Here is a 60,948-nt window from a genome sequence, read left to right as displayed (position 1 = left end):
GACACGTTACACACCGGCCCAGCAGCTACAACCCATAGGGAAAACACATTTTAAAGTAACACAACAAATTGAGGCACATTTATTGAAAGCTACCCTCATCAATATTTTTTGAACAATAAATAAAATGAATAATGTTAAAGTGATTGCTTAGAATAAAAAAGACTGCTTATAGCTTTGCATAACAGAAAGTACATGTCTATGTCTGGTTTACAGCCCAAGTGGCTAAGAAATCTAATGCAGGTTTAAGACAAGGCCGATTGTATTGCTTAATCGCAATGATCTGTCCTGGAGACGGTGAGAAGGTCTAGTTACTTTAAAGAACATCATTGTTTACACTATTGTTCAGAGAATGGGACTAAGTCCCCAGGGCTGCTGAGCCATATTCAAGAAAAAATAATTATGAAAATGATTCATTAATAAAAATGTAATTCTAAAAAATTCTGAATTAAAATATTAATTAATGTGGAATTTGTTCAGTTTATTTAAATTTGTCACGAGTTAATCTTCACACTTGATACATATAGCGTTAAACAATTAGGTGATCTATCGTTATTATTTTTATTTATTAATTATTTTTAGTAGTACAAGTAGTAGCAGTAGTAGTAATATTATGGTTATTATTATTTCTGCCTCGCGCGTCTCCTTTGTCAACTTCCGGTAGAAAAAAAACGAAGCGAGCACGACACCGGAAATGGAGCCCCAAAAAAATAAACTGAACCGTCAAAACATAAACAGAGCAGTCAACCTAGTGTGAACGCAGTTAGCTTCCTTTACTGACTGTCTTTTACAACAACAACAAACAAGCTGTAAGCACGCATTCCTAATGTCGTGTATCTGCGGCCAAAGAACTCCGAGCCGAGGCATCCAAGTTAGCTCAATTGCAAAGTAGACAGGTGGAGAAAATAAATCTGCAATAAAGATCAGGACTAAACTAAGAAGCACGCCTCGTCGGGCCTTCGAGTAGAGGTAACGCGAGCTATGCTAGTTAGCCACGGCAAGCGACGCTAGCTGCTTGTTCGCGGTGTTGACCGTCTGTTCGGTTGTTGAGCAAAACATATTCGGCTTCAATGTCGGTTCGCCTTCCGCTGGCTGGCTAGCGTGTGCTCACGGTGACAACAGCGTCGGGCAGTCGAGCACCGCAGAGGACGCGCTCAAGCCTCACAAAGCAAAACACGGCATTAGTCGGGCCTGTGAGAGCGCGACCGGGCGAGTAAGTTAAGTTAGTTTATGTCACGACAGACGGAGAGTAACATTAGCTGTTAGTTTGGGAGCCACGGGGCTAACGGGTAACGCTCAGTGCGGCGTCCCGGAGTCGAGTGCACGCGATGGTCTCGGTTAATGATGCACACACGCGTTTTCTGTCATCTCAATTTGAGCCCTTGTTTTGTTATTGTTTTGCTCAATAAAAAACCTAAATGTGTTGGTGTTTTTTCCCGTTCAAAGGTTCTCCCCTCAGGTCGACGGAGGACAAAGGAGACATCATGTCTGAGGCCGACGAGAAATCCACTGCGCTCAACGGTAAAGTGCAAAGAAAACAGAGCTGGATTTATTAATGCTGACCATAACTGTGAATCAACGTCCAGTTAATCAGAAGACATGTTCGGTTTTACCAGGTGGCTCTGAAGAAAAAGAGCCAGAAGAAGATCAACACAAGGAGACAGATGCCTCTGGAAGCAAAGAGGGACCAACACAGTCTTCTTCTCAAGATGGTAACCCCCTTTTAGTGTCTTCAAAATCGCATGCTGCTAACTTTGATATGGTAGAAACAACCCTACAATGTGCATTTTAAGTAATGTTAAAATGTATTACATTTATTATAAAACGATTTATATATTTACCACAAGGAAACTTTAGTACAGTTTACAGTACACATTTGTGTTGGATCTCCCAGTGAGACAGCAGTGTCTAAACATTCTCTGTGACTCTGTTTTACCGTACTTCTGTAGCTCCCAAAGACACAGGAGAGGCATCTGGAGACAAGTCAATGCCAGACGTGGATGGAGAGATGGGTCGAAACCGAGAGGGAGAGGAGGAGGAAGAAGACACAGACAGCATGGATGGCAGCGGTCATTACTCCTTGACTGAGGATGGCGAAAGAGAGAGCGAGGGAGGCAGACAGGAGAGAGCAAAGGTTAAAGATGGTGGGAAAAGGGCTGCTAGAAAGAGGAACAGACCTGGCGGCGGCACCAATCACTCCACCAGCTCGGATGAGGATGAAGACGAGGAAGAAGAAGAACAGAAAGATGACGATGATGACGACGATGATGATGAGGCGATGGAGGCCTGGCTGGGAGCAGAGCTCTGTGACCTGCGTGGCTCCACGTGGCAGGCGATACCGTCACTGCGCTCCAGGGAGCTCGGCAGGGACTCGCACCAGTTTGTGAGGCGTGTGTGTGGATCCCGTGGCCTCGTGCAGAGGCTGGAGCTCCAGGGCCGGCTCGAAAGGCACACGGGCTGCGTCAACACGTTGCACTTCAACCCCTCGGGCACACGCCTGGCTTCAGGCAGCGATGACCTGCGAGTGGTGATCTGGGACTGGGCTGTCCGCCGTGCTGAGCTGGAGTTTGACAGTGGCCACAAGAGCAATGTCTTTCAGGTAAGGGGAAACAAAACATCTTTGATTGAACAATAAGGTTTAGCGATAGCTTCATATTGATCTATAGTCGATTCTAAACTTCGAAAGGGAGTCAGTGGCTAATCAAAGTGACTTGTGGTCAGAGACTTCTTCTCTTCTCCCTGCCCTTAATGTACACAGGCAAAGTTCCTGCCTCACAGTGGAGACTCCACACTGGCCATGTGTGCTCGAGATGGTCAGATCAGAGTGGCTGAGCTGTCGGCCACACAGCGCTGCAAGAACACCAAACGGGTCGCACAGCACAAAGGGGCGGCACACAAGGTACTGTACTGTATGTGTGAATGGAAGCGTTGAGGGGTCTCTGCCATACATTGCAGCTGTGCTTATTACATTTTTTATTTTTATTATTAGGTACATCTGTGTGTCTTGTTATGCCTCCGCACTGAGGGCATTGTTTTTGGGGTTTGCCTGTCCCATTCTTGTGAATGAGATTTCTTCAAAATGTGCTCAAACGTCGACTTGGACTGAAGAATGAACTGATTAGATTGTCGGTCAAGGTCACTGCGACCGCACATCTGTCCCGTTCTCATAAATGCATCATCTCATGAAGAGATGATGCATTTCTGAGAATTTTGCCTGAAAGGAATTTGATTTCGTCTGGCACAAACCTCCACTCTGACTCCAGGATGAACTGATTAGAATGTGGTGTTCAAAGGTTACTGTAACCTCACAAAACTTGTTTTTGGCCATAACTCAGGAATTCCTATGCAAATGATGACAATTTCACACAAATGTTTAATAAGATTTTTTTTGTCAGAACTGGAAGTAAACTGCAACTTGACTGGTTGGCGGAGGAAAGCAATCTCTCGGCTGTAATTGTAGTTTCTACCTATTTTTGTTCTAGCTTGCCCTCGAGCCAGATTCCCCCTGCTCCTTTCTGTCCGCTGGAGAGGATGCTGTGGTGTTTGGTATTGACCTGCGTCTGGACCGTCCGGCCAAGTGAGTGATACTATTATTAAAGTTCAAAATATCGTAAACTACAACACGATACACAGGTGTTGATACAACTGTCCTGTTTAGGCAATAGTTTGTAGTGTTGTTGTGCAACATCCTGTCTTTAGTTCAGTGTTGGTGGACATCCACTTTGTAATATCTTCCCCTTTGCCAGTTTTCCTGTGTTTGCCATAAGCCGTAATGATTTTTAAAACATTCTCCCTTTCCAGAGATAATATTCCTGTTTTTCTGTCTCCTTTTTAAATTTGTGTGGCAGTAAACTGGTGGTTGTAAAGGAAGGTGATAAAAAAGTGGGCCTGTACACCATCTTTGTCAACCCAGCAAAGACACAACACTTTGCTGTGGGCGGAAGAGATCAGTATGTGAGGTATGAAGCAAGTTGTGGTGCTATTGCTGATTTATTAATGCAGACAATGAAAATAGTATAATAATATTGGAAATTATTGCTTACTATCTTTGAGATTTTACTTCTGAATTCCTTTTTCTGTACTCACTTCCTCGCCGTCTTTAGGATCTATGACCAGAGGAAGATCAATGAGAACGATAACAATGGTGTGCTGAAAAAGTTTTGTCCTTCACATCTGGTATCCAGCGAGTCCAAAACCAACATAACCTGCCTTGTGTACAGTCACGATGGCACAGGTAAAACACTTCCACGATGACAACATTTTCAGAAAAATAACATCGCTGAACTGTCTGAATATTTCTCCACGATTTATTAAAAAAAGCTCAGACCATTTTCTGCCTTGCTGGCATTAAAGAGAATGAATTAAAGACTGTTTGACCCTTTTTGTCCTCCAGAGCTCCTGGTCAGTTACAATGATGAGGACATCTACCTGTTTGACTCCAACCACAGTGATGGGGCAGACTATCGCAGGAGATACAAGGGACACCGCAATAATGCAACAGGTGTTTTTATTTATTTATTACAGTTATGAAGTAGTGCCCTTTGCATGTACCCACAGTTTTAGAAATATAACGTATCAGCTATAGCCCAGCTTCACGAGCACCGTACCGGATGATGACTGGTCATTTTGCTGTCAGTGGAGTCCTTTTTTCTTAAAGTATACAGTATGACTGCAAAGAGAGTGTGGTTATCACACATACTGACACTGTATCATCATCTTCACCTCTTTGTCACAGTGAAGGGGGTGAACTTCTATGGGCCGTGCAGTGAGTTTGTGGTCAGTGGAAGTGACTGCGGACACATCTATCTGTGGGACAAGTACTCTGCTCGCATCGTCCAATTCATGGAGGGAGACAGGGGAGGAGTGGTGAGTCAAAGAGAGGGGGAATGATACATATTTTTGTTGGGTTAAAGATGACTTCGGATAGGATGGGCTGCATGAACTCACTATTGATCATTAGTGCTTCTTTAATCTCTTTGTCGTAGTGTTGATTTTTCAGTGTTTGCATTCAGTTGTGGAAAAATTGTTTTGATATTTTGCTCTCAAGACATCTGTCTTCACAATATTCTTTTTAAATTCTCGGTCGTCTTCAATTTGTCATCTCAGTAATTTTCTCTAACCTCGAAAACTACAGGTGAACTGTTTGGAGCCACATCCCCATCTTCCAGGTCTGGCCACCAGTGGGCTGGACCACGACATCAAACTGTGGGCCCCCACAGCTGAAAGCCCCACAGGACTCAAGGGTCTAAAAGAGGTAATCTATTCGCTTTTATTGTTAGGTTTAGTTACCAGCAAAGTTCACCTGACAGATGTATAACAAATCCAGTTTAATAAGAAGTCTTAAAAAGTAATGGAATATGTATCAAGGACATGTTTGCTCTTCGTGCATGCACCTGTTTGCTAAATTCACACCAGTTTGTTGTTTGTCAAGGTGATGAAGAAAAACAAGCGGGAGCGCGATGAAGACAGTGTGCGCCATGGAGACCAGTACGACACCCAGCTGCTGTGGTTCCTGATGAGACACATGAGGAACAGACGGCCTCAGAGGGTGAGCTCTCAAACTCTTCAACAAACGGACATGTGTTAATTATGTTTTTCGGTGTGGAGTTTAAAAGAAGTGAGCATTTATTTAACAGATGGTAACAAACTATATATATAATATTTGTTACACAGGAAATTATAGGATCCAGAGTTTGTCTAAAGATCAAAATATGTTTTGCCTCTGCTTTGATTCTTTTTCTTTTTCTTTTATGTTTTTATCTGTGTTTTGCGAGTCCTCCGATTTTACGGAAAGGTAGTACTATATTGCTGGAGTGCCCCTTAAAAAGTATGTACTGTAGGATGCAGTTGGTATTACTCTTGGATTACAGTCTATTGGGTCTTTTGGGAGGACCCTTTCGGCCCAAAAAGAGTCTCATTCTAACCGTCCTTCTGTGTCTCGATGCAGGCCCGCCGAGAGGGTGCAGACACAGACACAGACGAGTCCTGGAGCTCTCCAGATTCCTCTGATGAAGAGGAAGGAGGTCCAGACCACGTTCAGTGCATGTCCTCCTGAGCAACACGCATACATACATGCATACACTTTATTGCCCTTGAATTGATGCACATATGCACTATTGACACACTGGCAAACTCAAACACTGACGAGCCACAGACTTGTTTTCTTTTTTTCTTTTTACACGCATACAAACTCACACATAATTACACACACTTTTGAAGCAGAGTGACAGCTTTACGGCTGGTTTTCCATCAGTTGCGAGTGTGCAAATGACAACTACACACTGCATACACACTTCCAGAATCCTGATTTTTAAAATTGTTTAGTGGGGTTTAGTGAGTGCTTGTGCGTACATTATCTCTATGCGCTGTCTAGCCCCAGAACAATATATATGTGTGTGTGTGTGTGTGTGTATGGCAACCAGCACCTCCTCTTTAGGCACCCTGTAGGACGCTACACATCACCAGCACACAATTCCCCCCTCTCTTAGTGACGCACCTCTTGCTCTTGCGCTCTCTGTGTTGATGAATGGAGTTTCAGCAGGGAGTAAGGTCTTAGAATCATACCATCAAACCATCCCCTAAATGTGACTTCCTTTAAGATTTGAACTCGTAGGGGGAAACCTGTGTCCCCTCCCTGGATCGCCCCAGTCTCCTACTTATTTCTTGCCCTGAGCTTGTGCAGCTAGTTGCATTTTTCACACGTTTTCTCTCCAAGGACTACTAAATCCCTACATGCTGCCCTCAAGCTAGTCCCTCCCCTCTTCTTTCCATCACCCTCCCCCTCACTACTGAGTGCACTTTGAATCAGGGACTAGTTGAGACACAGACAAAATGTGCACTGGGTGTGTGATTTTTGGGGGAAGAGCTGTTGTATCCTTCATTGGAGACCTCACAGTGAAGTTTGGTTAATTGTTATTGATTTATTATTTTGAGTGAGGAGATATTTTGCACTTAAGCATTTCTTTGACTGAGAAAAAAGAGGTTTCTTTTGCTTCCAGCGGCCCTTCCTCCCCCTCCTCGATTCTCCATCTTTGACAGGAGATCTTGGCTGGTGTTCAGCATGTACATAGGATAATGCCTGAGGTGGGGCTCTGTTTGGGGAACACCAACCCAATGCTAACACTGCCGATGTGCTAATTGAAATTGGAGTAATAACCATGTGGTTCCTGAAAATGCCTCTGTGATGCTAACGGTCTCAAATCAATTGTTGAAAGACGTCTTTCAAACAAACATTTGAACTCCACAACTCAAAGAGGAGGAATGGAGGGGGGAGGTCAATATGCTTGCCAGTCATTTGTTGTGTGAGAGCGATAAAATCCAGCTTTTCTCATTTTCTATGAGAACTCTAGTTAGTTGAATTTATATGTACATATATAAATATATATTAAAACTGTAAAAACAACTTTAGCAAATGCTGTTTGAATTCAAAAAGAAAAAATAAGATGTCAAAACATTTTATTGGTATTGATGCAGAGGTTTATATTCTATGAGGACAAAGTACTTGAGGAAAAAAGTTGACTTGAGGCACCATTTTTCGTCAGTTTTTCCTTTTTATGAATGCCTGTTATGAGCAGAATAGCTGTAGAGTATTAAAGTTATTCGCTTTCTGTTTCAAGAAAAGAAAAGTTTCCTTTCTAGATCTTCATTCATCATTTGAGACGGTTATATCCAGATTTTCCCACTGGCTATTTTTGGCATCTTGTACACAAGGCATTGAACTATTTTTTTTTTGTCCACCACGGCCTAAATATTGCATTCTACCAGTTAAGTAATAAAAAAAACATGTACGATTCGTGCAATAAACAAAAAGACAGTGCTCTTGATGTAATTTCATGGTCTCATTCTGTGGTATTGTTGTAACATATCGTATGTATTGATTCTCATAAGAAAAGACAGTCAAAATCTTTGCAGCAGTCTAAAATGACCTCAACCCTAAAAACACTGGAACCTACATTTCCCATAATGCTTAGTAGCGTTTTTCGTCAGACCATCCGTGTCGTTAAAGCTCATAGGCGCTACTTTATAGAACTACTATATATCCCAAATCGTGGCTACCATTAGGACTTTTCTGTAAATGGCATTGTGGCAATGTCTCCTGTTTAACTTGGGTCAATGGACACCTTTTTGCTTTAAAATTAATTTGCCCTATAATACATGTTTTGGGGGGAAAAAAACAGGTGTTAATAATGGCTGAATTTCCTGGAGCTGGTGCTGTGCATGCCGACTCACTGTCAAAGCCCACTGGAACATTTGAATAATGTAGCACCTGTGCCGTTCCATCAAAGATAATTCAAGTCTGGAAGAAAAGGCCTTTTGTATTAATGGGTGTTTCAAGCAGACTGTTTTCCTCTTAGCTGTTTCCAGTGTGCAACCAGGGACTCCTTCAGTAACACAAGAGTTGCTCATTTATAATACTTTTTCCCCCCCATTAAAACTTGATCTATCTACAGAATCAATTTCTGGAAGCAGTAGATCATTTAAGACCGGCTTGTTTCAGGCAAGAAAGGAAGAAAAAAAACCTGCCAAATGATCTTGACGATGTTTTTATTCAACAGGTCTCTTGAGTTGGAATTTAAACTCAATACTTGTTGGCGGTGACAATTAAAGCATATTTCCCACACTTGTTATCAGTCACACCAAATCTCCATCCTTGATCCGACATGAAGGAGCCTTTTTTTTAACATGTACAAACAGTGGCGTCTGGTCTGTAAGTCTGACTGGTGCATTTATGGTTGGAGAACCGGAACTGACGTGCACACAACGGTAAACTAGTTCTCTAGGCTGGTGTTTAGAACAAAACCAGTTGTAAAAAAATATATATATTTCCAGAACCCATTTCAGACACTTGTCTGAGGACACAGCTTCTTTCTCATAGTCTTACTCCTCACGCCAAATGCTTTGAAATCACAATGATAGTGATTCCATAAGACAGCCGATGAAGTGTGAAACCAAAAGAACATGTACATGATTTAGAACCAATGTAGCGCAAATAGCCCTTTACAACTCATCCCAATTAATGAAAGTAAAATATGATTACTCGATATGACTTCCTTGTAATACAAATAAAGCAAATATCTTTGGGATGAGTTGCTTATCGATACAGTGAGCCAGTTTAAATCTCTCAAACATAGGAGGAAACAGTTGGGCTTCCAACCTGATTCAGTCCATCAGTTGGGCAGGAAGCCCATGCCTCATGCATGTTGGAGATGTGATCTAGCCTATCAGATACAATCTGCACTGACATGGTGCAGACATAAATATTAAAAGAGGCACTATCATGGGCTTTCACTCGTTGCCTCAATTATGCTAATATGCACACACACATCACAATAAGAATCTGACATCACAAGAGCATCAGTTGTGTTATTCCTTGTACTCCAGAAACTGCTGCAATCGTTTCCGGTGCTCTGCAGACATCTGAACAGCACTGAGGAATTTTAAAAAGATATATTTGTTTAAATGACCAATACGCATTATATTATTTGTAGGATTTGAAGAAAGTCAATTTGAATGACAGGCCTTACTTTAAGTGATTTCCAAAAGTGGTTGTTATCCTGTAGATGGCAGTCTTGAGAGTGGCCCTGAGAGCAAAGCGCAGTGTTTTGTAAGTAGAGTCTCCCATGCCGCTGGCCGACCGGACAGGTTTACTGGAGGCATGAGGCAGCTTGAAGTGTCGATCTACTGCCTGAAAACAAGTTGGACAGGAAAAACAACTGGTCAGTGGGTGCACATCTTGTGTCGGGGTCGATATGTACAGTATCTGTACAATTTCCCTGATATTACGTCTTTTACAAAAACACTTAAGAGCGCTGTTAAATTCAGTCTGACTTGCATCAACAAAGTGAATGTTAAGAAATTAGAAATTTCGATAACTGCATTTTGCAAAGATAGAGAAATTCTCACTTATCTGGCTGACCCACCCGAGTTTATACCATGTAGATAAAGGAAAGATGTTTTCAGGATTTAGATGAACTCGCTGCTTTAACTTTCTCAACCCTTAGCAAGCACAAAGCACTCCACAAATGTGTGCTTGTCTTTAAAAAGGCACAAAGTTCATTACGAGGTTTGTACTTAAAGTCTTTTCCCACACTTGGTACAATACAGCTGGGCTAGGAAATGTGATAGCGGTTCATTGTTTTTAAATTATTGTTGCTATGCCTATGTGTGCTCTCAGGGTGGCTCCGGTAAACCATGACAGCTTACCTCTTGTAAGATCAGCATGCAACCGAGAATACTGGGTAATGTAGTCTGTATAACACCAAACTGGTCTTCTGAGAAGGAGGCTTGCACAAGGTAAGACAGCCCTGGAGGAGGAGATTAGAGGACATAATAATGTACATGTTGTATCAACAAGGACAGGTGGCATCCATATCAAATGAAAATCAAGTCCAACATTTCTTCCCACCTTCTAAAGCCCAGATGTGAGCCTGACTGTCTGCAAACAGAGCTTGACTGGAGGCTTCTGGAAGCTGTAAGAGACAACGTTAACTTGTATGAGCTTTCTACTGAACAGACAAATGCCTCTATGGTAGACTGGTGAATCAGGAAGTTGTTAGATTGGGATGGTTTTAATGAGACTACATTACAACATGCATGAGTGATCAACAGAAGATACGTGAACCTCAGGAAGCAAAGCAGACTAAACTAGTTTCTACAAATAGGAAATAGTGCAACGCAAGTAAAGATCATCAGTACCTCACACTCCTGATATAACTAGGACATGATTACTCAACATTTGATTGGTACAAACACTGGTTTTATAGCCCTCCAGTGACTTGCAAGACAAGTGGGTTACGTAACTCCTTAAATCAAGCTTTAAGTAATTAGTAACATTGTATCGTAACAGTTCGGTGAATGGAAAAGAGCTACATTAGTAATGTGTGCACAATTGAGCCCAGAATCAGGAGTTAAATTAGTGATGCTTTGAGGGGGAGGTTGTTAGATTTAGTAAAACTAAATGAAAGTCTACTGTGTCAGATGAGAGCATGCAGAGAGCCCCTCAGTGTCTCACCAAGACAGCATGCACATGCCACACACCCTTACCTTGTTAAACAAATACATTATCAGCACACGTTTTGCCAAGAAATGTTTAACCTGAATGGGACAATTAAGTATAAAGTTGTTTTGCTTTCAAAACTACACAACAAAATGGAACACAAATGTAGAAATATTTACTCTACAGACTTTATAGAGTTAACAGTGGGCGAAACAACTATGACTGTACGTCTATTATTACAATGTTAAGTATAAAAAGCCTGAAGTCAATGTTTATCTATTGTAATTCTGTGTGTGGTAACAACAACACTGATGTACCTGTTCTTTTCTGTTCCGAAGAAACAGAGCCAGGCGACTTGGTTTGAACGGCTCCTGCTTGGGACTGGGAACTGAGGCAGGGGATGCCGGGGGACTGCCATTGACCTGTGAATCTGCACAGAGACGTTCAGTAAAAAAGTGGGAACAGGCAAACAAAGCTCTGCTACTAAACTTACGCAATGATAACCTGACCTACAAGTTGACATCATGTCAGCCATGTTCAGTAATTTGAGGGAAATAAATACAGAAAAGGTACAAAATACACCTCAAAATTAACTAAATATTAGTTTCAGAGCTATAAAAAAAAGAAAACAGATCAAACAAGGTTAAACTTGTAATTTACTGGCTAAAATTGGACCTTTAAGTGTCCGTTTGATCCGAGTGACCTGACGTCTTCCATTAGCCTCCTCTCACCTGTGGAGGTGGACCAAAGCTTTGGGGCCCTCCTCATGATGTGTGGGCTTTGCACTGTGCCAAACCACGGCGAGCATTGGTCTAAAGGAGCAGTGAGACGGCGCAGGGCAGGAGAAGCAAAAGGGCTGTCCAGGTCAGGAGTGAATGGTGCCGTCAGAGGGCTGTGTGGGGTGCCAACAACGAAGCGGGCAAAGACAGAAGCTGGAGTTCTCAACAGTAAAGTGGGCCTCGGGCTCATCAGATCTTCTGTGGCTGAGGTAACTAAGAAAGACAAATATGAAAAGATAAAAGGGAACTGTGCAAAAACAATGACATGTATTTGTTTTATAGCAACATACATGATGTCTCAGAGGAAGTCTTCCTTTCACTCCCGGTAGACAGGGATTTGGCCCTGCCATTGGTTGCTACAGTGTCATGGTATGCTACGAGTCTCTGGGTCAGATCAGCCAGCAGAGACAGACACTCCTTACTGATGGCGTTCCAGTTGTGAGGATGGCCACCTGGGAAAGAAAAGAATGACACTAATAAATGCCTTTTGCTGTAAGCTAATTGTGTACAAATACAATCCGATTGTGTCAAGTGTATTTTTTTGCAAACAATCAATCAGCAACCGCTCAAGCAAGGACCACTTGTCTTTGTAGACAACAAGACAGACCTGGCTGACTCAGACTGAAGACCTCACAGCGTCTTGATGGAGAGTGTTGAGACAGCAGAGCCACGTCCTGCAGAGCGAGGAACTAAAATTTGGGGAACGACATGTTACAACACCCATGTGTGATTAGCAGTAAGCACAATGACGAGGAAAATCATGTATGTTATCTACCTTCAATATCATTGGTTGCTTGTCTGTAAGAACTTTAGGAAGACACTGATGGGCATCCTCAGTAAAAGATGACTGCACAGGAAAACTGTACACCTGCAGATAATAGGAAATACATTAGATGCCATATTACCTTAAAAGTCCCACTCCTTTAAGTGTACATTTAATTGAACATATGAGATGAGCTCTGGTCTGGTGCTCTTCGGATACGTGAGAACTCAAAGCAATGACAACATTGCCCCCTAGTGTCTCTAAATAATTAAAAAGCAAACATAAGTCGTCTGCAACAAAACACTGTACTTTTAAACCAATTACATTCAGAAATTGGTCAGATAAAAGTAAAAACAAATGAGATTGTCAGAACTGGGCCCAGTCCATGCAATTGTTTGTTGATCGGCACAGCACGCTGGCACTGGTGGTAATCTTTAGCTTTTGAATGTGCTCAAGACTGATAAATAAAATGTTGATCAACAGAAAATTAGAATATATTATAAGATAAAAGAAATGGAAAGGGAAAAGTGTGGACATTTAACTTCAGCAGCACTGTGAGACCTTAGGTTTTGCAATATTAGGGACTTTATACATTTAGTCTGTTATTGATTCACATACCTCAGTGACAAATATCCTAAAAAGCAGCAGTGTGATGTTCCATGTGAAGAGAAGGAAACTGGCACTGATCCACTGGTGGTAGAGCAGGGAGAGATCCAGCAGTCCAGCTATGCTGTCCAGAGGGTGAACAGAGCTGTAGGTGGAGATCAGACATGAATACAGAAATTCAGGCCATATCATAAAGCCACTTGAGGCCATTTATGATATTAAGCTATACAAATAAAATGTACTTGATATATAAAAAAACATAATCCACACTGACCTGTTCAAATGAAGATTCAGTGTTTTACAAATCCATGCTTTTGGAATATATCCTGTTAATAATAAATTGAAATATTTTGTCTTTCACCTCTCACAACTTCGTATGGCAAAGAACAAAATAAAAACAGAGCTCAGGTACAATAAATAAAAGCATGTCGATAAAAGATACTTTGAGAGGAATCAAGCAAGTTTTAACTCCTATCGCAGTTTCTTCTGAGAGCTCTGTGATATTGAAGTTTAAATTTGAAGACAAAGATCACTTACCCAAAAAGAAATACACAACAATATAGTTCCTCACAGAGTAAAGTGCTTGAGCGGCGCTGCACTTCACCACAAAAGGTAGGGATCCTTTAAAGCGAAGGTATTTGTATTGCTGGGGGGAAATAACAGTGTGTTAACATCAACACGAATCAACCATTAAAAAAAGATGCCAGTTATTCTATTTTTCTTTGATTCTAAATGAAATCAAATGGCAGTCTTTGAGCCAGGTCTCTCTCTCTCTCTCTCTCTCTCTCTCTCTCTCTCTCTCTCTCTCTCTCTCTCTCTCTCTCTCTCTCTCTCTCTCTCTCTCTCTCTCTCTCTCTCTCTCTCTCTCTCTCTCTCTCTCTCTCTCTCTCTCTCTCTCTCTCTCTCTCTCTCTCTCTCTCTCTCTCTCTCTCTCTCTCTCTCTCTCTCTCTCTCTCTCTCTCTCTCTCTCTCTCTCTCTCTCTCTCTCTCTCTCTCTCTCTCTCTCTCTCTCTCTCTCTCTCTCTCTCTCTCTCTCTCTCTCTCTCTCAAAAGTAAGCACGGATGTATGCAAGAAAGACGTTGTTTGAGCCATTCAGGCAAAAACAGAACTTAAATTGTTGCGTCATCATCAGTCAGGTAAATGAGCAAACTCATATCACATACCTGAACAGTGTGAAAAGAGACATAGTTAATGTTGGAGATCACAGCAAGCAGACTGTGAGAGAATCCAACAAAGGCTCCAGCCAACAGAAGGATGAGGTGATATTCATTCAGACACATCTGAGGGGAACTGTCAGTGCTGAAAACAAATAGAGGAAATTAGAACGTGGATCAGAATCAGCTTTATTGAAGTATCTAAAGCTCAACATGATGAGTTGTACATGCTTGTACATGCTTACCCATCACCCTGTGTGCAAGGGTAGCCGATTGTCTCATATCTGCCCCCGAGCGTGACAGCACAACACCAAGCCACGATTATTCCCATGATACAGTGGGCCAGGGAGTTGACAAACTGACGAGGGTGGAGCAGCTGACCCAACAGGGCAATTTTTGAGCATGCAATAGTTGGGATGACTGAAGAGACACAGAAAAAACAACCAGTTACAACCAACTGACTGCCAGCGTCTGCCAGTTTTTGCCTAGTCGTGCGGTTTGGAATTTGTTTGTTTGCAGTATTTGGGTAAATTAAAGAGTAAAAACTGCCTGAAGATTAGTTTTATTGTAGCTCAAGCCATTTGATAAAATAAACCCTGCGGTACTCAAGGAAAATTAGCTGGTGACAAACAAGTATCGCCAGCGTTTTAGGTCCTTTAGTGGCCAAACATATGTGGAGTTGGCAAAAGATCTGTCAACTCCCTTTAAGCAATACTTGATATAACCACTTTCAAAGATCTGTGTGATTTAATAATTTTGGAGCAGTTTAAAAATGTTCTTCCACACAGTATTTCGAAATACATCATACATAATATGATGCATCATCATACACATACATAAACCCTGAACTGATAAGCTGATGCATCTTTGCTCAGATAAACTGAAAACCTAATAAACCAGGGACTGGAGTACCTTGTCATTTATGGAAATATTTAATATACATCTGCAGTTATCTGCCACCCACCTGTATAATACTCCAGGTTCAGGAACCCCACCATGATGATCACTCCACACATCAGGATTAATGAGAAGATGGCACTTGCACATGTTAAGAAGGATAGGCATTCTGCAATTACAAAACAGTCCACAGTGAGATTCACACAACTTCAGATTGACTACGAGTCAAATCTCACAATGAACACAGTGACTGACCTGAAAACGTCTGGATGGGGTGGAGCAGACTGAACCTGCTGAGGATCACAAAAACTGCTGTGATGGGTAGCAACAACAGAACAGCCCAAGCAATACTGGCCACCGCTCTCCAGCAAACAACCTGAAACAAGCAGTAAGTTATTATTATATACATAAATCATTAATCCACCATTACAGAGCAGGGGCTAAACCGACAACGTATTCTGATTCTTAGTTGTCAATATGTTATAAAAAACCTATATTCGGCAATTCCAAAAAGCCTCTAGATTTGTTGCAGATTGAGCTCTTTTATCTTTAAAACCCTGTTCCAACATTGATTATTCACAAGATCTAAGATAAACCTGGGTGTAATGAAATGCAAAAATCTATCAGAAGTTTAAACAAGACATAGTAGGTAATGTTCCCCACTCCATCGCGAGAAAAACTAAAACATTTTAGTTAAAATATCCTGTTTCTGAAAAGATGACTAAAAGACTGGACCCATATTATATATAATGTTTATCCAATAACTACATTTTACATCCAGTTTAAAATGTAAGCAATGGACAGTTTTTATTATTTCCCGACATGTAACATACTTAACAATTAATTGACTAGAAACTTGACTCAAGAAAGTAATAGGCAGAGTGTCCTAATGAGAGTAATTATCTGCGGCCCGGGAGGTTTTGTTGAACGTTATTGTTCTGTTCTTCTGAGATAGAAACTATTGAGCAGCAAATAGCTGCAAATATACAGTACAATTACACGTTTATGTAGTTATATTTTAACCTCTTGTATAAAACGTTACGTTAACCAACTCATATTTTATATAAGCTAACGTTAACGTAATGCGGTCTTGATAATCCTTTTTAGCTTTTCCTTGCTCCGGTTCTTTTGTTCCTGTATAAGGTAGTAACGTTATTTGCACATACATTGTGCAAACCTTTATTTCTAAATTGCATATTTCGTGTTCTTTACCTTGTTTTTTTGCATTTTAAAGATATATTAGCGACGCTAACAGACCGTTGAACTAGCATAAACAGTCAGGCTACTTGAAGTTAGCATACTAAAAAAACGTCTTCTTTTTAAAAAAAAAGAAGAATTAAGTGTAAAGACTCACCTTGCGGATAAACCAACAACTTTGCTCGGTAGAAAACATCTTGCTTGGATAAATGGAGAGCCAAACAGCGACAATAATCTCTTCGGCTCTCCTGCTGTCAAACTATTTTCCACCGTTTTCCATATCGCGCCACATGCATTCAAAGGACCCTTAAAGGACCCCGGTAAAAAAGTTGCCCGTGTTCCTGCCTGGTGGCAGTATCACATCCACCCGAATTATGGTCAATTAACTTATTTAACAACAACAAAAATAAATGTATAAATGTCAGTCAGGCAGTCCAGTATTGCACGCTTGATTAAACGGAATAAGCTCACAAACAATAGCTTTTTAAAAGCTGCGCTTCAGTTAAATGTTGATCTATAAATGTACACAAATACTGAAATAACATCACAGAATCAAATTACACAACGAACCAAAAAGCCACAAGTAACATTAATTAAATAGTATCTCATTTTGTTGTTATTTACAGATTTATTTCCTATATCTCAGCTTAACTTTCTTAATGAAGGTTGTTAGTGAATATCAGTCAATGAGTCGAGTAATTCTGTATTCCTTTTGTTTCATCGTGCATGAATGCTTTCTTGTCATGATGATAGCCATTTCCATAGGTTGAAAAACTGTGTTTATCCAAAACGGATTTGTCATGGTCCCGGGAGAATGGCTTGGTCTCAAAAGCATTGACTGGAAGCTTTTGGGATGAATTGACGGACATCTCAGTCTGAACCGCTTTGTGGATGAATGGTTTCTGCACAGGTTTCATGGCAATTGCAGGGAGGGCAAGCTGCTCCCTTTGGACCTTCTTGTCTTCCCACAACTTCAGCAAGCGCCGTTGATTATGTGTCATATCCTTGAGATTTTGCTGCAATGATTGCACTTGATCCTCTAAAAGTGTTTTAGAGGTGACTGTATTTGCCAACTTTGAAGTCAAATCATCAATGGTCAGATTCAGTTTCCCAGTCTTCTCCACCAGGGAACTGCACTCACAGTCCTTTTCATGCAAGTCATTGATTATGTCCTTTGTGGTCTTTCCACTGAATTTAGGGCTGCATTCAAGTCCAATCTCAGTACGAAGAGCCTTCACTTGTTTCCTCAGCTCCTTGTTGTCCATAGTCAAGGTCTTCAGTTTCTGTCTCACAGTCTCAGTGGAACGGATCCTCGACTCATACTGTCTGAGTTTCTCTCTTAGAACACTTTCTCTGTGCATGGCATCATCTCTTTCCTTACTGCATTTCTCCAAAAGTTTCAATGTCTCAAATTTGGACACTTTTTCACCTTTCCCATTTGAAGTGGCCATCCTATGGTAAGAGTTTCTTAAATATTTGTACTCACAAGTTATTTAAATAGTCCTTGAGCATTATGTTGGTAAATCCACCTCACAAGCAGCTACATGCCTCTGTATGAGGCCAGTGACATTCCTCCAACAGGGCTATCTGTTCGACAGGCAGCTCCTGTGTAACTCAAAGCTGGGGCTAGAATGACCATTAATTAGGGCGCCACCATCCCTGTGACACAGTTTCAAGTGACACTAGTTTTTTCTTCTTCTATTTTGTTAAATCATCTGATAACTTGCCCTTGTGAATCAATGCTGTTATGAAACACATACTTAACAGAGGTGCCCTGTGTATAAGGTGCTGACCACACGCAGTGTGCCTGTAGAAAGAGGCTTTACATAAGTTACATTTTCCACTGCAGGTGATCTGTGCATCCCAACAGTGACACAGTAGATTCTATCAGTTTGCTCAACCACACAACAGTTAATATGGATTAGCTACAATCCCTCCCATAAATATTTAAAATGTCCAACTGTTGTAATGTTCTGGCAGCCTTTATTGTTATCAGGAGCTGGTCAAAAAAAGAAAGAAAAACAGTCACGTTGCCTACACATGTGGGAGCTGGGTGATTTAAGATCGTCCTACCTAAAAACTTTGAGTTTACTGAAATAAAAATGTCATATTAAGCATTTATATGATGCAACTATCCAGTCGTTTGACTCTGAATCAAGAAAATGTAATAAACTAAACGCACACTGCATTGATAAGGTTTAATGTGTAGCCAAAATAAAAGATGGATAGTTTAATATGTTAGTTGGTGCAGCTAGAGAATAATGGCAGCCAATCAGTAAAAATACTTCTGTGACTCCTGCACCATAACCTATTTTACAAAAAATGTCTTCCTGTCTGAAACATATAAACACACCACACGGCTCATTTGTGCTTGAACATAGGCTCTGGGTTAACTGTAAATCATTGTGATAACACCTTTATTATTGATGGTTTCATTAATAAATGTGGGTGCCAAAGACAATTTTTTATTTTCTTCCTCATTGAGAATGGACATATTCAATTTCCTTCAATTTGATCAACTACTTGGTAATTATTTTTTTTAAAAACATAGTTGCACAAGTTGTAAATACCTTGGACATTAAAATGGGTCTTTGGCATTAGTTGTGGGCACTTGCGGTTAAAGCAGTTAGAGTAAAATACAAAGACTTTATTTGTACATAAGTCTGACCCTTAAAAATGTTAACACCGATAATTGATGTGCTGTTCAAACGGAATATTTTTTACACAAAGTACACTGAGAAGTCCCCGTTAACTGAATAGAAAAGAAATGCATATACAAAATGCCTCTGATGCTACCAACATTACTGCACAGACTGGTTATCTAAACATTTCAACATAAGAACCATAAACCGGAAAGCTACTATACTACAAAAGATCGCATGTGCTGTGTAAACCATACCTCTTTAATCTTTCAGGAAATTTAGAATCCATCCCATTAGAAATAACATAGTTGGTACCAGTGTTCATTTTCAGAGGTCATGAAGTTGTACCAAGAAGGCATACGGGGTTCTACGGTCTTGAGCCAAAATGTCCGAGTGCAGGTGAAATCCAGACGACCCGTGACTTCATTACCACGGCAACCCAATTCTCTCTAATAAGGCAACCGGAGAACCTGCAATTAAAAAAAAGAAAAAGAATAACACTTGCTTTGGGAAGGAGAAATCCTGTAAAGGAAATCCGGTGTCAAGTGTTCTGTTCTAGCAGGTCAAAAAGAAAACTAAAGCCCACAAAAATAGGCCAACCATGTAGCACTGCTGAGGTAGGGTGTCACCATTCCTGCTACAAGAGAATGCAGATTTAAACCGGCCAAGAGAAAGTACAGGGTTGAGGAATATGACTTACTATCAGGTTATTAGTGCATTTGTACAATGGGACATGGCTTAAAAAGCGCCTGGGTCACTATTGGTTACCTTTAGTAAAAGAAAGGTGTTCATGTCGTAGAGGGTGCTTTGGTCACCTCTATTGCAGCAGATTTGTCAGCTGGTAGTGCCTGGGGTTTGCTGAAGAAATAGGTCTATAAAAAAAAAAAGGAAATGAGAGTAAAACAACCTGGCAAAAAAAACAAATACAGTATTAAGAGAGACTACTGAGCCATCCAGAACTAAAATCGATGCGTCTATTAATAAGAGTGCAAGAAATGTTCAATGTTACAAGAGAAAATACACATTCTTGCAATATATTCATCTTGGTCAACCATTAAACCATCCGGCTCACTTTGTAGACTAATTACATGAATGTGACCAGACATATGATACCACTGTGCACCTGACAGTATTGCACTAACAGAGCGCTCTCACACCAGTTAGGCAATGCAGTCACAGTTTCCAATGAAGAGTCTCCCCAGAGTGAGTTAACTTGACACTATCAGGTATAGTCATGGAGACAAAAAAAATGTAAAATTAGTGATCGACACAGACAAGTTGGGTCAAAGCGTGGCCATGCTAGTGAGATCTTTGAGGAAAAAGGAGAGTGGGTCAATCATTGTTGTTATCTACACCAAGATGGACAGGCCGCTGGAATCAAATGGATTAACAAAGATGTAGTCTCACAAAGCCGTTGTATCTTATTTCTTCAAACAGATTTTTTTTCCGTACCTCCCAAATTTGTAATTTGTAAAAGCAACATCATAGAGCACAATTACCTTACAGCCAACCGCAAGCAGGACGTTGAGCACAACAATGGCCGACATGATTGCTATGATAACTTTCGGGTGGTCCTCCCTGACTGCAGGCCAGAAAGTCATCACCAGAACTGAGCCAGAAAGGCAGAGAGCCACCACAATGGTGCACCACCTCAGCCATTCATATGGGAGAATCCATAGGACCTTATGGAGGAAACAGTGCATTATATAATATGAGTTTCATTCTATGAGAATTATTAGACACATTCAATGCTCGAAATGATTTGTGATACAAGGGGAACTAAGTATTAATCAACTGTCAAGATAGTTAATTAAAGGTCACAATGTTTTGTATTAGGCTCTATGCAATCATTATATAAAAGGGTTCTAATAACAATGGAAAAAGGTACATTCTGAACTGAATCACATGCTGTGTGCAAAAGATATTAAAGATACAAATATTACATTTTACAGAGGTGAATGTTATAACCATGTTGTAGATAAGTCTGAAAGTCCACCACTGAAAATATTCCTCAATAAATGCACTGTTTGCTCTTGTTTAAGTAATGTGTCATTACTTAAACAAGTGCTGAGCTGGTTTAAATTACTGAGCCTTTTGAAAAATGAAACTATAATTATGTGCCCATCTTTTTTAATTGTACATCTTCAATGGGAACCAATGAGCTGAAATGTATATTCTGAAATTAAAATGGTAGGTCTTACCACTGCTGGTATGTAAATCGCAAGGGAATATCCATACACACAGACGATCTCCATGAAGGAGTATGACACTAAGTTTATGATCTTGTTGTTTCTCCACAGCAGGAAACCCCACAGGGCAAGGGGCACAAGCCAAGCATAGCTGAAGATCGCTGTTGCAGCTATTGTCACTAGGAAACACAGCACAATAAGAGTACGTAAGCAACATTTTACGTCTCCTCTTACATTCAACATGCACAAGTGAGCTATAAACAACAAGCAATAACAGTGCTTACCTTTTTGAAACTCTGGGGTATACTTGTAGTTTGGTTTGCCTAAGTGCACCAGAAAGTTGGATATGTTTCCACTGATGGCAATAGCAAACACAAGGGTGGTGCAAATCCAGAATGGTCCTGAAAGCACACATAAAGACATTCAGACTTCAGTTTGTGTGCCAATTAGTTTTCTTTAAACAGCATCCGTTAAAAATATTAAAACTATATTTGTAAAATATTGTTTGAAAATATTACAGAACAGGGAAACACTTTTCTAAAATATGTTCCCAAACATTTCTGATAAACTTACAAACGCATGTTGAACTGTTTGTGTGCGTACCATATAGATCAGGAGTTTTACGAAGGTAGACATGAATGAAATTCTTTCCAGGCCATGGCAGCACTGATCCGATGATTCTTTCCTTCACCTGAAAGAAATATTGATAACCATTACATGTGTTAAGGTAATCAAAGCTACATTAGTTGTGACGTCCCTACATATTACAAGTCAAAATGTAACAGTCGTTAAAAAGTTATTAAAATAAGTTATATATATATATATTACGTGATGGGTCTCGACGTCAAAAAGTCTTTGGTAGTATTCAAATGTCCAGAAGGGGACACTTTTCTTTAGCCCAGAGAGAAGCTTCAGATGAAAAAACATGGAGAAAAGTACAATGAAATCAAACAAATATTTGATGCAACAGCATTTAATTGCTGACGGAAATGCGTGAAAAAAGGTTCTAGTGCTAGTCCTGTCCTGACCTCTGTCTTGTCATCACTGGCAAGTGCATCCTCATCATCAGGAGAGAAACCAGCAGCTTGTCTCTGCTTCTCAGGTATGATATCGTCATCTTCAATGCTAATGGTGGTTGCATTTCTGTTGGCTTCCAACAGATTGCCAGCTTCTTCAAATTCTAAATTTCATAGGATGGATGAATTCAAAACATTAATCCAAAACTCTGATAGTTTTTACCAAGAAGTGCAGAGAGGTGTGCGTTTAGTCAAACTGAAGCAACACATCAATGAAGCAGCTTAATTCCATAACCAAACAAAAGAAACTGTGGAGGACATTTACCTTGAAATTGGAATGGGTCATTTGTCGACGCCATCAACACGGATTCACTCTCCGGGGTTCGCCTCACAGGTACGTATGGGCAAGTTAATGACAACTTATTTTGTGTACGCTAATGAGGAAAGAAATCAACATTTCAAAAACTCCTAGCGATGATTATTCCCTCCCCGTATTTTAGTTGTAAACGAATACGGAGTCAATCATGAGCAATACAGGAAATGGTTAGCCCAAGTTAGCCAAGCCCAACTACTTGACAGCTCATCAACAACTAACGTTAGCTTAGCTGTCTAATGGTGCATTCGCTAACGTTAGGTGACTGCCTGACGTAACTTTAGGACTAGCTAGTTAAAAGTCGCAGTGGCATTTAAAATGCAGGGCACAGTTTGAGGTATTTTTTAAACAATGCATACTTACAAAATAATCTACCAAAACTCATACAAATCATTTCACTTCAGTCCGGTTGGTGGAACAGGACATACTAGCCAGAGCCTTTTAATGAGAGTCACGTCATCTCCTATGGACCATTATTGGTTTTACAGCAATGGCGGTTCATGGAGCCTCTCAATAGTTCCCGGATGTTGCCGTATCCTTACACGGCACAGCTGTGAACGATCTAAAAGAAGAGTTCTTCTTCTTCTTCTTCTTCTTCTTCTTCTTCTTCTTCTTCTTCTTCTTCTTCTTCTTCTTCTTCTTCTTCTTCTTCTTCTTCTTCTTCTTCTTCTTCTTCTTCTTCTTCTTCTCCTGTTAAAGCGGTTGGCATCCAGTTTATTGGTGCATTACCGCTACCTTTTGCTCCGGGGTTTGGATCAGACAATAGATTTACAATTTATAAAATCACAATATATAAAATCCAATCCCCTGACCACCACCTCATCATCACCACCCCTTCTTATAAATCACATCCTATAAAAAAAAAAAAGTCTGTGCCCCTTAAGAAAGATAACACCCGATGTTTTTCTGTTGATTATATTTCCTTTTGCTGGTTTTGCCATCCGATATCCTGTCTCAGGTTTCTTAGAAGCGGCCATGTAAATCATTGTAAAATCACGATACTCCTTCTTTCTACCTGCAGGGCAGGTGTCAGCGATGCTCCAATACATACTCTTCATGCCTCCGCCTGAAACATATCCAAGTTAAAGGATACAGAAAAGGACGATTTTCTTTTGTTAGTTTATTTTGTTGAATTTATATATATATATATATATATATATATAATATATATATACACACATATATATATAATATATAATATAATATAATAGATATTATAATATAATATCTATTATACTATTTATATATGTATATACATATTTCTATTTTTATTTTGTTATATTTAATAATGCAAGAACAAGACATCCTGATCCACACTCCATACCAGATGGTGGCGGTAATGCACCAAATAGTAGACCTCAAAGAAGAAGAAGTGGTAGTGAAACAGCAGTGGAAGAAGAAGAAGTAGTAAAGAGATGATGGGACTCTCATTAGACGGCTCTGGCTACAACAAGGACAACTTTTAAAAACGTGCAAGTGATTCATAACTTTGCGTCATAAGTGAATTAAAATGAGAAACGATATAAGTATTTTATTTAGGAGTCCTTTTGGTCTAGCTCAGTCAACGACCATGGATTAGCTAACGAGCGAGCTAACGTTAGCTGTGAGTTTGTTTTAGTGAACGCTTCCGCCGTCTAAAGAGTTCCGTCCTTCTCACGGGGGAAGAACAAAGTGCTGACCATGGACAATAGCGCCATTTATGTGCGAGAAAGAGGCAACCTCCGTCGTGTCAGTGACATAGTCCTGGCACAGCCGAAGCCAGTGTCCTCGTGCAGAAGGACGAATCCGTTCGTGCTGCGGAAAGAGCACTTCATATTCACCTACAACGCAGAGGGAAGTCTGCGATACACCACGAAGTCTCTCTTTGACACCACGCTGCTGTTCGTGGCCGACAACATCCACCACGTGGACTCTCTGGTGGGCTTCCCCGAGCAGATTGGAGACCGGCTGTTTTCAGCAGCAGAAGAGAACCGTGTGTTTTTAAACGCAGACATTTCTCCAAAAGCCCTGCAGTTGTTCGGCGATGCTTACGGGGAGATGGTGCTCGGGTCCCTCTGTCTGAGAAACAGGTGAGTTATAGAGCCAACGTGTGAAAGCCTCCCGGTGTTACCTGCCAGAGACGAGCAATGGCATTCTCGGTGTCCCTTCATTTCTGCAGGTTTCCACTCTTGCACGAGAGGATGGATGAAATAAAAACATTTCACAGTTTGAAGTCTTTAGACCTGTTTGGCTGCAGACTGGGCGATGACCATGAGATATTCCAGCATCTAACGTCCAGCTCATTGTCCAGGTAATAACTGATTGTGTATTCCCAATGGCGTGATGTGGAGTGTTTAAGGGCCAATGTCACTAACGCATCTGCCGTTCTTCTCCAGCAACCTAATCCAGCTTTTCATTGGCGGTAACGGTCTGTCAGACGTTGGCCTACAAAGATTAACCGCACCTATCCGGATGCTGAGGAAGGGACTGGACCGGCTTCAGTTACTTGATGTTTCCCGTTAGTAATCAAAATATTATCAGCTGTCACTTTTGAGTGGCAGTGCAAAATACCACCAGCTCCAGATTATAGAATGTAGAAATTTGCATCCATCATTATTCCGTTTCTTGTACAGATAACCCCATTTCAGTGAGGGCTCTAAGATACCTCACATGCCTCCCCAAACTTGAACATCTGGATGCATCTGGGACCAGTTTGAAGGTACAAGGCTAATGGTTGTGTGTAACACTTGGCTGCAGCTTATTGTGATGGTGACGTCTAAATGCATTTCATATCTCCCAGCTTGGCACTGGGTTGAAGACAACCATATGGGACCTGTTGGGGCTCATTTATTCGGAGAAACCGCTGGACAACTTTGATCACTCAAGATGTAAAACAGAAGGTTGGGCAGAGCAGGTACATGTTTTCAGACGTTTATAATGGCAGACATGTGTCTTTGATACAAGCAATGTAATTTAATTTGGGCTAAATGTTGCAGATGTAGTGCTGTTTGACATCTCATAAATAAATGCATTGTTTCATTTCCAGGTTGTGAACCAGTGGGAAACAAATGGCTCACAAATGCCAAAGCAGAAGAAAATGGATGAATCCAAAACATCAGCCCTTCACTTTTGTAAGATCATTTTGCATTCACATTTTAAGATGATATATTATCGAAGATAGTCTTAAGCATGTCTTTTGTTCTCCAGTTGGCAGGCAGAAGTTTGTCAGAGACGTGCTGAATGCACTCCCTTTGGTATGCGAGAGCGAGACGGAGAGACTGCATTTCTTCAGACCCGCAGCAAACGATCCCAGACCAGAGAAACAGAATCCTTCCACAATAATTCATCAAGAGACGCCTTCCCTGCACAATATCAAAAAAAGGCAGCATCGGTCGGAAAAGCATGACGGTTCAAATGAAAGTCCTCCAACAAAACGTTTGTCCTCATCAGCTCTTTCTGCGGAGGACATTGACTTGATGAACAGCTACTGATGAACAGCTATTGATGAATGCGGCCGCGCAGAGCCGAGAGCAGCTCGAGCGTGTTGTTTAGCCGCTAACATTTAGGCTCAAATGAACAATGGTTGATGATACACGCTGGTGGACTGCAAACACCTTTTTCACAGGTGGCGTCCATTTTTATAAAATAAAGTTTAGTATTATTTATATGACTACTTCTTTGCCTGACATTTTGTTTTGAGATGCAATCTAGCTGATTTTTAGTTAAGAATTAGTTTTGGAATTTGCAGAACTGAAACTCAATGCCAACGGACACGGTAAAGACCTTACGGTGGCAGCCGTATTACCTAATCCTCCTGTTTTCTAGAGGCACCCTGTACAAGGTTTGTGTTCGTGTGTTGCATATTTCTAAATTACTGTGTTAATAGAATTCATGTCATTGTTGAACACACAATGGGTAGTTAAAGGACTTATTTTTATTCCACATTTTTTTGGGAATATCTTACCCACAATGCAACTGGAGCACTTTGGGCAGAGATTCAGGAGTCATGTGCCAGAGGTCTGGTTAAGTTCTCACTCCCACACGACCAGATTTTGCATTTATTTTTAATTTTCAAAGTTGTACTTGAGGCGATTTATCACACTTTGCACTCCTCCCTCTAAAGCCACAAAAGGCTTTAACCAGCTTTTTTTTTCCATATATGCAATAGTGCTCCCCAAGACCTATAAACAGACTTTGATGTGTAACGTCTGTGCAGTTCTGCCACAAATCAAATTACCACACAGCAAACCTGGAGGCCGGGGAGTACACCAGCACAGGAACGCTGTACATAGCACAGTGTGAGGAAAAGGTGGCATTGCAGGCTATTTCAGCCATTACTACAATCTTATTTTTGGGCAATGTCTGCCTCCAACATGTCGCCTCACAGCAGCCTCATTTAAGTCAGTCGCAATAAACAAGCTCGGGGGAAACCTGGTCGTCCAATGTAGCTGTTTTTACAGATTACACAGTCCTTTTCCAATTCTAGTATGAAGCAAGTTGTGATAATTCATTTCTGAACATGCAATCCTTTTGACACAATTCCCTTTTATACAAAGATTTGAGAGGTAAGTCACTTTCATCACAGGAAAACTATTGCTATTCTCTGTAGTTGTCTGTCAAGTTTAAATAATTTGAAGTATAGCGCTTTAAATATCCTGCAGAACATGTTTTTGAAGAGGAAGCACCATGCCCACTAATGCAATATTGGTGATGTAAGACTTTCACAGCATTGTCACAGGAAACAATATCCTAGTTTGACTTTTCTGGAGTTCTTTTAAGTTCTGCCTATGAAAATTGTTGCATTGGTTACTGAAACCCTACAGCTACATTCTTGTGTTAAATGTTTTTACAGACAGACTCCACGTTACTACAGTACGTTCTGAAAGAAAATCACAACAAAACCAACTGCACTCCACTGTATTTAATTCTGATCGACCGTTGAGAACAGACAATAGTGAAGGAGAAAAAAAAACTACTGTGTACCGTCACTATTAATTGAGATAAGGAGCATCCAATTTTATTGTAAAATTCAACATCTGTAAATCACTGCAGTAGAAACATGAGAACGTACAGAGTCTGCAGCACAATCTATATGACAAAATGAGGGCTTGGGTAAAGAAAAAAAGTAAATCACTTCAAGTCACAAACATTTCATTTAACCATTATTCAATTAAATAAGCACACCAAGAGAGCTAATGCACACATTGAAATTGAAGGAAAAAAAAAATCCCACAACATATTACACTGCCGATTACTGTAATGCCTCAATTATACCAATATACAAGAAAAAAAACCTTTTCATCAATCCAATTTTAAAAGCGTCAAAGGGAGACGAGACATCAGTTATACAAAATCTTCTGCAAGTAGTTACTCCTGTTTAGCCTAAGATAAACCAGGTATTGTGCAAGAGGATAAAAATCAACCAAATCTTATTCATAAAAGAGGAAATCCCTTCTCTGCTACGGCTTTGGCTTCTAGATATCGGACTGGCTCAGGCTGACTTTGGAAGGGAGTGGCCCGGCCTCTTCCTCTGACCCTTTGGAGGTAATGATCAGCAGGGAGGATGCTGGGTACGGAGTCAGTTTCTGTTCCTTCACGTTCTCACTGTCACCATAGATGCTCAATTTCTGAACGGGGGGAAAAGTGAAACGAGGAAGCTATTTAAATATTGTTTTGGCTTCGACATTGCCAACATAAACACTACTCAAAAGTAAAGATAACCTTGAATATAACTACTATTCAACTTTATTCTAATGAGAAAATGCAATATCTTCGACAATTCAAACAGTGTTTCACATTACAGGTGTTACATTCCTTCCTAAAGAATAGTTTGACGTTTTGGGAAATAAATTAATTCGCTTCCTCGAGTTGGATGAGAAGATCAATGCTACTTTCTAATTTATACAATGCTACTTTCTAATCTGTACAATGCTACTTTAAGCAGCCAGTTAACGTTGCACAAAGACGGGGAACAGCTAGCTTTGCCGGTCCAAAAGTTAACAAAACGTGATAACTTGTTAGTTCAAATTGTACAAAAGTGTAAAAAAGCTTGGCAAGCGGGTTACTGATCTCGGCAAAGAACTATTCTGCTAAATAAACGAACAAGATATAATGTGTTTACTTGTGAGGTGCTAGTGGGCCGATGTAACCCTTAGACACAGGCAGGCTGGCCATTTCCTTGTTTCCAGACTTAATGCTCAGCTAAGCTTCCCAGTTGCTTGCACCAGTCAGATATTACTTCTTTTTTTTTAAACATCTAACTCTCAGCAATAAAGTGAATTAACTAATTTCTTAAAATGTCCATTTATTCGTTTAACTTCTACATTAAAAGCCCATAAAAAGGCAGTCAGCCATATGGTGTACAAAAACAAAAATACCAAATTACACTGTAACAAACATTTACATCCGTAGATTAAGCTTTTATGTTAACCAACATGCTAGGAACCTCAAGGGAGGAAACAAAAGCACAGAACATACCTCAGCAGGTACATACTGGTCGACAGCAGTTGCCACAGTGGCACAGCAGATCCAGATCAGGACCAGCACAGACAGGATCAGAGTTGTGGTGAGGATCCACCCTGGTAGCCAAGGGTTCCTGAGAAGGAACGTGCAATTACAAGACCTGCCTGACTGGTTCTGTTAATGTCACGCTCTACAAAGCAAGCTAAAAACTCAGCTCCCTCAACAATGCGGATGAATGCATTACCAACCTGGAAAGACAGTTGAAGAGGTTGTATTCATCGGCATAGGTGCGGTCCCCGGTCATATCTCTGTCCCTCTCCTGGATCAAAGTGCGATGATATTCTTTGTAAACTGGGCTCAATCCGGGAACTTGAAAATGAGAAATTAAAGTTACTTGACATGCACACAGATGTAATATTTTTATTTCCCTTTTGATTAAAAACATTTTTTTTAAAGAAAAAGCTGGAGTCGGTCTAAATTTCCCCCAAAACCAAAACCGTCTCTTGCACTACCCTCTGTGTATCACTTAAGGGACCAGAGAAATCCCCCTCCCCACACAACCGTTCCCATGTCGGATCAGGGCCGTCCTTTGCTGCAACTTCCCAAAATCTATGATCTGAAATCTACGCCCACTTCACGCCAAGATTGGTCAGCCATACGTCGGCGAGGATGGAGCCGGGGTTTGCACTCATTTCTCAAGCTCGCCTTTTCCGTTTATGAAAGTGTGCCTGTGTTATCCCGACCGTTAAAGACGTTTTGTCTCTCAATAGGACTACCAGCTTTACCCTTCTTGTTCCAGTGTTCTCCTCGAGCATAACCCAACCCTGATGTATTTTATGGGACAACTATGGAGGTATATTGCAGAGAGGAATACACTAAACCTGGTTCTGACTATACAGGAAATACTTGTAAAGACACTTTAATTGTTGTATTGGAAGAAAATTGAGTGGAGGACTTACAGCTCTTCTGTGGCTCCTCTCCAAAGTCCTTTTCCACTTCAAACTGAGAAAAAAACCTGACTTGTGGTTCAGTCTGTTAAACAGAAGAAAGAGCCGGATTTCTTTACATTGTTCTTTCTCCATTACATTTCGACGGTAACCGGATATTTGCTGGATGTTGGCTCAGATCGCGCAGTTTTCCCCCTCCCTACTCAGTACAATACCTGGAAAATGACAACTTTGCCATCATCAGCCTGGAGGTAGAACGTCCACGTGGAGGTGATGAAGCTGTGGGCCTGACTCATCACATCCTCCCATAAGCCTCTGACCAGAGTCAGCGGGTACAGCAGGTGAATCCTCGGCATCATGGCCTCCAACTGAGAAAAAACAACCACAACGAGCAATACTGAGTGCTGTTCTTTATTGGAGAGATGTGTATATAAACACAGACCGCTGAGTCATTGTTACATACTTATACTTGACAGTTACTGAGTGTGTACCAACCAGGTGTTATTACCTGCTCAAGCCGATGCTCAGCAAACGGGAGCTGATTCTGGCAGCCCAGGTTGCATGCATACTGCTCATCAGAGTGGGAATAGGCTTCACGACAGGCTGCGGAAGTGTGGAGGTGGTGAGAGATAACGTACGTTAATACTGGATCACAGGGATAACAAGCGGAGACCTCGTAGAGGTCTGGACGCAGCACTGGTAAATAGGTCAAAGGCTCGGTGCGCAGCTTACTTGATTCACACTCGGATTTCGTCTGATTGAGATCGTCGCTGTCACGGACAAACTGGCAAATGGAGAACAGACGGCAGCCCCGCTGACAAGCATAGAGTTCCTCTTCCTACAAAAACAAACAAACCACAGGACCAGTTGATCGCCTCGACTAAACCACCACCACAACAACAACAACAACAACAGCGAAAGACGACTCGCGTTCAACGTTCATACGCATGCTCTCCTTCCCAAACAACATGTCATTAAACTAAGACGTTGCCACGTTTGCTTCGCCAGGACACCAAACGTTAGCCGACGCTAGCAGACATTGCTTTGCTCCTCGAGAGGAGTCGCTGCATTACTCACCCGTGGGTACGTGTGCAAACTGTATGTCATTTCACATGACTTATGGCAAGATTGTGTGTTTCCCAAGACGCTATCAAACACATCTCCGGATGATGATGTGCCCACGAAGAGGACGCACAGTCCCCAAGTACAGACAAAGAGGGACCGAGAACCCATTTTGTCAGCGAAAACCTAAACAAACAACACGCTCTTCTTCCTCCTCTTTAATCGGGCTGTTATCTCGCGGGAACTTTGACTCACGCGAGACTGCTATTATCATAACTTTGATGTATTTATGTACTCCTCGTAAACTATTCGATTCTTCAAATGTATTAGACATGCAAACGATAACCAGTGTGAAAGTGTTTTGTTTTTGTTTTCTTGGAAAGACACTGGTGTTAGGCATACTGTTATGCAGGTTAGACCCCCATGGAAACTGTTAGGGTCCTTTTTAGTTTCTTAAGTTGCCTCACTTCAATGTTGTGCATAGTAATAATGGGGTGGTGAATCATTACGTAATGTATTATTATTTATTCATTCATGTTGCTGTATCTATTAATTTGATTGATGCTCTACAGTATGTGTACACCGCTCCGAACAATTTCCCACCTTGTTCGGTCGGCGCTGTTATTTCCGACAGCACGTAAAGGCAACATTGGTCCCTACTGTTTACCATCGCCATTCAGCTGCAGCTAGCTGGCTTTAGCAAACAGATTTGTCACCGTTGTGGTTATAAAGGCAGCTATCAACTAGTGGACAGCGGAGGATGGACGGATGACTGGAACCAAGTTAGCAATGACATAGTATTTTATACGGAGGTCATATTATCTAGCTAGAGTTAAGCTAGTCAGCTAACTTAGCACTCATGGTCACTGAACCTTCCTTCCTGAACTTCGTTATTGGCAACCAATTCCCCTTTTATTGAACCAAGTGTTAACCGTTTAAGTTTTGACCGTTTAATCACTAGCTATAGTTAAGTAGCTTGCTAATTTGTGTTTGAGGATGGACAAGTTTGTAGTGCGGCTTCCCAAGGGGGAAACACCTATGAAACCGAAAAGCAACGAAAGGGTTTACAAACAAGCAACTATTGAATCTTTGCGGGTGAGCTGGCACACACACCTTCATGGGAATGAACAGGCAAGGTGCGCGTTATTCTGTGGCACATTTACTGAAGTTGACCTCTGGTGTTTGGTTCGTTCCAGAGGGTGGTTGTGATTGAGGACATCATGCGCTACAAGTCCATCCTGGAGCTGCCAGGACAGAGCAAGGACAACCTGCTGACCGCCTTGACGGAGCTGAGCAAGAAGATCCCATCCAGGGAGGTGCTCAAGTCCACGAAAATAGGTAGACTGAGGAAAACCTAATGTTTAGATGGTATTTTAAATGCAATGCTTATGCATATCGCTGTTTTATATATATTTGATTTAAAGAGTATATCTCTCTTCACACTACACTACTTATTTCATCACATTATGAAAACCTCCCTCTCTTCTAAGGTCACACGGTCAACAAAATGCGGAAGCATCTGGACCCTGAGGTGAGTTCAACGGCTGCAAAGGTTTACACTGACTGGAGGACATTCATTGAGGAGAATTCCAATAAGCCGGCTATTGAAGTGCGCTCCGACAAACAATCTGAAGGAATCCGGAGCAACGCTAGAAGACTAATGTCTGAGACCCTCGAGGTCAAGGTGAGAAGGAGCATCTCAGAGAAGTCCTATATGATCGTATCCCACCTCTAATTTAGATGTGACATAACCTTGGACTATAAAATTATGGAGAATCCTATATACATTCAACTAGTAAAAATATTGTTACTCTCAACTGTTACTTGTTACAACAAAATACAGTATATTTTCTGCAATTCCCCTGACATCTTTTTATATATCAGTTTGCTTATGTATGTATTCTTGTTCTGTTCTTATCTAACCTCTAGGAGGATTGTGTTCTTATAGACAACATTGAGAGAGAAGTGTTTCACCAGAGCTCCCGGCGAGTCAGCAGTTCATACAGACGAACAGTTCGAGCGCTGGTGTTTGCCTTCAAACACAACCCTGATATCCGAACTCAAGTGAAGGACAACACAGTATCAGTCAACCAGCTGGTTTCTAAATACAAGAAATAACTGGTATTGCAGACTTCTGGTTGTTTTACTTGAAATCTGTCATGGTTCTCTTGATGCAGACATTTTTCATTTTTTAATGTATTTTTTTAATTCTTTTTAATTTTCTCTATAGGAGGTATAAAATATGTTTACACTTTGTGGCACATTAGCAGCCTTACAATTTTTTTTTTATAAATGCATGTATAAATAAGTACTTTATTGTTGGTGGTAATGATCATGTCATCCCTTTTGTACTGGAATCAATCAGTTTTTTTTTTGTTGATGTGTTTTTATACTGTTGGTGAACATTTTTATAAAAATATGATTGAAAATAAGACAGCGTAAGCTTTCGAGTCCTTCGTTAAGACCATCCGTATAACTGTCCATACATTTCTAAAGCAGCACCAGCCAAACAATAGCTATCACCATGAGAATAACAGCCAAAACACAGATGCTAATGAAGACAATGTCGCTCAGGTCATGAGGCACAGCTTCCGGACCCCCTGCATCGTCAATGCTGCCTTTGTCCGTTTGCTGGGCCTGCTCCTCGAGGCGTCGCTCCTCTGCCGAAATGATGGACACTGATGCTATCTTCCGCAGGGCGTCACACTGCACTCTATATTCCTGCACGTTCTGCAGCTTCCCATCAGAGAAATCAATGTAGAGTTTGTTTACCAGCACTGTGATGTTCCGGTGTTTCTGCAAGGGAGCAGATGTTACAGTATTAAGAGAAGCAAGTCGCAAATGTCTGTCACAAATCAACTTCTTTGACAGCTAAAGTATGGTGAATCATCGCCTTGTATGATGTGCCAGTAAGTGATATGAGACTGATAGTCACCTGGCCAGCAGTACCACAGTTGAGAAACTGAGCAAGTATCTTATATGAGGTTGCTGTCAACTGGGCTGCACAGGTTGGGTCTCCCAGGTAGATGCTCTCACGGCCCAGCTGAGGTAAGGACTTCTGTGGTATCAAAATGGTGAATTCTGATCTTGTGCAGCTAACATTTACAGGTACCACTTGGATTGAGGGGGGAGAAAGACACAGGACACATATATTTGTTTTAATGACGTGGGAAAGAGTTGTTTGTCGAGATAAATGTGGAGCATTTTTTGCACAAAGGGTTTGATATTTAGACTGAACATCGAAAACAAAATGGGTGAATGAGTTCAACCTACAGCACCAACAGTATACGTAGAATTAACCACGTAGGGAACATTTACCTCCAAGATAAGAAGCAGTGAACCCTCTATGAGCCTCATTTCTGTCTGTGCTGAGGACCACCAGCAACTTGTTGCCCTTTGAGACGAGAAAGGGAGGTTGCTCGCTGCCACACCAGCGGCCCAGCAGGGTGTCTGTCTGACGGTCCCCGTCATAAACTGCAACAGAGTCGTAATCACACTGGTCTGACAGACTGTTGCGATCTTCCAAGTCCATGACGGGGAAAAAGAGTTTGATGCGGTACCCGGCTGCGAGAGTGATGCTCCAGTGGCAGTTGACGTTGTTTGGGTAGATGTTTGGGAAATAAGGGCTGCTGAGGTTTCCATTCACGGCTGACAGGACCTGCTGGCATTCACCTGTTAAAGTACAGTTGATCAGATATGTTTGTAAACTTTATTTATATTAGATTCAGTGAGTGAGTATCGCTTTAGGATATTCAGTGACTTTCCAAAGAAAAGTAGAGGTTTCTGTTTATGGATGTGTTATTATTGCCAAAATAAGATGACTTCTTTACACTTTAAGGAATAGTTCCACATTTTAGGAAAGAAAAGCATTTTTTTTTCTGCCTGAGAGTTTTTATGAGAAGATCAATACCATTCCAATGTGAGAGTATAACTCATAGAACTCTTTGCAAAAAAAAACAACAAAGAAGCATTTTCACCCCCTTGCTAATTGGTTTATGCTGGACAAGGTGAAATGGGGACAGACCGTGATCAGCTGTCTGTAGTTCACGTCTGGGCAAGAACACCCAAGGACTTTTTCTTGTTTGTGCTAGGGATGGTGTGAGACTGTTGATGAGCTCTGCTCTATTCAGAGATAATGCTTTAAATGGTAGCAGAGGTGTTACATTTTAATTTCGTCGGATGAACATCCAGGTCATGTTCTAGGTCTTTAGGTACGCCTGGTTTCAAACATCTCATATTATGTAATGTGTTTTTCTCCCCCTGATTATTTTGGAGCTTTTATTTTCTGAATAGGCAAATAAATAGGATTTCTGTGAAGGTTGCTTTACGCAAACTCAAATGTCTGGCAGAGTAATAATAAATCACGTTGTCCTTTTTTCATTTACAATTTTTACAATTAAACCAAAAAAACAAGGCAGGGGGGGTCAAATACTGAAAGCACTTTATAGGTCTTTTGCATACTGGTGTGAGAAGTTTATATCTGGAAGACAACTGATCACATCAAACTTTCCTACCTGAGTAATAGTAGGCCTTGAACCCACGTCCACCAATGTTGAAGTCGGACTTGAAGATCACCAGAAGTTGGTTGGACGTGGTGACTATGTTGGAGGGTTTGTCCGCCCCGCAGTATTTACCCAGGAGGCGATGGGTGACTGTCGGGCCATCAAACAAGGCAACAAAGTCAAAATTACATCCCTCGTTGTTTTCCAGCTGGAAGTCCAAGAAGACCAAAGTGACCACACTGGTGTTGGACACGTGGATGGCCCAAGAGCAGTCAGCATTGTTGCTGTACTCCTGAGGGTAGCCTGGACTGGAGATTACACCCGATATGCCAGTTAAGACTCCACCGCACATATCTAGAAGGAATAGAAGGATAACTTTGTCAATGTGAGCATGATCATTTGCTGATGGGAGAATTTAGCCTCTGTGAGGCCTTCTGTATAATGTTTTGGTGGGGTCACGTCCTCCAGTGAGTTTAAGGTTAAGAAGATTGATCTAAAAGCCGTGAATTAGGGTGTTACCAGAAATAAATCTCACTGATCCCTGTCATATTGCATGAAATATAACGAGTTACCTTTCCTGTAGCCAACGCTGAAGCCCCTGTAGACCACATGGCGGTCTGAATGGAAGAGGATGGACATAACATTCCAAGAAGAGGTGAACTGTGGAGGGGAGATGTCACCACAAAATGTCCCAAGGAGGTTCCCCTCATCCTCAGGTATGCCATTGTAGATCTTGATGTTGTCGTAAGCACAGTTGGCATGGTACTCCAGCTCAAAGTGGTGAAAGGTCAGGAGGACGGAGGAGCCCTCAGCCACAACGATAAGCCAGGAGCAGTCAATGTTGTAGGGATACCGGCCAGGGAAGTTTGGACTGGAGATATTGCCAGATGGTGCAGAGAGGATTCCTCCACATTTGACACCTTGTAATGACAATAACGATTCATGGCTCTTTCCATGCTTACTTATTTATTTGACTTTTTATTTCTCGCATAAAACCCCTTAGAAGTGCATCACAAGCTGACATTGAACAATTGTGGCCCAACTTTTTCTGCATATACTTTACCCGCAAGGTTATTCCATCAAATATAAACTTTGCTCCATCAAAATAACAAATAGTAACTCACCTTTTTTAGAATCCGCCTTGTCAACCAGCAGTAGTAAATGAGTCAGTATAGCCACCCTGAGACTCATGTTGTTATTGTTCATTCGGCTTTTGTCACGCCGTAGCGACCATACCAGGAGAGACAAACAACAGCAGTGTCAGAGTGCACAGCCTTGAGACATCAGCAGTGATACCTGGAGAGGTAAAAGGACTTTGAAAAATTCATTCACCGCCTGAATGAGGAACCTGACACCTACGTAAGGCACGCTTAGCCCTCTTCGCTAAATTTTAATGACTGATATCCAATGAGCATGAGTGGCTTGTCAGGACACTGTTTGGAGAGATTGCATACATTTTTAATGATGGTCCCACACACATACTGAACACAGCTGCAAGTGGAGTTGATGAAATAGACGGGAAGAAAGAGAGGAGCAGTATCACATTTGTCACTAATATAAATGGCTTCATTAGAGCGATGTGAGGGAGAAAAGATCCCAGAACTATTGATGTCGTGGACTAAGCACAAAACAAAGACATCCACATCTTAACTTTGAAAAGGAATGTAAGTCTATGAAGAAATTGAGGGTTTTGTTAGATGTGTCTAGATTAAACCATTAAAAAAAAGATAAATATCTCAGTTTATTGGATCCTTTAAAATAAATATTTAACCAGGTACAACCAATGCAGATAAAAGTGACTTAATGCATGTTGATTTAGTACATACAAAAACAACAACAACAGCAATACATTACAGAGTAAAAACAGACATGACAAAATTGTTATGTGTTGTCGGCGGAAGAGTTTGTAGTTTAATGTTCTGTTAACTTTTGGTTTTAAGTGGTTAAAGAGATGAGGGACTCTAGATTGAGTCTAGCCTGAAGACCATTACAAAATAGACTCCTTTTTCACGTCTCAGTCCACTCAGGTGGCACCGTAAAGTCTAGACATTTATTGGACCTAAGATTGTAGGTATTTTGTCCAAGTACAAACATTGAGCATATCTTAATGGTACAGTATATCATTGAGCATGAGATGCGGTGACATCCTTGAGTCTCTTAATGCCAAGCCAGATGTCTCCTGGATGGTCTACTACAGGATGGTCGAACTCTCCATGTATCTCACACTGATCCTTTAAGTATCAACACCCCTCTAATATTCCATCATAATTAGTCCTCTTACATTTAAATTCATGTAAGTGTTACAGCATTTGCATTCTAATGTAATCAAAAATAAAAACACCTGCTGCAAGAAATCCTTCGTGTTACTGCTGTTTCTGTTACCGCTGAGACTCACTCAGTCAAATCATCCTCCATCCTGTTCTACGTTTCTAACAGTGCATCTAATTAGCCCGTAATATGTTTTGCACTCATATGTTCTTTTTGTCTGTAAAGTACCAACAAAAGGTTTTATGAAATAAATTCGAACAGAATTGTGCCCACTACACTTGTAGTATTTACAAAATAAATGTCTTTCAGTAATTTGAGCTTATTTGATTCCACCTCTGTTCCATTATATTATCTAATAAAGCAATACTTGTAATGATTCATTCCTTATTTCTATTTCAAGTTTTTTATTAAAAACTAATTGAATAATAGTCAGTAGAAGTCACTGGTCATCGCAAGGTCATCTCTCTCAAAGATGCAAGCTTTTTGAATGCACAATTTGTTTACACTTCAGTTTCTGAGACAAATGCTGAAGCCCTCCCAGTATTTGCCAACTGCCGACCTTTCCTCATTCCTCCTGGTTTGGCTTGGTCTTACAACTGAACAGTGCAGACACATGTAAGCAATCCTAACTCTGCGTACAACAGACAGGGAGATGAAGCACCCTAATAAAATCCTGTTCTGCCAATAAATGTTTGCAGCGGTGCTTTGGAGGCTCTTGGAGTGAATATCCAACGGCTTCGGTGGGCAAAGCCGATACCCACAGAGACCTGCTAGATGGGGCTGTTACACTATGGAAACACAGTGAGAATCACCACTGGCTCGGAAAAGGCACGCAGAGCTCTATGCTGAAATAAATAAGAATATGATTCAAATCAGTCAAGTGTTTTTCACACAGCAGTTCCTGGAACTAAAGTCAACCGCCTTGCCTTTGAATTTTAATTCTGTCCTCTCTGAAAGCTTGTCATCGTTCAAGGATGTGAGCGCTGGGCATTGCTGAAATGTGTTTCAGAAAGATATCGTTTGTTTACAGCAATTAAATCACCTATTAGCAAGTAAATACTCAACAAAAATGAAAACAACAAAATGAAAATAAATAAGGTTGAAAATTCCAGCAGAATAAAAGGGAAGGTCAGTCAAACAAATAGCAGCCTTTTGACCTGGGGAGCTTAATTGAATGGTTTTGGTCCAGTTATATAATGTACACTTTATTGATGCCGCAGTGGGGATAATCTTCTCTGCATTTGACCCATCAAGTTGCAGTGGGCTGCAGTGAAGCGCCCGGGGAGCAACTGGGGGTTCAGTGTCTTGCTCAAGGACACTTCGACATGCAACTATGGGGAGAGAACCGGGTACCTCGGGACGACCACTCTCCCCCACGAGTTACAGCCGACCAGAATATATATAATAATATATTACCAACTTGTGTTTGGCAGAGGAGTGTTTATATATCTGTGTGTGTGTTGTTGTTGTTGTGGGTGGAAGCATTTGACAGCTATGACATCTGGCATATTTTGATCCAAATAGCAAGAACACAGATGATACAAATCTTGATATTTGTGTTTAGTTGGAGACATTTGAATAAAACGCAATCTTTTTATAAAACAGATTTTTTTCCAGCTCAAGACCGATTATGTTACTATGTTATTCTGTTATTCTGCTACGGCTACACAGAGGCTACCTCTCTCTCTACCAAGGTGAGTCACTGCTCACTCTGGTGAATGCTCTCTCGGGCTCTTGATGACAGCCAGGGGGAAATGAGATGAACACATCAACATACAGTATATGTCACAGGACAATAAAAAGTTCATGTTTTTTGACACAACCTGCAGCCGGCCAGAACATCTCCATGCCATCAACAAGAATTCAGGGTGATATGGTGTCCTAGTTAGCATGATTTGTCTTTTAATGGTGTCTAATGGGTGGTGTGCTTCTGCAGATAGAGCCTAGGGATAACCCTCAATCAATTTGCGTTGCATGCTGTGTAGATGTATGATCGCGTTTTGTCCATATTCTTTGCATAGCTTGTTGGTGTTTTTTACTCCTGTTTCGGACGCTTTTGAGTGCAGTTTGAACAAAAGGCTAAAATAAACAGAGCATTCAACATCACAATTAAATTTCTCGAGCATCGGTGGCAATATTCATGCCGAAGTGGGCCATCCAAACTGAATGTATACAGAGGAAACATTGCTACAAGCTTGTACCTTGTATTCCCAGCTGGTGCTCATTGACAGCCAGAAATGTTGACTTTTTTCTCCCTCACATTGAATTTACAAATGTTTTCTCAGCACCACTTTGTTACATTTCCACCCTCTCGCTCTACCAAGGACAATATTGATATGCCATTGCACCTCCAATTCAGGGAGCCCACAGATTGGATTATGGACCATAATGAGGTAAGCCTCCCTCTATAGTTACGAGGGCAATAAAATCTGTTATCTGGGTACCGCGACAGACGGGAGAAAGAATCAACTTCCCATGAAAACCTCCACTTATACTGCCTTCATTCTGCTACATTACATTACATGAGATGAAATGTGTTATGTTGCTGGTTGTTTTTGCTATTAGACAAATGTAATTGCATATAATGTGAATATGTACGAAAAGCAGCACAGAAAATGACCACAAAAACAAAGTAAAATGCAAATAATGAGACATTGTGAAGTCAGTGCTTAAAGGCTTAAACGGATTTAGCTGTCTTAATTGGAACTTCTTTTTTCTAACAACATTGCACTGTATAAAATGGGTTGTCACAGCTGCAGCAAAGATATTCTCTCAAAGAAGTTTGGCCTATTTTATCTAAATCATTAGGATTTTTAAAAATAGGAAAACTATAACTATTTTGAGAAATTAATTTGAATTAACACAATAATACAATACAATAAGTGTACAATATAAAATATAAAATAAACATACAGGACACCTACACACACTATTTATTACAACTGATGGACAACCACGATGAACAGCCCGAGACAGACAAAGGTATGGTAAAAGATCAGATGAGTCAGAAATATGACTAATTCCATCATTAAATAATAGTTATTATGTAAAGGTAATTTCTAGGAGACAGTGTTAAATTCGGTGGTTCAAAAAGAAAAGACAAAGTCACAGGTATAACTGATATTATTAACCATGGCTCTGTTACATTTGAGTGCATCAGTAAGCCTCATCATTGAGCAGCCCCAACTAATATCATTAGTTTACTACTTTATTTAACTTTAAAAAGTTCATTTTACTTTGTTTCTTGTCATCTTTTGGGCTTAGTACCATGGCGGTCAATATGATTAAAACAGACAGTAATGGAGGGAAGGCTGGAGCTAATTTATTCAGACCTGGTGTGTGTGTAGGTTGCGAACGAGTCGGCTCCTTTAAGGGAACAATGATAGCCAGCCTCCTTTCTTTTTTGCAGAAAAACAAATGCATGATGCAGAACAAATAACATTATTGAACACGGCAGAAATAATTTTGGTTGTGTTTGGAGTTTGGAGTTGTGTAACTATTTGTTAACCATACTATTGCATTCGTTGTGTGTTATTTGTTCTAGACAACTAGGACCATATACCACTTTTTAACCATCAATATGAACAAATATTTCCATGTAAACCAAACATAACTGTGGAACATTGGTTGTGAGCGCAGGCAGAAATTCACGTACACAACGCCAACAGTAGTAAATAAGCAAGTCTATCTCTGGCCTAAATCTCAAAAAAGAAATCATTTGTTTAATTTGTGTTCGGGTAGGCTATGTATTCATTCGGCAGGAGCAGTGACATCCTGGAGTCTCTTGATGCTAAGCCAATCCAGCTGTCTCCTGTCTGTATCTTCATATTTAATGTTTAAAGTTGTACTGACCTTCTCATCTAACTCTTGAACTCTATCTGCTGTTGATCCTTTAAGTATCAACACCACTCACATATTCCATGAGTCATCTTGCATTTAAATTCATGTAAAAGAGTTACAGCATTTGCATTTTAATGTAATCAAAAGTAAAAGTACCCTCAGTGAGGAATGATTGGTTTATCTACATGTTTGCATTATACTGTGCATCTTATCTCATCATATGCTTCATCAATATGACATCAATGTATACAGCATGTGAAATGATGGTATTCTGGCAATTAGAAGGATGAGCAGACTATAATTACATTAAATACAATTTCGTGGAATTCCATCCATCCATCCATTATCACCCGCTTATCCGGGGTCGGGTCGCGGTGGCAGCAGGTTCAGCAGGCCGACCCAGGCTTCCCTCTCACCCGCAACACTTTCCAGCTCATTCTGGGGGATCCCGAGGCGTTCCAAGGCCAGCCGGGAGATATAATCCCTCCAGCGTGTCCTCGGTCTTCCCCGGGGCCTCCTACCAGTTGGACGTGCCCGGAAAACCTCTAATGGGAGGCGTCCAGGAGGCATCCTGACTAGATGCCCGAACCACCTCAGCTGACTCCTTTCGACACGAAGGAGCAGCGACTCGACTCCAAGCTCCCCCCTGATGTCCGAGCTCCTTACCCCATCTCTAAGGCTGAGCCCGGCCACCCTACGGAGGAAGCTCATTTCGGCCGCTTGTATCCGAGATCTCGTTCTTTTTCGGTCACGACCCAGAGTTCGTGACCATAGGTGAGGGTTGGAACGTAGACCGACCAGTAAATGGAGAGCTTTGCCTTCCGGCTCAGCTCCCTCTTCACCAAGACGGACCGGTACAGCGCCTGTTTTACTGCTGCAGCCGCACCGATCCGCCTGTCGATCTCCCGCTCCACCTTACCCTCACTCATGAACAAGACCCAGAGATACTTGAACTCCTTCGCTTGGGGTAGGCAGTTTGTCCCCACCTGGAGGGATCAATCCGCCGGTTTCCGGCAGAGCACCATGGCCTCAGATTTGGAGGTGCTAACTCTCATCCCTGCCGCTTCGCTCTCGGCTGCAAAAAGGCCCCAGTGAATGCTGGAGGTCACGGTCCGAGGAGGCAAACAGGACCACCATTTCGTGGAATTATAAAAAACAAATAAAGAGATGTTTGGGAGCCTCTTATAGCTGAGCTGAGCCAAATGATCTGTCTCACTTTGGGCCTGAATTCCTGTGCTGCTGCTGACCTCACGTGACATACTCTCCACAACATAAATGTAACGCATCTTTTGCACCGTGTGGGTTCTTTAAGAGCGACTATAATAGTTAAAACATGTTTTTATATATATTATTTACAATAATTAAGCATTAAATGACAATGGAGAAAAAAAGATTGGAAGTGGCCACTTAGCATCTAGGCTTCGCTTATCTAGACTTTAGTTATCTACACATGGTGTGTTCAGGTGCAGTAGTGAGTGTAGGTCACCTGGGAATTGGCAGCGCTCAAAGCCAGCAGAGTGGTCTGTAACGCCCGCGAAACGTTAGCAAATAAAACACGCGTTTGCGTGCATAACGCGCGAGCGAAACGCAAACCGCCACGCAGGTCTTTGCAAACTATTACGATAGAAAGAGGAACTCTCTCACAGAGTTTCAGCTCGCTGTTTAGCTGCCTCGCCTGTAACTTTAATGGTTCGGTTCACTTTCGGCCGCAATGCAGCATCGAAGACCCGACGAGAAAAAGTGAGTTAGCCGCCAGCTAAGCTCGTGAATAACGTGGACCACGTTACATAAATATAAAGAGCTATATATAGACAGAAGCCAGACCAACATTAATGTTTCTCCACACCTGCAGGACGCGTCCACTTTGACGAAGGTGATATTTCAACGTTGTATTCACAACTTGTTTTTGCTGCCCTCAAGTGGCTATTGCTATATTGTACACCTGGGTCCATATTAATAGAGGCTGTTGGGATGCAAACATTACTGTTGCCTTTTACGCGTCTTCAAATAATTATTTCCCTCTCATATTGGCTTCATGGGAAGCTTTTGTAACACATAGGCTGGGTTGTCACAATTTTGATCATGCTGCTTATCAATGCCACATAACCTTTCATAGAAGAAATTGTTTCCTCCCATCTATGAATTTGTGTGACATGCCCAAGATGATAGTTCTGCCGCATAGTGGAAGTGATGGACGTTCAGACAGAAAGCAGCATGTTGCTGCAGGTAGCTGTGAGACGATGAAATATGATCCAGGAAGGTTGGTCTGAGTAATAGATTTGTGAGGCTTACCAGACGCCAAAAACACAGCACAGCAGTTTATAGCACGGTGTGGAAAGGTTTTGTGACTAGAAAAATTGTCCTGGTGACAGTCGTTGGATCCCTTCTGTTGCAATTACTGCACGATAAACATTATAATTACCCAATACAGATTTCAAAGTAGTTCACCAGGAGTGTGGCTTCATGTATTTGGCCGAGAGTTGACAGATGATGCCAATTTTTTTGCTGCCATTGTTTTTATTCATTTCCTTTTATGTCAATGCCATTTATTATCATCACTCCATACATCTCTGCTGCTGGTGTGTATTAATGGGGAGTGATGGGTTAAACTCTGCAACTAGCTCTGTCTGAAACTAGTTTTTCTTTGAGGCATAATCTGTTGTAAACAAAATGAGAGCCGTCTAACCAAAACCCAAGGTTGGAGTCTGATACCCTGCTCAAATGGATTTAAAAGCCTTTTAATATCCACCCACTAGACACATTTCTAGTATTTGCTGATGATGTATAGCTTTGCTAATTGTGCAAATTAATTTTGAAAGGCACCGTTTGAGATGTACTTCATTCGTAACAAGTGACAAATGAAGTGTTTCTGTTTAACGATAATATATTTTCTATATCTCAGCCTTTCATAGAGCAAACACACAAAAGTATAGAATCAAAAGCTGAGCTCTATAAATCAATTCCAACTAAAGGGTCCAGACGGCGGGGTTGTTTTGAGCAAAATGCGACAGCATTTTAATTAATCACTCGCGCAGTGATGCTGCAGTGTAAATACTCCAGATAACAGAAACTCAAGGGAGGGCGGGGGCGCGGAGGAAGAGCACCCTCGCACATAAACAGAGTACAATTATGGCCCTTAGCAAGAGCCCTTGGTTAGGCTGTTTTAGTACCCTTTACTCACTGGGTACTAAACATCTGACTCATAATGCATCAGAACATTGCTCTTGCTATGATATTGCATACATATCCACACGGTAATTAAAGGAATGGAATGATGAAGTAGATGAGGACAAGAATGAGCGACACAAACTGCTCAGCTACTCGATGACAAATAGGATGACGGTGAATAGAAAATGAATAGACTTGTTATATCACTAGTGTCACATTTCTTAAATTCTTTGAAGTGAATCTTGTAATCTGTCAGTTTAACATACTGAGACGGTCCTCACCAAGGAAAAACTGAAGCACTGGTCGTTTCAGCAGATGTACAAAAACTAAATATCTTCACGTACAAGTGAGGAAGTACTCTCGTATGGGTTATGTCTCTTGTCCGTCAGGAGCAAAGAAGGAAATAGTGTCCATAGAGGGAGAAGGTTTGGGTGTTTGGATAGAAACAAAAATGTTCTTTGGAGCTACCCTCAAAACACATAACCAACATGGGCCGTGTGCAACATGGTCTTTCAGTGTATTGCTTTCTTACTGTATGAAATTCATTTCCTACCTGCTGTTGACCCTTTGGGCCTCGTTGGCCTTTTGGGTCTGAATCGGCTCGTTACTTCCCGACAGATGGCCGAGTGTACCAGTCATTTCCTGGTCTGTGGGAGGCACCAGCTGTATGCACGCATAACAACCACAGTGTACCTCTCATTCAACATTCACACTATATTTATTTGCAAATAATGTGAAGTCTTGCTTTGCACAACAATATGAAAACCAATTTCACCAGTACGTGACAAAGGTCATGCCGGTGGTGTTCCATCTGAACAGTTTACATAATGCCGCAGTAACCGGACAAAACAATGTGGTGCAAACACAGAGCAAGCTCATTATTTCTTCTGACATTTCTGCCTTTGATATTAGATGCGGCTTTCGACAGCAAGACAAGTGTAATCCCTGAGATACTTGCTTGCATGCACAGCAAAACAAAGTGTGTGTTTGTAGGAGAAACCAATTCAAAGTACACTCGGAATAATCCACCTTGCATGAATAAACAGTTGGAGATAATCAACCCCGTATAGAGAACCAATGGACATTCTTCCCAGGAGTCGTTTGGAAATGATGCCCACCAGTATATTAATAGTTTTGGGGACGACAGCAGCGATCGAGACAGAAGGTTAACAGCTATTGGCCAGTTACGCTCCTGGGATGCAGAATGGCCAATTACTGTGATTAATAGGGGTCTAATTAAATAGTCTCCCTCCTAAAGAATGTTTTCAGTCTAATAAAACAGCGAGAAGATATTGCATGTTCTATCTCACATTTTATTACTCCTATGCTGTCCATATCTCTGGATCTCAGTGCTGCGGGTAGATTGTCAATGCCGCTCATAAGACATTATCATTGTTCCATGCAGACTGATGGGAGTCTGTTTGTGTATTTCTGTGTGTACATAGGGTTGTTTGTGCCATGTTCCCTCATCTATCAGTCCGCTGCCCTTCTCTGATGGCCACTGAAGCTCCATTAGTACCCACAGTCCTGATTGATGTTGCACAATACTGTGTTGGAAGGCTAGGATTGTTGTTCTGATCCAGCGACAAGCTTATTACAAAAGATTTTCACAGCAGAAAAGGGAAGTTTCGATGCTGATGTTGTGTGGCTCAGGTCTGCATTGATGGTGAGCTCAGCAAATGTTTCTCAAATGATTTAATTCTCAGGAACTTGTTTGCAAATGTACCATGACTCTGAGTAAGAATAATGTGTTTTTGAAAACAAAACGGTTTCGATAAGCGGGTGTTTATTGAATGAATAAGAAAGGTTCTGGTCCCTGATTGACAGACTGCTCAAGCTTCCCCGATTGAGATGATTCAGAGCTGCTAAGTGGTCACATTTGATCTCCGTGTGTCAGTTGAAATGCTGCAACCCTGCTTGATTGGAAAGATTTAAGCAACCATTGTGTGAACTGTGACAGTCGAGTCCCCTTATGATCCAATTTGACATAAAAGTGAATGAAGTTTTAATATTTCAAATGAAATAAGAAAGCCCACTGATCAGACTGAATGGAACTCCAATGTGTGAAACATCCTTGATGACATGGAAATTTAATAGAAGGTGCTATTAAAAGGAAATGCTGAAATTGGTTTGATTATGAGATCAGACACTGCTTTGGTTTCACTGTGTCACCTGTCTCCGTCTCTTTGTAGTGCTGTGTGTGTGTGTGTGTGTGTGTGTGTGTCAGCGAAATCAGACAGCTTGAAAAATGTATGCTTGAGTTTTGTTGCTACTTTTCAATATGGCCTTTGAATTGTTGTCTGCATTCATTAGTGGGAAGCAATGGCACCGTGAGTAAAAGGGCCAGCTGCCAAAACCTCCAATGCCGCGAGACAATGAGGAAGATCGCCGGCTCTGTAGCCTGCTGATGAGTACATAGTCTCTTTGATTTTGCATTTGAAACAGAGATGTTAAGCTTGTAGCCCACTGGACTGTCAAAAAGAAGCTGCGCCAAATCACTCAAGTTTGGATTTACTTTGTGCCAGCTTTGCTTTGTTTCTTCCACAGTGGCTCTTTATTGTCATTATCAAGGTCATAACTGAGTCAGACACGGGAATGAAAATAGTTAACGCGTTGTCTTCTCTCTGTGTCCAAGGAGGTTTTTGTGCAGGATTATTTGCTTAAAGTGTGGGTTGTTGATGATGTTTGAGATTATTTGTCTATACGGAGATGCAGGAAATATGAGAGAAAGCAGATGACATGCAGGAGAGGCTGAGTCAGATTAAAACTGACAGCCTTAACTAGCTGAGCTTCCTACGCACAAACAATTCTGTTTTTATTGTTAAATTCATGCTGTTTGGCAGATGGTGTACATTTTTTCTTCATATAATTTTTTTGCCAGCAGTATATGCGTAGCATTGCCTAATGTACAATGACATGTGACAAACTGCAGTGATTGCTTTGCTGCATATTGAATGCACCATTTTAGTATTCCAACACCGCACATTATTACACCCGTTTCCACACATTAACCTTTCCCGAGTTCTTTCCTTACCGTTGTGCTCATGTGTTCCCGGACTATGATTAATATGCCTTCGCCCTCGTGTGATAAAATCTTGCGTATCTCCCTCCCTCCCTGCCTACCTACAACTCCAGTCACCTTATTATTTTTGAAAGGTTGTACGGTCACTGAGCTTAGATTATTCCATTCCCTGCTCTACATCTTATGCCCCACATGTCCCTTCCTCATTCAAATGTGTTTTTTCCCCAGGAATGGAATATGGAAATGAATTTTAGCTTATGTGTGGATGATGTTTCACTATAGCGTGTTACCATTTCATCAACGTCCCACCAGGACAGCTTGTGTGGATATCCTCGGTTTGCCAGTGTTTTCTCAGCTGGTTCTTTGTTGTTTGATTGTGACACAGTGCAGACTTGTATATATTGGGGAATAAAATGTGACAATAAGGGTGTCATGAACCTCATTCCCTTTTGTCAGCCCCTTTCTAATGACAGAATTTGCCTTTTTAGTTTATGATTTGTCCTGATCATTTGGGTTTAGGAGTTGATGTGCAGGTCCTTAAGGGGTAAGAGGGACTGGCATTATTCTCTATTTTTTTTTTATTTCAACAAATCCAAGGGAAAGAACAAAACCATCAATGTCACATTGGTTGTTTCTCAATATTTCCAGACTTCCCTAACTTCTGTGGCACTCAGCTCCAACCTAGCAATTTGTTTCTACTGAAGATACATACACGTTAATAAATTATTTCTTGTCTTTCTATAGAATCATATCGTGATGACATCCTATATTTAGATATTGTGCAACACAGTTACATTGTCTAAATTGATAATAACAAGCACATACAAACATAAAATGACCTCTGTCATGATAGAGGTTTTGGGCCATATCCCCCGGCTCTGAAGATATTTGTTTTCAAGTCTTTTGTTTAACTTCATGAAACCCTGGAAGAACTCCACACACTGTGTCCAGTCTGTTGTGTCAAGAGGTCATTACAATAAACATGAATAATTGACACAGCTCAAGGCTTATTAAATATTCATAGAAAAGAATCAGCTGGATTTTATTATTTGCGCTCGACAAAAATCGGACCTCTGGAATATTCAAACTATTATTATCTTTTATGCATGACACCATCTATTATTTATTAATTGTGGTGTTTTTCTACATGATGGGGGGGGGAATTCTCTATGCTTCCACTCATTGCTTCCCATCATCACTAATCTTAACTGCCGAATTAGGTCTTGCTGTATCAATACAATACTTTGATGAAATATGTTGAAAAATGTAACATTACCGTCAGGCTGAACACTATTTAATGAGACCCATTTGTCCTTTTCAGGATTAAACAACTACAAAATCTGTCATTTCTGACCTCTAGTCAGTGTGGCGAAAACCCACCAGGGGTTTTTATCCCCTCTGGCAATGTGGTGAGAACACGTGTCACCCAAAAGCGAGGAAGCCATGAGGTGTTTTCAAGGAGAATCTTCACTGTCCATGACTGAAGCAACGTGCCTTCTCTCTTGAGTCAGAGGCTATATTTCGACGAACATATGCTCAGACAAATAGCTCTGTGCATTAACGTGAGCTAAAAGCCCCGCCTGACCAAATGGACTTATCTACCCACAGATTCTGTTTCAATTAGCACAGAGACGATGATGACAAGACATCCATTACAGCCCACAGCATGTTTTCAACTGGCAAATCTTGTGCCGACGGGATGAACAAGAGGAAGGAAGTGATTGCTGTTGTCTGCAGTGTCACTCTGGCACTTCTGTGGTGCAGACTTGCACACGATCTTCTTCTTGAGCGTTCCAACACATCAGCCGTTTCACTTTTCCTCAACGCACGCTGTTATTTTCAGAGCGAGGCTGTGAAAAGATTCAGCATGTTCACAATTCATCTTGACGGTGGTGCACTATGTCTGTTTCTCTGTGGCTACTCTACACTGTGAGGTGTCTAAGTAACAACAACAGAAGAAGTGGAACGTGCTCCTCTGACTTTTAAGGATCATTTCGATTTATTACATCGTGGGTGTTTATTTTTGTCGTTTTTGCCATAATTTCGCACCGTAATGTCTGAGATGTAGGAATACGATCACACCGCTGGGAAGCGGTTTGAAGGAGTAAGAAACATAGACATTCAGCAGATGAGGCCAGTTTTTGTTTTCAAATAAATCCCCAGGCTATAACCAATTTATACAAAAGGGAAATCAAGGCTAGCAGTAACATAGGCGGCGCTAACTGTTTGCGGTTTCTATAATTTGGCGAAACGTTTCCGTGGTTACAACCTGGCTGATCATTTGACTGTCCATGTGTCTTGCCCTGTCGGCTCTTAGAGATGTTTAATAGATCAATGAAAAGAATCATCCACAGCTATTTTTCAGTTTTAAGCAAAACCAATTCCTGCCATTGGCTAGTCTTACATCATGGCAATTAACACAGTTTTGGTTTTGCACTGTTTGTTGGATAAAAGAAACTATTTGAAGATGAGCCAGTATTTTACAGACGATTAATCGAAAAGATATTTCAACAGATTACTACAAAATTAATTGAGAAATTTAAATCATTAATTGCAGTCTCAGCGATAACGCCCGTGCCTTACTCTTTACACATTTTATTGAAAACTATTTTTATTATTACTGATAGAAATGGGAGCCAAATCTACAAGACAAAAGGTCAGTTGCAAGAAACTGGAATTATTTTTCAGGTCACAAAAGATTATTTGAGGACGTTGCGGTTTCCCACCTGTGGTATGTTTTTATTACTTATCCTCATCAAGTACAAACTATTGTCGCCTTTTCTCAGGAGGGCACATTGTACTCATAAATTACTTCTGTGTGCAGTCAGTGTGTGTTTTCTGACGAGAGAGATACGTGTGTGTATATTCGCGTGTCTCTATCTGCCCGTCTGAATTAGAGAGGCTATTCAAAGATGTTCATGCTGTGCAGACGCCCTTTCTATCATGGCAGGACTGGCTCCTAATGTCACCTTTGTCACTGTGACTGACGGCATCGAGGGAAGAGCAGGAGGGGTCACCTGCTCCCCAACACAGGACCACCTGTCAGAGTCAGCAGGCGCTCAACGGATGATGTTTAGGATCAACTTGGGGGCAGTGGACCTCACTTCAAGGATGTACGCCTCATAAACTCAATGGTGGAGCATTCATTAGCTCCATTAGGCCTAAACTTCAAAGGGTGACAGTGTCATTGACCTGAACAGAGCGATTTCTGTTGGAATCATCACTCACTTAATGTCCTGTAGTGTTCGATCTTTCCTCAGAGGTCCTACTAGTCAACTTTCCGTTTAGCTGATGGCCCATTTCTGCTTTTATGGTATGATTTAATTTGCTTTCGGTCTTCCAAATCCCCTTGTGCGAAATCACTATTTCTACACATTTCACGTGTCGCATTACTGGACATGTGAAGTCACTTTGTAGGGGTATTTCCTGGGGATAGGTGGTCCCTTGCTTCCATAGGATGCTCAGTGAAGCAGGAAATTAAAAAAGGAGGAGCACCAGATTGAAAGCCCATCACCTTTATTAAGCCTTGTTTGCACAGACAGAGAAGTGAGTGTGTTCATTTTACGCTTAAAGTTACAAGTGTCAGCTGTACCCACTTTCTACTCATCTCCGAAGGGGAGCCGAGACAGATCTGCTGTTATCGTCATTGGCCTTTTAACAGATGGGGCTGATCACAGAGCATAATCTCGCTATGCTTAGCTGTTGATGTACGGTGTGTTTACACCTGAAGTCGGCAATCAACAGAACCAGAAAGGAATTTATGTTGATACACCGATTGAAAACCACCCTGTGATCCCGATGAATCAACCTCAGTATAAGCAGGATTACGCTATTTCAGAGAAATATAAAATCACAGTGCAATAGGTATCACCTGGACAATTTACTACAGTGTCATTGTTAATATTCTCTTTTTATGTCGGAACATGGAGGCATATTTGCAACAGTTACATAGGTTGCGGACGCCATTATGTGCAAGCTGAAAATACCCATCTGCAACAGGAGTCCAGAACCACTCTGGGACCTTTAAAATAAATGGCCAGTTTCCCCTGCAGTGACCCCCAGCAGTCCAAGCAAGCGGCCTGAAAAACACACACTTCAACAAGAACAAGGGGGCTGGGGGATTTTAGAAATGTGCATGTGCATTGTGAACTGTGGTGATGAAGAGAAGCCTGTGCTGCATGAGACAAAAATGGGTCATGCAAGAACATCTTAAGGGACTGCTGTGAAATTCCAAAAAGTAATTTGCTGAGAATTGAATTTCTAATGATACTAAATGAAAATGGAGCTGTGAAAGTGTTCCAGTCCTCCGCGAGCGCCACTTTCTACAACCCCACGGAGACACTGAGGCGGCATGGGAGGGTAGTAAAGGCATGGCTTATGGAAATGAATGGCAACATGTTAAAATCACATTTCATTGTGATTTATTAAACTTCATGACTGCTTGATGGGGTCCACGGTTCTTAGATAGATCATTAGTTAACAGTGTTAGGCAATGGAAGTTTTTTCTTTTCATTTTCATACAGTACACATTTAATCATGGAAGTTGGCCACAGTAACAGCGAGGGGAAAGCGGTTAAACTCATGTGCACCGACACAGTAGAGTACAGTAGAGTGAGAGGCTTTATTGGAGCATCAGGGCAAGAGGTTAACGGTTATTGATTAAGGGATCAGCAATTACTTCTCCCACTCAGTTATTGCTACAAATGTTAATGGTAACCCATCTTTCATAAGCTTTCTCGCTCTTGGGCTCCCACTGCCTTTAATGGATTCGTTCTGCTAATGATGATGATCAGTTGTTGTTTTTTATTCATTGTTTTGTCATTAAAATGTTAAAAAAAAAATATATATATTAAAATTACAATAAAATAAAACATAAAAAGGCACCAAATTCGAACATTTGAGAAGATGTTTGCTTTATTGTTTAATTTTCATATAATGCTGAAATAATTAGTCCATTGCCATATATTATTGTTTATATATTTTTATGAAGTAAAAATGGCATTTCAATTCAATATATTTTGTATAGCCCAAAACCACGAATCCCAGATTTCCCCCAGGGGGCTTTACAATCTTTAACACATACGACATCCTCTGTCTCAGGACCCTCGCATCGGAACAGGAAAAACTCCCCAATCATTTGCTCGTTCCAATTTCTCAATTGTGAAGAGGTGCTGAAGCCTTTCTCTGTATTGTATTAATGTAATAACATAAAAATGTAATATGGTTTGTCAACAATCGATTTGAAGATTAATCAACGTATTGCTTCAGCGTTCAGTGTTTGTGCCCTGACTGGTGTCACAGCATTGAATTGACCTTTAACTGAACCAATTGTGCCGACTGATCGAGGAGCGAACATATTTAGAATAAGATGTCAAGAAACTATTGTCCATCCGAAGGCGATAACAATGATTGTTTGGCCGGGAAAGTGTTTAGATTATTGGCTTTTGACTAAAGCTGTCTAGACTTTTGTCTGTGTTTGTTGCTTGTCACCTCTCTTTTAATTTCTATATATTTTCTTGTCCTTGTGCATCTTGCAGCTTCTGCCCTGTATAATCACCCGTTCTAAGTTACATAAGCATGATAAATGCTCTTGGGTGGCTAAGAAAAATAAAAACAGCAAAGTGGATTATCTGTGACTCATTCCAACAGTTTTGAACACTTGAAGAATTTTCTAATTTGTTTGATTATCTTTGAAGTGACAGTCATGCATATTAATCCTGATATTATGCTAATGTGTTGCTCCCTTTACTTTTCTCTCAAACTGAGGCTGAAGATATTGGCATCTGGTGTTTTTGACGTGCGTGTGTGTGGCAATGAAGGGTCTGAAATATAAAATGTAAATGGCCCAGTGTGATGTGTTAATCTGAGTGTGTAAATGCTGTGCCATGGATGCTGCTCATTGGCCTGGTGGTGGAGAGGCTAATTACCAGCAAAAGCCTGCTGGTTTGATTGCCAACATCAACAGAAGGGCATGTTCCAGATGCCAGCTGGTATCTGGAGGGGGACTGCTTTTAGATTAATGGAGACGACATAGTAAAGGAGTGGAAGTACCGTTTTAGAGGCTCACAGTTAGTCTGTACACAAGATGGGGTACCACAAAGCCATCTTCCTCAATAAGAATGCACAAATCACAGATGAGACAACAGCTAACAACGCTAATAGCCAGCAGGGGCGACTTCTCTGGTTGCAAAAAGACGTTCACGAGAAGTCTATTAAAATACGACCCTGCATCTATCAGTAAACATGGGTTTTTGGTCTCAATCGCTAGTTCCAAGTTGTCTTCAATACAGCACGATGTTTGTTTAGTAAATGATGATACATGTAGATTAAAGTAGAAGATCAAGCAAGTATAACTTAAAGTAAGTTAAACTACCAGTTTGTTTACAAATTGAAGCTTGCAAATGTTGCTTACTTGGACTGGCCTTTGAGTGAAATTCTGCATCCCTATCTGCTCATTTTACTGCCATTAAAATGTGAGACTCGTCATCCTTGCAGGTACACGTCATTTTAATATTCTGGAAAAGATGACTGCTGTGACAATGAATGAATATTGCTAATTCTGCCACATTTACAGTGCATTCTAAGGTCGATAAATGTGCACTGTTCCTACATAAATTAAAAATGACAATTTATTTATTATCTTTTGGCAGATAAAGTAATGTTAAAATGTTGATGCTTTGCACACTTTGTGATGTATGGTGGGCTGGTTCTGAAGGGTTTGTCGTTTTCTTCCCAATAATCTTGTGAATGTTACCGAACATAGAAACATGATGTAAGGATCCTAAACTTGTAAGTTATGGCTAGCAGTAAGAAAAAAAAGGAGGAAAAAAAGGATTTTGTTTAAATATAATAACCACTGAAACTGTAAAACCCTATTGGTGGAATAAGGACTTTATCAAATTCTCATTTCTTTACCATTTCCTCTCTTCAAAATCAGTAAAGGTAGTTGGTGGTGAAAAACTCCTTACGAGTTCCTTTGAAAGAATTCCCAAACTGCAGCATCTGTGCTTGCTTTGAGATGTCAGTCAAAATGTTTCGCCCTTGTTTAAGTAACTATACTCTTGACAGATTATTTGCAAAATCGGTAGAGAAAAAACTATATTTCGAGAGCAAATGTCTAGCAGGAAGGCTTTTTACGCAGGCATGCTTGTTTATTAAGCATGAATCATGTTTGTGGTGTATCTTGCTTGCTTTACACCACAGAAACAATACCATCAATGCCATGCAATATTTAATTATTAGGCACAGTATTCAGAGCATGAGTACTGAGGTTTGCTCCTCAGGTTCATTGTGCTTCCTGAAGTATTATGTTTGTCTGAGGAAGACGAAGGCGTGGGCCAAAACTAGTCATATGAGTGATGAAAATAACTCCCCAGATTCATCAGTAGTCTCGCTGAGTAAATGGTTCTCGTGTGTAGCCAACCCAAGGCTCATCTGAGAAGAGAACTACACCTGATATGATGCTAGCAGAGCACTGTGCTCTCCCTCCTGGCACTACACAGATTATGATTGCTTCTGATGATATTTATAAAGTAAAGTAAACCATCACTTATCCAGAATTGTTCAGTGTTCACCCTCTTCTGTTGTTTTTCCAGCTATTTTGTGCAGCTTGACGACACACATTATCGTTTCACTTTCAACTTTGTGCTCCTCGTCCAGCTGATGGTGACAACTCTGCCTACAGAGAAAGGGCCCAATTCTCATGGGCTCCACTATCGATCAGCTGATGGCAGCATAAACAGAAAAAAGAATCTTAGTCAGCTGAAGAAGACATTTGTAACAGCATAGAAAGAAGCCTCCGACTGCTATGGAAAAAATATATAGGGCTTTTCTCAACATAATTATAGCACTTTACAAAACAACAAAACAATTATCACAACCGAAAGCCGGACTGTAGTTTAATCTGTCAGCATTTATATTAATTCACTCATGAACATTTATCTCTTCAAATTGGGAAAACTGTATTCAATATGTTGTCAGCAGACTGCTAATAAAATGGCATCCTAATATCTGTGGGGCCAAGAAATGTTGATCCACAACACAAGAAATGCATACTTTGAGTCTTTGACAACAAGCAAATTTGATTAAATAAACAACAATAAATAATAATGTTATGTAGTTAAAATAGATTTGAATCTGCCTTGGGCTGCTGATAATAAAAAAAACGTTGCTCTTTTAACCCGGCCAGTAACCTTCTGTCACAATTTTGTATAACATATACAAATCGTATACATTTCCGATGTTTAATATTTAGGGATAATTTTATTCACCAGCTAGCTGCAATGGTTTGCTCAGGTTATAATCATAATACATGTCGCTATGGGATTAAATTGAATAGGACAACGATTTATTGTTTGTCCTATTCATAACTGCTATATGCAGTGCTCCTATATTGAGCTGTCCCATTAGACATCCCATTTTAAGATCAACGTGAGTTATTTACGACAATACATGATTCTGTCTTTGTTGCCTTTTTGACCTCTTTAGTTTTTTTCTGATTGATCGGTTGGGTGTGAAATTTAAACAGCAAAACATGTGCTACTTCATTCATGAACATTATGTCAAATTGTGGTGGTTGTGGTGGTGTGGGAGCTTTATTTTCATAGAAACCTGAGAATTCGCTGGTTTACATACTTGACCATAAAAGTTTTCAGCTTGTTTGCTTGCTATGAAGTGGGGGCCCTTTGATTTATTAATCTGGCCCCAAGATCTGTGTTATTGCTGCTTGGAGTGCAACCGTTTACATGGTCCTGTGCAGATGTAGTCATCGGTGAAGCTGCCCAGGGCATGTATGTGTTTACCACCCCCCCGATATTCATCTTTAATCAGCCAAGGCCACAGATGGATTAGCATGCTACATGTAGAGCTCTGTCAGACATTAACATGCTCCCCATCCGCTGATGTGGGGGAAAGAAGATAAGGTCAGCAGTTAAATATTATCACTAGCCACAAGAGAGAGACCTGGAGGGTCCGGTGGAGGGAGGCAGGGAGGTAGCCACCGTGCCTAAACTGCTCCATGAACACCAATAAATGAGGAGGAACCAGGGGCCCCTTAGAGCCACAGCAGGCATCACTCTAACAAAAGATAGGAGCAGGGTGAGGACACATGGTGATAATCATCTCACTTATCACTCACCTACTTATCTTCATCCATGCCAAATTACACCAGACAACTGGGGCTGTAAAGTGTGAGTCATTGGTGATGCTGTCGAAGTTATATTCTTAAATCCTTTTATAAATGGCAGTCGGGAGGGATTAAGTCTGCGTCTTTCTTCCTATTGACCTGAAATCAGACGGTAACAAGTAGAGTGTTGAAATATGGCAGCAGAACTTATATATATTTAAACATCTCTGTACACACTGGGTCTTGTTTGTTTTTCAATCAGCTGGGACACATATTCCATCTCCTCCAAAAGCCCTGCTCCCATCACACTGCAAAGCTCATAGTCTATTTCCGAAGTCTGCATCACGTTCGGTAGATCCCTCTAATAAGCGCAGGTCAAATAGCCTCCATAAATCATAAAACATTGCACTTTCCCTCTGGTTTCACTGCAGCTCTCCTGTAATGGAACAAGGAGCCAAGATAAATTGTTATTACTGCTCCTATAGCGGGAACCACTGGTGGAAAAAAAAAATCAATTGTATAATCACTCGTGGAGGAGAGGAGGAAAGGGCGACATTGAAGTGTTCCTCCATTTCAGGTTATTCCTCTCATGGAAGCTTAGCGTTGTTCACAACTTGGGGAAGGAGCAAAACAGAGCGGAACACTGAGAAAAATGATTCATACTCAACAGCTCTCCTCCAACTCAAGCACCTATCAGGAAAAAAAACAAAACAGGTATGCAACTCTTTGTGGCTGGCATTTACAGTTCATTTGTTTTTGCAGGAAGTCATTTTCATTAGCAAAAGCAATTTCGCCCCCAAGTTCTCAACCTGAATAATAAACAAACTCTTGCAGGCAGAGGGCAAAAAAAATAAAAATTTCTGCTCAAACTCGTCTTAGCAGCACTTGAGAAATATTTTGGGATGCTGTCTTTGTTTGGGCTCCAGGTAAGAGGTGTCATAATTTGCGGAGCATGTCGTAATCACTTGCCTCAGGAGAATCCTGCTAGAGAGCTAATCATTACACTCTGCCAGCTTGTGGAACGGGGGGCACATTTCTCCCGCTCAACTTTAGGCTGTTTTCGTCTCCGTGCGACTGCTGCCTGTCAAACAAGCAGCCACTGGCTGAAACGGCAAGTTTACATCAAAGCCACTCACAACACAAGTTCATTTTGAAGCTGCAATGAAATATTCAATGGCGTCTGCCTTTAATCAGAGCTGAGTAGCGCTTTTCTCTGCAAAGCGTTTGTTTCCCTGCAAACAAGCTGCCGTGCTGCGCTGCTCTCGTATAGCTCTAATAACACTTCTGCTGGTGAAAGTTTTCACTGTGTGCTTGAATGTAAAAACGGAGAAAATTAGTCACATCGCATGAAATCGTTTACTTTTGACGAAGCACTATACTCCGAATGCCTTCATGTGGTCACAAAAGGTTATTCATAAATGTATTAAATATATATATATATTTATATATATATATATATCCATATATTTAGTGATTTATTTATATCTCTGCTGATATAGAAGCTCCCTATGTGTTTGCTGTGCTTAAAAACAAATCCGGCCGTCGTATAGAATACAAATCCATACAAAGAAGTATGTCTGCTGCACAGTTTGGTGGTAAAGAAAGAAGTGACCTAAAAGTAGGCCAGCGTTTTTGATTACTTCTGATCAAATCCTGATAGCTCATCTTTAACATTCACAGGAGCACGTTGTCCACCCCTTGGAGCGACTAGATCAAATTCTCAATTAGGCTTGTTGTAAGTGCGCCATTGACCTTGAGTGGGGCTTTTTTTTTTAAATGTTAAATGTGGTTCCTGGTTTGAATGTTAAGCTTTTCAAGCCACTTGAGGATAAATAGTTTGTGAATCACAAATACAACTGAAGAAATTAATAAATACAACATGATGGATTCTTATTGATACCTTTTGCAGCCGCACCTTGTTTGTACGTATCAGTTATTTTAATAACTGATACTGATAGTCTGGGTAAAGTTTGATTGAGGTACTCTCAATAGCTCTGTCTAGTTTTATTTACAACAAATGAATTACAACAGACACACACAACAGCTCATGGCTCCTAATCAGTCTGCAATGGAAGCACAGTGTGTTAATATAAATCAACCGCTTGTATCTTTTTAGGAGGGTTTAAACTTGGGAGGAAGTGATTAAATTGCTTATTAAACAGGTAAGATGCTCAAACACCGGGGTGATTTATTCCCCATGGAGAAAGTTTTGCTGAGGCATCCTCTGAAAAGATGAATGTAATTGTACCAATTTCCACACTGAGCTCATCTTTCTCCACCTTAATTCACTGTTAGTCCCCAATGCAGACCAAGTGGACTAACACAAAACTAGTGACAGATGCACTGAAGCTAGAATGCTTTGATATGAATTAAACTCAAGCAATTATCCAGTGTTGTGAAATGGTAATTACAAGCAAATGATCCCTGGATTTATTTAAGAAAACAAAACATTGTTGATTTCTCAGTGCATCCAACACCCTGTGCGTACGAGCATTATTGCCTTTCAGAACATCCACCAATGTGTTCCTGCCAAGCGGCATCGTTCACACAAACACTTGGAATATTAGTTTGGTCAGTCAGATATCTGAGCCCAGCAAATGCCTTATTTCCACCAGCTGTAGTGCAGATACTGGTCCATGGTATTTTCTTCTAATCCTATCAATTATAATTACATTTGGTTCAACCACACTGACTACATGTTTGCCAGTTGTTAAATTACTATAACTCCGTACTGGAAAAAAGAGCAGCAACGTTTAAGACATATTTGATATTGTCATTCACAAACTTGAGCTTTAGTCCCACCCCTGTCCTAGTTAGTCTTTATTCCACTACCTCTGCATCCATCAGTTTTTCAGAAAGTTTTTCTGTCAATATGTTAAGCTACAGGGCTGCTGTACCTGATAAGATAAATGACCATCTACTAGACGGTAAAATTGTGCTCTGCTAAAAGTACATTTATAGTTTATTTTCTCTCCACTGTCCTTAATCCTTTGTTTCTTGTTACTTTCAATAAGCTTTCAGTTTTCAGAGCACAGTTTAACTTTTTCTCAAGTCAGCAACTTCTGTGATTACTGGCATGAACTTAAATGTCCTGTGGCCAGCCCCGGTTTGTGGCGTACGGTGCTCTGTAGCGCCTACCAGAGGGCCTGGTTGTACAGAGTCCTGTCCCCACCTCTGTAGGCCTCCTCTTTAGCCCAACGAAGCTGCCTGAGTCTTGCAGTGAACCAGGGTTTATTGTTATTGTATGTGCAGAAGGTTTTATTCGGCACACACATGTTCTCACAAAAACTGATGTATGATGTCACAGTGTCAGTGAGCTCATCCAGGTATATAGCAGCAGCCTCAAAAACACTCCAATCAGTGGAGGCCAAGCAGGACTGCAGCTCCAGCTTGGCCTCACTGGTCCATCTCCTCACAGTCTTCACCACAGGCATTGCAGATTTTAGTTTCTGCCTGTAGGACGGGAGAAGATGAACCAGACAATGATCAGAGGGTCCAAAAGCTGCACGAGAGACTGAGCCGTATGCATCCTTTAGCACAGTGTAGCAGTGGTCCAGTGTGTTTTGGTCCCTGGTGCTACACTTAATATGCTGTCTGTATTTAGGCAGTTCTTTGCTGAGGTTTGCTCTGTTGAAGTCCCCAAGAACAATAAGCAGGGAGTCTGGGTGTTTGTGCTCCATGTTGGTGATCTGCTCAGCCAGGTGTTGGAGTGCCTCACTCACACAGGCCTGAGGTGGGATGTAAACACCGGCCAGAATGAATGAGGAAAACTCCCGCGTTAGGGCTGGGGGGTATGGCCTAAATGTATTTTTACGGTATGATTTTGAAGCATTAAAGCTATATATCACAGTATATTAGTTTTTCCTTGGCAACGGCATGGCATAATTTCTAAATGTTATCTTTTTAATTTATTATTGTCATCCATGATAATTATTTGTGAAACACTCACAATTAAAACAAATAC

At 41.0% G+C, this 60,948-nt stretch overlaps 8 protein-coding genes across 15 annotated transcripts; 3 read left to right on the top strand and 5 right to left on the bottom strand.

The window, feature by feature from the left end:
• Positions 1-659: 659 nt before the first annotated feature.
• dcaf8 (DDB1 and CUL4 associated factor 8) lies at positions 660-7,820 on the top strand. 6 transcript variants are annotated; one of them, XM_034556272.1, is made up of 13 exons: positions 660-966; positions 1,457-1,518; positions 1,614-1,709; positions 1,947-2,596; positions 2,756-2,896; positions 3,480-3,574; positions 3,846-3,956; positions 4,101-4,231; positions 4,391-4,498; positions 4,733-4,863; positions 5,132-5,251; positions 5,429-5,545; positions 5,945-7,820. In XM_034556272.1, the coding sequence occupies exons 2-13, from the start codon at positions 1,482-1,484 to the stop codon at positions 6,050-6,052; spliced, it is 1,845 nt and encodes a 614-aa protein (XP_034412163.1). In that variant the 5' UTR covers positions 660-966; positions 1,457-1,481; the 3' UTR covers positions 6,053-7,820. The 6 variants fall into 6 exon arrangements, with proteins under 6 accessions (XP_034412163.1, XP_034412162.1, XP_034412161.1 ...); XM_034556271.1 differs by having other exon boundaries at positions 671-1,210; positions 1,444-1,518; XM_034556270.1 differs by having other exon boundaries at positions 680-966; positions 1,444-1,518.
• Positions 7,821-8,524: 704 nt separating this feature from the next.
• Positions 8,525-16,688, bottom strand: ndc1 (NDC1 transmembrane nucleoporin). 2 transcript variants are annotated; one of them, XM_034556268.1, is made up of 18 exons: positions 16,548-16,688; positions 15,449-15,569; positions 15,261-15,362; positions 14,542-14,716; positions 14,306-14,441; positions 13,679-13,787; positions 13,416-13,467; positions 13,154-13,286; positions 12,548-12,640; positions 12,380-12,461; positions 12,063-12,224; positions 11,725-11,985; positions 11,311-11,423; positions 11,041-11,091; positions 10,403-10,466; positions 10,201-10,301; positions 9,522-9,682; positions 8,525-9,424 (listed from the first exon to the last, which is right to left on the bottom strand). In XM_034556268.1, exons 1-18 carry the CDS (start codon positions 16,584-16,586, stop codon positions 9,361-9,363), a joined length of 2,019 nt encoding a protein of 672 aa, XP_034412159.1. In that variant the 5' UTR covers positions 16,587-16,688; the 3' UTR covers positions 8,525-9,360. The 2 variants fall into 2 exon arrangements, with proteins under 2 accessions (XP_034412159.1, XP_034412160.1); XM_034556269.1 differs by lacking the exon at positions 11,041-11,091.
• Positions 16,689-17,073: 385 nt separating this feature from the next.
• On the bottom strand, positions 17,074-18,663 carry zgc:113691 (uncharacterized protein LOC503529 homolog). The gene has a single exon (XM_034555411.1). It carries the CDS (start codon positions 17,839-17,841, stop codon positions 17,074-17,076), a length of 768 nt encoding a protein of 255 aa, XP_034411302.1. The 5' UTR covers positions 17,842-18,663.
• A 116-nt stretch (positions 18,664-18,779) lies between these two features.
• yipf1 (Yip1 domain family, member 1) lies at positions 18,780-23,306 on the bottom strand. Its single transcript, XM_034556149.1, has 10 exons — positions 22,974-23,306; positions 22,563-22,671; positions 22,250-22,401; positions 22,050-22,130; positions 21,825-21,912; positions 21,506-21,622; positions 21,234-21,400; positions 20,532-20,714; positions 19,801-19,904; positions 18,780-19,502 (listed from the first exon to the last, which is right to left on the bottom strand). The coding sequence occupies exons 2-9, from the start codon at positions 22,594-22,596 to the stop codon at positions 19,821-19,823; spliced, it is 906 nt and encodes a 301-aa protein (XP_034412040.1). The 5' UTR covers positions 22,597-22,671; positions 22,974-23,306; the 3' UTR covers positions 18,780-19,502; positions 19,801-19,820.
• A 659-nt stretch (positions 23,307-23,965) lies between these two features.
• On the top strand, positions 23,966-26,262 carry lrrc42 (leucine rich repeat containing 42). Its single transcript, XM_034555570.1, has 7 exons — positions 23,966-24,679; positions 24,769-24,900; positions 24,986-25,107; positions 25,223-25,308; positions 25,390-25,503; positions 25,636-25,720; positions 25,797-26,262. The coding sequence occupies exons 1-7, from the start codon at positions 24,291-24,293 to the stop codon at positions 26,078-26,080; spliced, it is 1,212 nt and encodes a 403-aa protein (XP_034411461.1). The 5' UTR covers positions 23,966-24,290; the 3' UTR covers positions 26,081-26,262.
• A 1,316-nt stretch (positions 26,263-27,578) lies between these two features.
• Positions 27,579-31,305, bottom strand: tmem59 (transmembrane protein 59). 2 transcript variants are annotated; one of them, XM_034555971.1, is made up of 8 exons: positions 31,076-31,305; positions 30,731-30,836; positions 30,507-30,601; positions 30,214-30,366; positions 30,011-30,053; positions 29,300-29,420; positions 29,067-29,184; positions 27,579-28,216 (listed from the first exon to the last, which is right to left on the bottom strand). In XM_034555971.1, exons 1-8 carry the CDS (start codon positions 31,229-31,231, stop codon positions 28,064-28,066), a joined length of 945 nt encoding a protein of 314 aa, XP_034411862.1. In that variant the 5' UTR covers positions 31,232-31,305; the 3' UTR covers positions 27,579-28,063. The 2 variants fall into 2 exon arrangements, with proteins under 2 accessions (XP_034411862.1, XP_034411861.1); XM_034555970.1 differs by having other exon boundaries at positions 30,011-30,083; positions 31,076-31,304.
• Positions 31,306-31,365: 60 nt separating this feature from the next.
• On the top strand, positions 31,366-33,485 carry tceanc2 (transcription elongation factor A (SII) N-terminal and central domain containing 2). The gene is made up of 4 exons (XM_034555972.1): positions 31,366-32,155; positions 32,257-32,398; positions 32,551-32,744; positions 32,990-33,485. Exons 1-4 carry the CDS (start codon positions 32,057-32,059, stop codon positions 33,176-33,178), a joined length of 624 nt encoding a protein of 207 aa, XP_034411863.1. The 5' UTR covers positions 31,366-32,056; the 3' UTR covers positions 33,179-33,485.
• A 65-nt stretch (positions 33,486-33,550) lies between these two features.
• cdcp2 (CUB domain containing protein 2) lies at positions 33,551-45,477 on the bottom strand. The gene is made up of 6 exons (XM_034555410.1): positions 45,392-45,477; positions 36,135-36,523; positions 35,575-35,916; positions 34,379-34,732; positions 33,996-34,174; positions 33,551-33,856 (listed from the first exon to the last, which is right to left on the bottom strand). The coding sequence occupies exons 1-6, from the start codon at positions 45,475-45,477 to the stop codon at positions 33,551-33,553; spliced, it is 1,656 nt and encodes a 551-aa protein (XP_034411301.1).
• Between the last annotated feature and the right edge of the window lie 15,471 nt (positions 45,478-60,948).

Source organism: Cyclopterus lumpus, chromosome 17 (genome assembly GCF_009769545.1).
Source record: "Cyclopterus lumpus isolate fCycLum1 chromosome 17, fCycLum1.pri, whole genome shotgun sequence".
Lineage (NCBI taxonomy): Eukaryota > Metazoa > Chordata > Actinopteri > Perciformes > Cyclopteridae > Cyclopterus > Cyclopterus lumpus.
The sequence above is the reverse complement of the archived record's forward strand: the minus strand, read 5'-3'. Positions and strand labels throughout refer to the sequence as shown.

Excerpts from the sequence above, each read along its gene's own strand:
- tceanc2 (XM_034555972.1), top strand. The coding sequence starts at position 32,057 with ATGGACAAGTTTGTAGTGCGGCTTCCCAAGGGGGAAACACCTATGAAA. Across the intron at positions 32,156-32,256 it reads CAACTATTGAATCTTTGCGG|AGGGTGGTTGTGATTGAGGA; the intron begins GTGAGCTGGCAC and ends GGTTCGTTCCAG. Across the intron at positions 32,399-32,550 it reads GCTCAAGTCCACGAAAATAG|GTCACACGGTCAACAAAATG; the intron begins GTAGACTGAGGA and ends CTCTCTTCTAAG.
- cdcp2 (XM_034555410.1), bottom strand. The coding sequence starts at position 45,477 with ATGACTGGTACACTCGGCCATCTGTCGGGAAGTAACGAGCCGATTCAG. Across the intron at positions 35,917-36,134 it reads CAGCGTTGGCTACAGGAAAG|ATATGTGCGGTGGAGTCTTA; the intron begins GTAACTCGTTAT and ends TATTCCTTCTAG. Across the intron at positions 33,857-33,995 it reads ACTGTGGTACTGCTGGCCAG|AAACACCGGAACATCACAGT; the intron begins GTGACTATCAGT and ends GCTCCCTTGCAG.
- tmem59 (XM_034555970.1), bottom strand. The coding sequence starts at position 31,231 with ATGGGTTCTCGGTCCCTCTTTGTCTGTACTTGGGGACTGTGCGTCCTC. Across the intron at positions 30,367-30,506 it reads CTGAGCATCGGCTTGAGCAG|TTGGAGGCCATGATGCCGAG; the intron begins GTAATAACACCT and ends GTTTTTTCTCAG. Across the intron at positions 28,217-29,066 it reads ACCAGTATGTACCTGCTGAG|AAATTGAGCATCTATGGTGA; the intron begins GTATGTTCTGTG and ends CCCCCCGTTCAG.
- zgc:113691 (XM_034555411.1), bottom strand. The coding sequence starts at position 17,841 with ATGGCCACTTCAAATGGGAAAGGTGAAAAAGTGTCCAAATTTGAGACA.
- lrrc42 (XM_034555570.1), top strand. The coding sequence starts at position 24,291 with ATGGACAATAGCGCCATTTATGTGCGAGAAAGAGGCAACCTCCGTCGT. Across the intron at positions 24,901-24,985 it reads ACGTCCAGCTCATTGTCCAG|CAACCTAATCCAGCTTTTCA; the intron begins GTAATAACTGAT and ends GTTCTTCTCCAG. Across the intron at positions 25,721-25,796 it reads AACATCAGCCCTTCACTTTT|TTGGCAGGCAGAAGTTTGTC; the intron begins GTAAGATCATTT and ends TTTGTTCTCCAG.
- yipf1 (XM_034556149.1), bottom strand. The coding sequence starts at position 22,596 with ATGGCGTCGACAAATGACCCATTCCAATTTCAAG. Across the intron at positions 22,131-22,249 it reads CCAGTGATGACAAGACAGAG|CTTCTCTCTGGGCTAAAGAA; the intron begins GTCAGGACAGGA and ends TTTCATCTGAAG. Across the intron at positions 21,401-21,505 it reads TACCCCAGAGTTTCAAAAAG|TGACAATAGCTGCAACAGCG; the intron begins GTAAGCACTGTT and ends TGTGTTTCCTAG.
- dcaf8 (XM_034556272.1), top strand. The coding sequence starts at position 1,482 with ATGTCTGAGGCCGACGAGAAATCCACTGCGCTCAACG. Across the intron at positions 1,519-1,613 it reads GAAATCCACTGCGCTCAACG|GTGGCTCTGAAGAAAAAGAG; the intron begins GTAAAGTGCAAA and ends CGGTTTTACCAG. Across the intron at positions 2,597-2,755 it reads ACAAGAGCAATGTCTTTCAG|GCAAAGTTCCTGCCTCACAG; the intron begins GTAAGGGGAAAC and ends TAATGTACACAG.
- ndc1 (XM_034556268.1), bottom strand. The coding sequence starts at position 16,586 with ATGTTTTCTACCGAGCAAAGTTGTTGGTTTATCCGCAAG. Across the intron at positions 11,424-11,724 it reads GCTTTGGTCCACCTCCACAG|ATTCACAGGTCAATGGCAGT; the intron begins GTGAGAGGAGGC and ends GTCTCTGTGCAG. Across the intron at positions 9,683-10,200 it reads GCATGCTGATCTTACAAGAG|GCAGTAGATCGACACTTCAA; the intron begins GTAAGCTGTCAT and ends ACTTGTTTTCAG.